The 53,538-nt window shown below is 46.4% G+C and overlaps 1 protein-coding gene across 2 annotated transcripts; it reads left to right on the plus strand.

The window, feature by feature from the left end:
- Positions 1 to 462: 462 nt before the first annotated feature.
- On the plus strand, positions 463 to 30,585 carry KCNJ1 (potassium inwardly rectifying channel subfamily J member 1). Of its 2 annotated transcripts, XM_046016415.1 has the most exons (3): positions 463 to 668; positions 13,276 to 13,426; positions 28,135 to 30,585. In XM_046016415.1, the coding sequence occupies exon 3, from the start codon at positions 28,156 to 28,158 to the stop codon at positions 29,272 to 29,274; it is 1,119 nt and encodes a 372-aa protein (XP_045872371.1). In that variant the 5' UTR covers positions 463 to 668; positions 13,276 to 13,426; positions 28,135 to 28,155; the 3' UTR covers positions 29,275 to 30,585. The 2 variants fall into 2 exon arrangements, with proteins under 2 accessions (XP_045872371.1, XP_045872370.1); XM_046016414.1 differs by lacking the exons at positions 463 to 668; positions 13,276 to 13,426 and adding an exon at positions 25,881 to 25,955.
- Positions 30,586 to 53,538: the final 22,953 nt, after the last annotated feature.

Raw genomic sequence — 53,538 nt, forward strand, 5'->3', positions numbered from 1 at the left:
CCGACCTCAGAGGGTGAGGATCCAGGAATTTGCCCCCAAGAGACACAGTTGGAAGTGCTGGGGGTTTCTCCCAGTCTGTTCTGTAAAGTCCCTGCTGCAAAGCTCTACTATGTGTTGGGACCAAGGAGACGCATGAATGGTCAAGAGAAGGTCAGGGCAGCCTGAGCTTTTGTGGTCACTGAGTGAGTCACAAGCAGGAAAACTTTGGAGGGGCACCTTGAGGACCCCTGATGCCCACACCCGGGGGGCAGGTATCCTATGTGGACGTGAGTGCAACCTCATGCGTTTGGCTTGGGACACTGTTAGGTTGGGAAAACTGGCTTTCTGGTTCCAAGCTATGGTTCCATAAACAAATCCTTCTTAATTAGCCCCGGCAGCTCAACACCTCTGGTGTATCTAGCTCATTCCACTGCCACGCCTACTCTTGTTGTATCCAGTTCTAAAGTAAACTATGTTCTTTGAGAGCTGTTGCATACCAATGAGTTGGCAGCTGGTCTGAACTGACCCACAGACTCATACAAACCAACAGGACCTCAGCACCCTCACCCGGGCTACCCAAACTCTTAGACCGGAGGGGCAAGGTCTTGCCCACATCAACGGTCCGACTGCTTTCTTGGGGACAAACAAACCGAGTTTCCTTCTCTACACTTACTCTGGCAATCCATGAGGTAAGGGGGAGAAAGGCCACCTGGTCTCTTTGTAGAAAAAATAAGTTAATTTGGGGGGAAATTTAGCCCTCTTTCCCATACCTCAAGTCTAGACAGACTGTCCACCACTCCTGGGGGATTCGAAGTGTGTTTTTAACTTGCTCCTTGATGTTCTCTATAGTATGATTACACGTGGATTACAAATTGTGACCTTCTTCCCACCATCCCTTGGTCATTTCTCAGCCCAGAGCTGGAGCACAGCAGAAGCCTCGGGTCCCACCATGCCTGGTTCCATGGTTTTCTCTTCTTGGTAGCAGAGATATGTGCAGGGATTCTGTCCCTGACAGCATCCTTTCCATGGCTTCAGGGCCTTGCAAAATAGCAGCCCTCCCTCAGAGCTTCTCCATCATGAAGGCAGAGGATAAAATGCTAATAAGGTCTATTATGGAAAAGGCGCAAGGCTTATCTGGGTGAATTGTGTTGGTGAGACATTTTGCTTACCTTCCCCCAGAAGCCTCTTCTTTCTTTGATGAAACATTGCCTGATTATGAGTGAATGCATTTGGATTTCTCAGCGTTTGCTCAGTTCCCTAAATTTCTGCTGCGACAAATGCTCTGTGGCAGTGGGTGGCAACCATTTCCCTGATGCTCTGCATTCTGTGAGCCCGAGAGTGGATAGGCATAGAGCCCCCTTCTCCCAACATCTCTGGCACATAGATTCTAGGCAGAGTTGCTCAGAAAAAGTGTGTCCTTTGCCATAGGCAAGCTTTGGGGAAATAATTTCTTTTTCATTAGTTGGGTGTGCAAAATAGAGCAAAACATGGTGATTGTGGTAATGGGGCCATTTTAGACAAGACCTTATCCAGGTCTCCCAGCAGGATCCCTTCAATCACGGGCGTGGCTTCCCTTGTCTTGCTTTGCGCTGTCTTGGGACAGTGTTAACTCAGTCAGCTTCAGTTTTTCAAAGCAGAGTGAGGTAGGGGTATCTGAGAAGGTGTGAGCCAACTGAAAAAAACCTTTAAAAAGAATACTTCAAGACATGAAGAAGGATTTTCTTCTGTGTAAGGAAGCATTCCAAGTCAGTTTAGGGGCAGGGCTGAACCTGCAGGAGGCACAGTGAGTGGACTCCTTGTGAACGGTTCTTGGAGGTTTGGTGGCATTTGGTTTTCTCTGATTTTTAAAAAAGTTTAATATATAAGATACTGTAATTGCCAAGAATGCTTTGCTCTGCAGAGCCCAAACTTGGAATTTCTCATGCATGTCACTTTCCTGTTCTCAGCAATTCATTTTTTCTATGCTAGGTTACAAATCTACCCTGGACCTTTTCACAGCTCAGTGATTTTCCAAAGATTCAGCTATGACTCCTGTGCTTCGCCTTATACCTGCCCCGTGACTTCTGTGGATTCAGTGCTTCCTAATTCCTCCTTGTCAAAGTTTTCATTGGGTTGCTTATCTGTCTCAGCAGTTTGACCCCGAGTTTAATCCAAACCTCTCTTGCTTTTACCGTTTGAGATGCTAATGAAGACTATTGCCTTTCTTCTTTTCAATATGGTCCTCATTAATATTATTACTATTATATATATAGGTTTTTGTCCTCATTTGCCTTCCAACAAGCTTATAATGAGTACCTGTGATGTTGCAGGAACTGTGCTAGGTCCTGGGAAAGCACTGTATAGCTCCAGTTCTCATGGCACTTATATTAAGAGGATACACACATGGGAACAGGTGATCACACTCTAGCAGGACACATAGGATGATGAATGGGGACTGCAACACAGCAATGTAGTCATGACATGATCACTGTATTCATGGGAAGGACATCTACTTTGCCTGAAGAAGTCCTCATGGAGACATGATCCTCAACTCCCTTGGTAGGCAGGAAGGAACCTGCTGGCCCAGCGAGTGGTGCGGAAAGATGACCCAGGAGAAGCTGCAGAAAGAATGCATGTGAGAAGGGACCTTGTGTTGGGTGCTAAGGAGCTCTGGCAGTATTTCCAAGGTAGTGGGAGACCACATAAGATGATATTTATATTTCAGAAAGGTCATTTTGTTTGCCAAGTGCAAGGTGGATTAGAGTGGGTAAGACCAGTGCCAGGGAAACCATTAAGAGATTCCTACAAGGCAGAACCCTCAAGCTCTAGTGGCAGATTGGCTGCTAGGACCAAATGTAGCTCTGAAATAGGAACCTGAGAGTCACCTGGTCTCATTTGCGAACTTTCCCCAAAGTCCAGTTGACCAAACTTAGGATGGAAAAGAGCATTTTTTTTGGACATTTGCCTTCACACATCCACTATGGTCTCCTGGGTGCAAAGACATGAACTAATGGTCCCCCGATGTTATGGGGAGTCAGTGACTGTGTAGGGCAGGTGCCAGCGGTCATTTGCTTTTCTGCTCCACTGAAATGCATGGCTCTCTGGGGAGAAGGAGAGTTTTCAATAGACTGAGCCTGCATCTCTTTTTCTCTCTGGGTACCCATGCCTTCAGTTCCCTGGATCCCTGCTGAACCCTAGTGTTGCCCTTTAGGAGGTCATGCAGGAAATGTGTCACTCCTTATTGTGGAAACTTGAAGTTGGGACAGTATCAGAAATAACGACAGAACTGCTGAAAGTTGGAAGCCCTTGTACCTACCATTAATTGTCCAAATGTATTCTCACTTTAAAGGAATCAGATCCTAAATTGTCTTTCCTAAGGATTATGCCTGAGAGCAAGTGCTATTTTCAGTCCCATTTTGCAAGGAGGTAAAGAAGACAGAGAAGAGGGGAAAGGAACTGAATGTCTCCTGAGTGTTTCCAAACATGGTCATATGGAACACGATGTTTGTAAGACATGTAAGACATGTTAGGTTTAGTGGAGAGGCTGCTGCTTCAGGCTGCTACCTCAGGCCCAGACTCTCATCTCAGGCCCAATATGGCCTCAAGGGCCAGGCGTCAACGTCTTGGTGCTCATGACACCCTACAGGTACACTGAAAAGTTCATGGCTGAGTAACCAGAGCCAAGTCACAGAGGCAGTAAACGGCAGAGCTGTGACTCAGTGTCAACCATATATCCCTTCTTCTTTCACTTGGCAGGTGGGTGATAGGCCTTGACATATTAAGTGAGGTCTCATGGTTTGTAGCATCTGGAAAAATCAGCACTGTGTGGTTTAAGTCCTGATCTACTTTAGGCTCGCCACTTTAACTCTAGAACTTTCTCCCTAGAGCTGAAATAAGTCCTTGGGTCCTGAAAGGGACTCAAAGAGATTCCAGCTTAGTTTTCATTAGACCCAAGGAGAAGACTATGTCAGAATATACGTGTATTGCTGGTTTAAGTCACTATGGAATAAATTTATTGGCTCAGAAACCTAAGTTTGCCTAATAATTAATTGAGGATAGTTGAATGTAGTAATTGGTTTTAAAGACTTCTGTTCAATACCTTCTCTTCTCCCCACACCACTTGGACATTTTCAGAGGGGGAAGAGATGGTCAGCTTGATAAGGGGATTAAGGGAAAGCCCAAAGGGGCTGTTTACCTTCATCTCCTGGCTAGTAAAGTTATTCCAATTTTACAGGTTGAGAAAAGAAAGTACTAGACTATGATAAGTTAGCCTAAGCCAAAACGTAAGAGGAAAGGACATAGACCTCCCCAGTCTGCTTTGTCTTTTGGGATCTATAAGATTCATGAGTAATATTAGCTCTGCTCTAGATAGCAAAAAAGTGGTTGACTTGACTACGTAGTTCATAATCTTCATGAACAATCAGGAAGTGTGTGGAAACTGGAGAAACCAAATGGGATAGAACCAAACCAACAAACACCTTTGAAAGAAAGAAAGAAAGAAAGGAAGAAAGGAAGAAAGGAGAGGGAAGGAAGGAAGGAAAGAAGGAAGGATGGAAGGAAGGGAGGGAGGAAGGGGAAGGAAGGAAGGAAAGAAAAGAAAAGTATGAAGGAAAAATTAGTATGGAGACGTATAGGAGGTAGACTCCTAGAAAAGTCAAGAACAATCAGAAAATAACCTTAAGGTCAAGGGGTTTGTAGGAGTCCATTCTTGACTCCAGATGGAATGATCTTCAGCCATGCTTGCCGAGCTTATTATGAAGAATGTGCAGAGAAAGTGTCACTGTCCTTGCTGTTTCTTTGTCAGAATCTGTGAGCAAATAGAGAGCACGGTCCTTATCCATGAAACTCTCTGGTTCTGTTTGAGGAATAATAGAAAAAAGCAAAACTAATAGAGACTGGACAACTTCAAGACTATTGAGAGTCCACAGGTGTTTGACCCCAAGTCGTTGCTCCAGGAAACGCTTATTAAGGACTTGAGCTGTTAATGTAAGATTCAACCCAGCAGCATCACATTAAAAAAAACAGAACATTGGAATTAACTTTAAATAATCCTTCTAAAGGTTCATCAAGCCCAGCTCACCCATTGTGCAAAAGAAGAAACTAAGGTCTAGAGAAGCAAATGGACTTGCTCAAAGTCCCCAGGAAAAACACCAGCCTGAATCCCCTCAATGTCGTTTTGGGTCAGTAACTTTCTCACTCAAAGAAGCCTGTTGTTATTTTCCTAAAACGGTTCCCAGGATGCAACAGTCTGCCTCAGTGGGCATGCGCACGTATTTACATCCTGTAGTTATCAAGCCTTGTAAATTTTGCAGTCTAGTTAGACGCATGTCACCCCCTTATGCTTCTAAAGGAAGTTTCTTCTTGAATATGCTATGAAATACAAGCCAGAAATTTCCATTTATTTAGAATTTCCCCAGGTCCACCACCCTCCCTCACTTGGGATTGCACAAACACCAGTGTTTCTTGGCTTGCATTCAGGAACTGTATTTACCAGGGTGTATCAATGTGGCGCCATATCCCCAGGGAGCAGATTTAAATATGCAACACAATGCAGGCGAAAGCAACAGGTTAATACTGTCTTTGCACTTATAACAACCAAAGCTCTCTCAGGTGACCACCCCTAGGGGAAGACTCATGGTTCACTGCCTTCGATTAAATTCTTGGGAGCTTTCTGGCTCTATCCAGATCTGCCATTTGTCCTTGAGGAGCTCGACAGAATCTGGAAACCATGTATAACTGTTGCTAACTTCTCCCAGGAAAAGACTCCCCAAAATTTGGTCCCTTGGAGTTCAAGTCCAGTGATGTTATGTTCAGAGAGATAAGAGTAATCCCAGCTTTGTGCTGGACGGCGCATTCGACCATTTCAAGGATCAAGGTATTCTGATGTTGTTAGGGATCTGGACGGCTGATGAATTATGCATACAGGAGAGAGAGCTCAAATTGGATTCAGAGATAAGTCACAGGAATGATCCGAAGGTCACCTCAGAAGGCCTCTGGGGAAGTCCAAGCTGTGTTGGGCTTTTCTAAAGGGTGAAGACACAATCCCTACCCCGCCGAAATTTCGGTCTCACTGGAAGGATGGGTGTGAGTGACGGGCATGAGTGTGACACGTTCTCACTAATGGGGCTCTCTTCCTGAGTCTGTTTCTAGGGTGGCCTGAGTGAGATGGAGTGCTTGGTTTCCTCTCACAGCCCTCCATCCCCTCAGATGGGGAGAAGAGAAGCCCTGAGAGGTCCTACCTAAGAATGCTCACCTGGACCAGGCCTGAGAATCCTCTCAGGGGCTGGGGCTCTCTGTGCTCCTTGGCCTTGCCCAGATCCCTTGTGTGGGAGAGTCAAGGTTTCCTTCCCGAACCAATGCTAACCCTCACTGCTGTTAAGACTCTGATAAGATGAAGTCCACTGAGGAAAGAGGCTAGCTGAGAAGTGGAGAAAAATGTGCACAGGATTTGGATTTTATTCAGCTTTTTATACACCTGTTCTTTTGGCTGGGTGTTTCCAGGCTGGTGGATTTCTACAGACTAAGATGCTTCTTAAAATGCCTAGTGGCAGTGAAAGGAGGGGAGGCGAGGGAAGCATGCTGGGTCCAGGCTGGCGCCTGGAGAAATATGAGTGGGAGATCCAGCACTCAGGGCACAAAGTGGCCCCATTCCTCCCAGGGACTCTGCTTAGAGTGTCAGTGAAGTAGAAGATGGGAAATGGGTCCTCATTTGAGAAGGTTGGCCGAGGGTGGTGGCTAAAATTGCTTTCCAATAGAAGCAGGGGCTGGTTTTCTCCTACCTACTGAAGACAAGATGACCTTGGGTTCAAATCTCAGCCTCAGGGTTTGGGTAGATACCAAGGAGAAGCTTGGGCTGTAGAGGTGTTGAGAGTCAGGAAGAGATCTCAGAGGGACCTGGAGTCCTTATGCAATCATGGAACCCATGTCCATCTGTCTAGGAGGTGGTTCAAGGGCTGCTGGCCTACAAGTGGGGCCTGTCTTGTTGCTCTTGGAAGTCTCTTCCCTTCCTGTGTCCTGGAAGGGGACTTAGCATGAGCTCTTGACTCTTGTCTTATGTTCCTGCACCACAGACACGAATCCCCAGTGACATTGTGTCTAGTGGCTTCAAGGAACAGATATGTTTTTCTAATGACGCACAGTGTAATTGTGTCTTAGGGACAGCTGCTTCTGGCTACCTCCCCATGTTCCAGCCTTTCTTCTGGCTGCCAGGGTCCACAGGATGAATGAGCCTTATAGCTTTCTTCCTGCCTGAGGCTCCAAACACCCCAGAGGTGCCATAAACCCCCGTCAGCCAAGAGGTCAAGGCTTCCCCCCATCTCCCCTGCCCTGCCCCTCTTGGCCCTGCTGCTTGAAGCTTTGGTCTCCTCATTCCTGAATATTGGGGGTTCTGTTCTGAGGGCTCCAGCCCCTCCGGTGGTGCCATCCCAACCCCCCACCCCAGCTCACCGCTTCATCATCACGGAGTCTGGCCTGCAATGGTTCTGTCTGCGTGCATAGCCATGTGAGCAGGGGGGCCCCGGGGACTCCAACAGCCAGACCACGGAAAGGCCCATTTCCAAATGCAGATACGGGGAAAAAGCCAGGCATGTGTCATCATTGACTACAGACCAGATGCCCGGCCACAAGGGGCTCTGCCTGTGACCGTGACGGAGGACAGAGAGGAGGGGCAGCTCCCAACAGAGAGAGGCTGTTTCTACCTCTGCTCTGCTGACTCTCCCGACCCCGGGATCTGGAGAAGTAATCCCACTGTGCACGGCATGTTTCTACTTTTCAGAAAATTCTGGGCACGGCCAGCAATGTGGCCCCCATGGTTCAGGAGGGAAATGACTGCCTTGGGGCTTGGTCACCTGAGTTGGTCAGGGCAGAGCTGGGTCCCCCCACTCCGGTCTCTGTAGATCTTCCTCAGCATCATTCCTGGATTTCAGAGCCTCTCACTTTCTGGAGCAGCTCCAGACTGTCTCCTCCCTTCTGCCCTCCTTGCATCCTGCCAGCTCTTGGTCCTGCTGTGAGAACCTCCAGTCCTGCAGCGTCCCTAGGCCTCCCAGTCAGGATGATGCGGGCCCTATGTTCCAACTGGTGATACCGCCACTTTTCTTAAGAGAGAATCTTCTGGAATCTCTGACAAATGGAGAGCAGAGAGGCTTCCCTTTCTGCAGGTGACATCCACATTTAAAAGGCACCCATTTCCCCACGTACTCACCCCACCCTGCTGCACCTGTGAAGTATCCGGCTTTTATCTGAGGCAGACAGTTACTGCTTCTATTTTAAATTGTCAACATAGGCAAGACTCTTCATTGGAAAACAGCTACAACATCATGTCATCCTTTCAGTCAAACATTCTTCCTTATGTCTAACTGAGCTCCCGCTGGCTAAGTTCAAACTCACTTTTATATAGTCTGTCACTCATCCATCTGAATTTTCCCAAACACGGCATCATTTTATCTGTATGGTGACCCCGGGAGATAGCTATTCCTGTTACTATTATTTGACAGATGGAAGAACTGAAGCTTGATTTGTGTCTATTGTAGGTTGGAGGCAGATCCTTTCAGAGCTCTCCAGATTTTCTAAGTCTGCCTGAAATTCCAGAACTCACTGAGCAGTGCCCTGGGCAGGTGCTGGTTGGGAGCGAGGGAGCCTGGCTGGCCCGGATGGGTTTGTGAGGAGGCTGATTTTGAGCTTGCCCTTGGCCCCGTGAGACCTTTCCTCTCTCATCTTGGCATTGTTAACCCCCAGTTTTGGTGTCCCATGTCCCCCTGATTACTGATACTCGTCAATGTCACCCCCAATTACTGTGGCTTTCTTAACCCTTAGCATGTTCTATAATTACCATGATTATTTGGTTCCTTTTTATTATCTGTCCATCTCTCTCTACCTCTCTGAATATCAGTCTTGTTCATATTACATCCCAGGTGCCTCACACAGAGCCCGGCATGTGGTAGACTCTGAATAAGTATTTATTAACAGAGGGACAAGGAACAACAAGAAAAGGAAGAGCAAACAAGAAGGATAGAAAGAAAGGAAACAATTGGAGGGGCCTTTCCTTCCCTTTGGTTTTCCTTTCCTACCATGGACATCAGAATTCATGCATCATATGGGCCAAATCTTATGGGACTTATGGTAGAAGGATCTAGAAGGCTGGGGTCCTCATTCCAGCTCTGCCTCCTATGAGCAATCTAACCTTCTATGCCTCCCCTCCTCCCTTGTAAAATAGAGATAATGATATCTACTTCATGGGGTCACTTTGAGGATTAAATGAAATAATTTCTGCAAAACCAGTTTCTGGCTCATGGTAGATATTCGGCAAGTGCCATTCCCTTTTCCCTGCAGTAATTTCAACCTTCTAACCTCAGTCCTGCACAGTAAAATCAAACTCTGCAGTGTGCCTCCAACCATATATGAAAGGCTATCTGCCCAGCTGGTATGAAGATACATAGAGAATACACAGCCAGCCTTCCGTCTGTGCCAAAGAAAGTCACATTGAAGAGATGCATTTTAATAAGTTTCTTCCAGTAATTAAACCCAAGGGACACATAGAGCAGCTGAAACCATGGTAGGCTGAATTCTAACTTTCTAGCTCTGTGAACTTGGATTAATAACTTGGCTTCTCTGATCTTTGGTTTTCCCCTCCACACACTTGGAATAGCAATGATGCTGTGTATGTCATCGAGGAGTTGGAACTGTTGAGTTTACGCATGGAGAGCGCCTGGATGGTAGTAAGGTCCCTAAGTGTTAGCTATTGTTGATCCATGGGTTAGAGGAAAAACTACCCCGTACTAAACTAGATTCAAGAAAACGTCACGGAGCCTTCATTAATTGCCAGTTACTTTTATTCATCCTTTTGTTTTGTTTTATAAGGAAGTTCCAGACCCAGCATGGAGCCCATCACAGGGCTTGAACTCATGACCCTGAAATCAAGAGCTGAGCTGAGATTGAGTTGGCCACTTAACCAATGGAGCCCAGGCACCCCTCCTTTCATCTTTACATAATATTGAAAGATACAACCCCTTCCTGTTTTCATTCATTCATCACTCCATCCATTCAACAAACACTAGCTATAGCCACAGAAACGTGTGCCATTCTAACAGTGGCTAATTGTCAGTAAAGTATGGTGGTGTGTGGTTGACTTATGTAATGGCTCTTCTCTGTATCTTTCCTTTCAAGGCTCAGCCTTGGATTGCACACCCCGTGGAGGCCTGGGGCTTTTCTCTGGACGCTTGTGCTTGGCCAGTAATGCACACAGTCTCCTCACTTCCAGCTACCTTTGTGCACCCAGTGGGGGCCAGCCCAGCACCTCACTGCTCCCCTGCACTGTGCTCCTGCTCTCTCCATTTCAGCTACATCTTCAGCTTCTCCAAGCTTTTGCTTCAGCTGCTTTTGCACTCATAAAAACGTTAACCCAAGACCAAGTTTTAATCTATGTTAAAAACGGGTGGTTTTCTGAGCATGTAAATGAGTTCTCAAAAACACGTGCATTTCTTCTCCACATTTCCAAGGACCACACTGGGTTTGAAACACATGAGCTATATGTGCCACTATGCACTGTAGAAAATCTAAGCTTAACTGTGAAATGAGGAAAATAATGCCCCCAAATGCACACGTTGCTTCTGAATATACACGATCATCCTTGCCACTGATTGACATTGGCATTTCTGAAGTCACCACATGTCATTTTCATATCCTCACTGGATGTTTCTTTGGTCAGTAGTTAGGTGTGTAAATAAAAAATGTGTTCAGTTGTAATTTGGAGAAAAATCTCTCCTTTCTCTTTCTCTCTCTCATGTGCACAGCCCCATGGGTCCACCCACATTGTCCTTTCAGCCAGGGGAGGACATGGACTTTCATTCATTCAAGAAATATTTGTCGAGTCCCCACTATGGATGCAGAGGACAGTGAGGTGGGCCACTCTGTGGGAGAGCGTGTTCTAGCAAAGGCGAGACAGACAGGAGGTCAACACATAATAAAGAAGCCAGCAAAGAAGATGACACCTGTAGTGATAAGAGGTGGGAAGAAGCTAAAACAGAATGGAGTGGCAGGTTGGTGAGGCAGGGGGCGCCCTCTTAGATTAGATGCTGAGGGGCCTTGTTGCTGGAGGGTGGTGTAGCTGAGTGTCAAGGGATGGGAAGGAGCTGGACATGGGAAGACCCAGAACAAGACATTCCCCAAGGAGGGAACAGCAGGCTGAAAGAGGAAGGCAGGAGGTAGCATTGCAAGTTGGAACAGCAGACTTGGTGGAAAGACTGTGATACTAGGTGGGGCTGGGAAGGAGGGCAGAGCTCAGGTCATGTGGGGCCTTGAGGAAGCCAACAGAGGCTTCAGCAGGACAGCAACATAATCTGATTTGGGCAGTGCACCATGGGCAGGAGGGAGAACGAGCAGAGGGAACCTATAGCCCACTCATGAACTTACATGTCATTTGGACAAAGGTGGCAGCAAAGGGGATGGAGTGAAGAGGACAGATAGGTTCTGGATACGGTCTGTCGAAAGAGCAGACGAGACCTGAGGATGAATCTTGCTGAGGTGGGGATGAGAGAAAGAAAGAGTCAAGACTGAATCAGGGTTTTGGTTGAAGTAGTGGATGGGGGTACCATTGATGGAGCCGAGGAAGGCCCCAGTTAAACAAAATCAGTTAGAACACAGGTGTATTAGGGGCTAAGAAGAAAAGGAGGAGGGTGATAAAAACATTTTTTTGGAGCATTTTCAACCCAAGATGATCATACCCAGACGGGTCACCTGGGTCTTCCACAGAGGAAGTGCACCTCCCTTCCCCCCCAAGTCCAATGGTGACAGGTCCTCAACCCCTGCTAAGAGCTTTTAGAGAAAGGTGCCATCACCAAGGCCTGGGCTCCAGCTGCCTCTGGATCTGGAAGTCTGGTCCGGCTAACCTCTGAGGAAATTCAATTGGTTTGGCACAATTGCATCTTCACGGGCTAATCGAATTTCATCCATGTATGGGCAATCTTTTTTTTTTTTTTTTTTTTCCTTCTTGTCCTCACGCTTTTCTTCCCTTTGTTAACTTTCCTCTAGCAGCCAAATAGACAAAATCTTCTCCCTCTGGGCCTCAGTTCTGCAAAGATAGGCCTCAGCGGTCCCCTTTAAAGCAGTCTAAAGCTATTTCCCCTTCCTAGAGGTTCTGGTGGGAGAGTCTTCTTGGTGAGCCAGAGGGGACAGAGGTAAGGGAGGCTGAAGGATCCTACCCAGGCCTGGTATCTCCTCCAGGCAAGACTACATGACCTCCCCAGCATTTCCTGTGCAGTTCACGGAGGCCCTGCTGGTCCTTGAGCTAGCCTGCTCTGATATAGACATGGGGATTCAAATTATTCCCCCCAAACCGACTCAACCTTTGGCTGCCTCTTCATCAGGCCTCCTCCTCCAACCTCTAACCTGACATTATTGAGTTTTTAATGTGAGGGACTCTCTGCTGGGTGTTCTTACACGGATTCCTACCTCAGCATTGTGAAACAAGTGTTCCTAGTTCCATTTTTTAGGGCGAACACTCGGGTTCAGAGAACCGGATTAACATACTCTGTTGACTAGTAGAAAAAGTAGAGTCCAGGGGCACCTGGGTGGCTCAGTGCGTTAAGCCTCTGCCTTCGACTCAGGTCATGATCTCAGGGTCCTGGGATGGAGCCCCGCATCGGACTCTCTGCTCAGCAGGGAGCCTGTTTCCTCCTCTCTCTCTCTCTGCCTGCCTCTCTGCCTACTTCTGATCTCTGTCTGTCAAATAAATAAATAAAATCTTAAAAAAAAAACCTAGGCTAGAGTCCAAGCCTAGGTTTCCTCACCTTCTGGCCCACCTCCTCGATACCTTCAGGACATCTGTCGAACCCCATCCTTGCTCTGCCAACCCTACCGACCGGCCTTTTGCAATGATGTTCTCGGTCTCCATGTTGCCCCAAGCTTGGACCTCACACCCCTCCTGGGTGCCAGGGGCCCAGCATTTCAGTCAGTGCCAAGCCCTGAGGTCAATTCCTTGCCATTGCTCCTGGTTTTCCCTCCATCCCGTCTTCTCCATCTTGACCAGCACAGCTCAGGCCAGCCTTAGCAAGATGGATCATGGCAGGACTAAAATGATGTTGGGAAAACCCATCACCGAAAAAGGAGACAGTTACTGGCAGTATGGCAGGTATGTGGATGGACAAGAACCAGAAAACGGCGGCGTTGGCAGGAGGGCACACCAGTCAGGTCTGGCTGAGCAGCAAAACAGGCACATCAAGAAGAGAAACAGAGAGATAAGGAAAGGAAAATAAAAAGGCAAACATAACTCATGATGAGCTCTGGGATCTTTATTGTGACTTTTCTTTCTTTTTTGTTTTCCAGGCTTAATCGATTACATTGGGAAACCAGCTGCGTAAAAGCGCAGGCAGGTGCTCCATCCCGGACCAGTCCTCCACGGAGCTGGAATTCGGGCTGACCCAGGACCACGTGTGGCCAGGACGGAGACTCCAGGGCGCCTGCTCTCACTCTCCAGGTAGACGGAACTCCTTTCCTTTCCTAGGAATGAGTGCTCCTAACAGGGCAGGGGCTATGCTTCAGTTTCTTCCACCCAAATCATCATTTATTTATGATACTTGATAAGATCAGCTTTGGTCCTGAGTCTGTATAATCACGCAGGTCCCTATGATCTATATTAATCCAGGTGAGGATTTTTTTTTTTTTTTTAAGGCAGACAGCTGAACGTAGGGACAGGGTAGCCTGATACATTCTTTCTTGATCTTGATAGGAGAAAGGAAGCATGCAAGGAAATCTCTAAAAAAAAAAGGGGGGGTGGGGAGGGACCAGCCTCCAGGAATGCACAGTAGGTGGTTTTCTGTGGTTTCCTGTTAAGATCCTAAATGTGGGCTCCCCACAGCTGTCCCCTCAGCAGACAACCACAGAAGCACCAAAGACCACCTCCCCCCACAAACCAATAATCCAATCATGCTCCACATGATTTAGTCTCTCTCTTTGGTGTGTGTGGGGCAGAGGGAAGGAATGATATGGGAGTGATGTGGGAGCAAGGAGGGGCTTTAACGGGTCCCATGGGATTCCGGCTTGTCTGTGAGGTAGTGAGAGCTGAGTCTCCACAGAGGTCGGTGTAAGTAAAACTCGGGTTATTACCCTTACTGGCTCTAGGAATAAAACAAGGTCCGTGGGTAAGGAACAAGATGCTAGGAAAAATGAAAATAAGACACATACTGAGAGGAGGAGAGAGAGGGAGAGAATGAAATTGAGCTCCCAGGGGAGCATGAGAGGATAAACAAGCGATGAGGAACATGTGAGCGTGGGGGAGGGGTGCTACATGGGGGCGGGGCCCTACATGGGGGCTGGGCCGTGGTGTCACAGAGTGAGGTCAAGATCACTTTTGGACGGGGCGCCTGGGTGGCTCAGTGGGTTAAAGACTCTGCCTTCGGCTCAGGTCAGGTCATGATCCCAAGGTCCTGGGATCAAGCCCGGCATCGGGTTTTCTGCTCCACAGGGAGCCTGCTTCCTCCTCTCTCTCTGCCTGCCTCTCTGCCTACTTGTGATTTCTGTCTGTCAAATAAATAAAATATTAAAAAAAAAAAAAAGATCGCTTCCGGGCATCCCATAAGAGAGCCTGCAAGTCATGGACCTGCCTGCTTTGGAGAACTGCAGACCTGGGTCCCAAGCACATGACTTTGGCCTGACCTCCAGGCCTAGGAGGTGTGAGGGGGCGAGTGGGCAGGGCCGAAATGGCCCTTCACCCTGGAACTGCCAGGCCAGGGTCATACCAAGGGCAGTTCTCAGTTCTGTGGAGCCCAGGGGAAGGTGTAGGGATGGGAGGCACCCACATTCTGCCTCAGCCTCTCCACCGATCACCACCTGGGCAGGATGGGAAAGAAGAATTTCACCCACAGGTGTGGGGAGAAGAGACATCTCTCCAAATTCTGGTAGACTTTCTATTTGGGAGTGAGGACAAGCAGAAGAATCTCTCTGTACCTCCGGGCTCTTGAGACCAAGACGGTGGTGCTCCAGAGTCTCAGCGGCCACTGGCTGAAGGAAGGAGGTGCCCCATGCAGCCCAGGGCCGAAGAAACGCCTAGCGCAGTGCTTTGTTGAGTCCCTACTGGGCGATAGGCCCCTTACACGTGTATTTCTTCTGTATACTATAGTATAATTACCAACCATACAGTACCCCACTTAAAGTTTACAACTGTGGTTGCTTCACACTTTCACAAAGTTGTGTGACCATCACCGCACAATGTCAGAACCAGGTCATCATTGCACAAAGAACCACCATAGCTACTGGCGGGCATTGCCCCTTTTCCTCTCCCCTCCCTCCAGAAGCTACCGGTCTAACTTGCTCTCTCTGCAGACTTGCCTAGTGTAGACGTTTGTAGAGGTGGAATAATGCTGTGTCTGGCTCCTTCTACACTGCAGAACACTTCCAAGACTCTTCCGTGTTGTAGTACCTCATACCTTTTTTAGGGCTGAGCAATATTTCATTATACCACCGTGCCCTGTCTTGCTTGCTGACTCATGAGCTGATGGGCCTTTGGGTCGTCTCCACTTTCTGGCGCCTGTGAATAATGCTGGTATCAACATTTGTGTGCCAGTCTTTGTGGACACTGTGTATTTTCCACGTAATCCCCACAATGATAAAATGGGCATTATCGTCAACGATTTTAGGAAAAACTGCAGCTCAGAGAGATTAAATGACCGTTTTTGAGACAGGGAAGCTTCTTTTGATTCAGGTCGATGAGGCTAGAAGGGCCGAGAAGGGGAAGTGCGGTGGAGTTCCACTGCACCTTACCAGGTCGTGACACACACCATTGAGTAAAAAGAAATGGCAGGAATGAGAGAAAGTGCGTCAGCAGGGCTGCTGTGTGCTCCACGGGCCTCCTCTCAGAAAGCAGGTCCTGCTGGCAGGGCCCTTGGGTCTGGGAAATGTCCCCCCTTTCCTGTCCCTTCCTCATTTCAGCGGCAGGTGTGAGGATTGGTCAAGAGCGGTTTGAGACTACGGCTGGAGCAGCTCGTCAGGCTTGTGAGGAGTCGGGTGGGAAGTATCTGCAGCGGTGCCCATCCCGAGAGGGTGCGTGGGGTGGGCTCGGCCTGGCAACAAGGGCCGTGAGGAGGGGAATTCAGCATGGGCCAAGGGCGGCTCTATGGCATGGCATGACGGGTCACTGAGGCTGCTGGCTCTGCTTCTCTCTGCCTCCAGGGCTTTCCCAGAAAGTACTTGGACATGGGAGTGTGGGTGACGTGACGCCCCATTAATGCAGCTCTGATGGCTAAGCAGAATCAAGCCAAAGCTGGTAATCATTGACCCTCGGAAGCTCCCTGGGGCAGAGCCGTAGATTCAACAGGAACACGGGCTCTCCAGCAAATCCCCTGGTCTGTGGTTTATCTGAGAACCTTGCCCTTCCTGTCACCTTTCTGGGAAGCGTGATGCTCTGCAGCTGGGCATAGAGCATCCCAGAATGAAAAGCATGGCAGATAATAATGTCATGGGGTCTGTCAGTGGGTGGCAGACTGTCACTGGAAAGGAAATTAGAGTTGGACTCAAACTGAGGATGCTAAGGGCTCGATCATGTTCCATGTCCAAGTTGTCATCGAAGCTCTTTCCAGCCATTTGCAAGATCAAAGTGGATGTCCCCATTTCTCAGATGAACACACTGAGAGGTTAGGTGGCACCCAGTGACTGACGTAAGTGACGTAAGTGATGTGAGTGACTGACTCCAGATCCAAACAGCACGTACCCACTTCTTCAGTCCTGCCTGGGAGCCACTTGAGGCAACCCTCATAGAGGATTAAATATAAGCAAGAATGTGAAATGAGAAGGCATCCAGAGCTCCCCTCCAAACTCAAGAACCCGAAGCTGGGCTATCCCACCAACACGAGACCCTTCACGTCGGGCATGGCATCATGAATTCTAGTCTCCAGGTGCCATCACTCAGGCATTAGCTGAATTGGGCCCCTATTTTAGAAATTTTCAAGGGCTGGAATTCTGTATGTTCTCTTGAAAACAAAGTGGACTCTCCTGTTGGGGACACTCAGGGAAGTATGTTCAGAATGTCCAGTCCATGGGGAATTTATTCGTTTCTGGGCTGGAAAGACTGAGTCGATGTAACACCAACCCAAACCACGGAGAACTATAAGGGTCACACTAATGACAGGATTCCTGCACTAATAACAAATACAACTTTTTGTAAACATTTAAATTCTTTTACTCAATCCTGGTGCCATTTGAGATGGGTGGCTCAAAAGATGAAATTTAAGAATTATTTCATTGTACATGTGCACAGTTTTCAGACAAACAAACTCCCCCAACACATACTTTTACAAGATAAACAAGGGAGAGGATGATTACTTTATTTGCAAAAATCATTCTTCACTTTCTAAATAATCCAATAAAAGATTTTTTTAAGATACTTAATATCTTAACCTAAGCAATATGACTTACTATATGCAAGTGATTTCTGTTCACATACCATCTTTTGAGAATACCATATGTTGGTTCCAGATTATACATCTAGACCTGAACAAAGATGTCTGCACTGTCATGAGTTCTTTTGAGTAGACATGAGAATAAAAAGGCCATGAGACTAGAAACATCTTTGAGTCATTGTGTTAGTTCCATTTTTTGTCACAGGTTCATTAGAAACTAGAATTCAGGGGCACCTGGGTGGCTCAGTCGGTTAAGCATCTGCCTTTGGCTCAGATCATGATCCCGGGGTCCTGGGATGGAGCCCCCCCATTGGGTTCCGTGCTCCACAAGGAATCTGCTTCTCCCTCTCCCTCTGGCCCTCCCCTCTGCTCATGCTTGAGCTCTCTCTCTCTCTCAAATAAGTAAATAAAATCTTAAAAAAAAAAAAGAAACTAGAATTCAACAGGTAGGATAGTGACCCTCAAGAGGTCTGACCAAAGTGCACATGAGGAATCTTAGAACCCATCCTTCCACCCTTTCCTTTGTGGAGGGAATCCCATCTGCTCCTCGGACAGATGGACTGAAATTTCCCCCAGGATCCTCTAGGGATCTGTCCTCTCTCTTCAGTCAACAACCACGTTTGCTGTATTTTACCAGGTGTCTTTCCTACTGGACTTCCACCCTGATCCTGTGTGTAGCCTGACAAAGGCAAGTTGGTAAATTCCAAACCCAAACCTAGGAGCTCTCTTGGCCACTGCAAGTTTTGGTAGTACGTGGAGCTTTGAAAGTCATCTCCTGACCCTCTTAAGAAGAAGCAAGGGGCTTGATGCTCACATTGTCTTCTCAGTAAACAAGGCAGCAGACCACCCAGGCTAGAAGAAAGCCAGATAAGGGTTTGGTTATGAGGAGCCGGAGGCCACAAGACCCAATCATCTGCCTGGTCCTAGTGCTGCAGAGACTGAGTCCCACCAACAGAGAGCAGTGTTAGGTTCTGTTTCCCTCGCCATATCCCCTTCTGTGAACCAAGCGCTTTGAGTCTTTCATACCTTGCTGGAGCTATTTATTTCTTGACGAATGTTTCTTGAGGTTCTACTCTAGGCTGGCATTGGGGATAAAGCAATGGAAGGCATGGATGGGGTCACTGCCCCCAAACCTCCACAGAAGAAAATGTGTAGGTTGAAATGACTGTAGAAACTATCCCCCGCCCCCAAAGAAAATAATACAATAAACTATTATAAGGGGAAGGAATCCGATGTGAATGGGGAAGGCGTGATCAGGGACTTTTGTCCCTTTGCAAACCTGCCATTTAAGTTTCTTTCTGAGAAATGGCCTTCAGGTTGAACCTAAGTAGCCAGGCTGGGGTTGGGAGGAGGGAGAGCCAGTGTCCCCTGTGCGTCTTCCTTTGTCTGTATCCTCGCTGTTGCCCAGGAATGACCTTGGCCACTCAGTTAGTGTCGCTGAACTGACCAACTCCCACGTCTGGGTGCTTTGCCCTCCTGCTCGAGCAGTGAGGACCCCGGGCTCAGCTCACTATCGCTGGCAAGATTTCCTCTTCCACTGGGGAGGAAGCTCCCTGTGCCCCCCTCACTAGCCTCACTGTCAATGAACTTCTGACTGTGGACGGTGACGTAACTGTACTCTATAGATATCTAGAAATGACTCCAAATAGATGTCATTGCCATAACTTCAGGTCACTGACAACAGTTGGCTCGAGCCAAGACAGTCTATAGAAGTTTCCAGAGAAAGCACCATGTTTAACAGGACATCTTCAGCTGTTTCCACAATCATGTCCTAATTACTTTGACATCGTGACCCTTCCTGAACTCTGCCCAGCATTATGAGACCCTTCTTGTAATTTGGGGGCCCGTGGCCTTATCCACCACCACGTACCTATGAATCCAGTCCAGTTGGCCCTGGGCCCTTTCCATGGGGGCCAAAGGGCCTCGCACACACTCTTCCTCTCTCCCCTTTTCCGGTGCTTTTGCCACTGCTTCTTGTCCCTGGAAACCTCTCCCCTGCCCACCAATCCAAATCCTCCTTTTCCTTTCAGGTTTTGTGTCTTCATAAAATGTTTTGTCTCATGCTAGCTTCTTGCCTGCTATGGGATCTCTGCCTTATCACCATTGTTGGTGCATAGTAAGTCGGTGCCAAAAAAATGTTTGCCTTCCCTCTGCATTGTTCAGTAACTGTTTTGAGTATGCTATAGGGCTTAAAAGCAAGGACTTCTCAGTTAGGCAGAGCTAGATTCCTCTGATCTCTGCTCTTTGGGCTTTTTGCTTTGTGACCTTGAGGAAAATCGCTTAACTTTGCTGAATCTCTGATCCCCAGCTGCTAGGTTTATCATGAGAATTCAACAGTAAAAATATATGTGAAGAATACTCTTGTGCCTGGCCCAACATCCAAGGCTATCCAGACCCCAGAATTTCAGGGCTCAGATGGGGCACCGTTTGCATTGTGCTCTAGAGGGCGCTGTTCACACAGAATGCAGGAGAGTGCAACTGGTCTTCTAAAGCTGTCAGCAGGGTACAGGGTAGGGAAGCCCTCCATGGCGTCTTAATAGCCATTTCCCACTCTCAGGAGACTTTGCTCTGCTCTGGTCTTTCTCTTCATTCAGTTTGAGCTGTGCATCTTCACTTCTACCTTGACTTCCTCTGTTATCTGTGGCTTAGTCCACTCAGACCCAATAAAGCAATGCCTTCCTGGTAAAGAGCTGAACTCCCTGCAGTTTAGAGGAGAAGAATTCTTGGAAAACCTTTGGAATAGAAACCACCTGTGTGGCTGTGAGTTTCTCTTGTCTTCTGGTGCTCTCTCATTCTGCTGTCACCGCTCCTCACCACACCCAGGGGTGTGTTGATTTCTCTTCAAAACTGTGAGCCAGGCATAGAGGAAGTGCCTCCTTTTGGTCCTTCTCCATGTAGCTGAGACATGCTAGCAGTTCCTAACTACCCTAAGGAACAGTTATGAAGAACAATAAGGAATCAATCCTGAAAATACACACAGAATAAACACCCAGTTTCCAAAGCATAGGTTTCCAATTCCACAACCAATGCACGCTGTCAGCAAAGGCTGGGAAGACCCTGTAGACATCTTGTTTGGGTCCAGCTTCACTAGCTCCCAGGCTGGATGAATTCGTGGGAACATCACACCTCTTGACATTTCCTGCTAGGACCCAATCCACCTGCCATGTGGAAATAGAGGTCTTTGCAGGGAGAGTGTAATTATCTCACGGCGGCCAATGGTTGTGGTAAGCAAGACAGCTAGAGAGACTTGAAAACCTGTGTCTGAAAATTTTAACTCCTCTTTGTGACTTTTTGTATTTAAATTTGGTTATTTCCTTGATTCTTCACATCCGGATACAAAAGCAAACAAATGTGTAAAGTGAACATATGGCCTGTAAAATGGCTTTATGACCTTCTTAGTTACACCTTTTGTTCTGTGTGCTCTTCTGTCCTTTAGTGGTACCAATTGTCCCAGCCCAAGAGCCCCCGGAAGACCCCGGTAATGTAACAAATCGGCTTTTTGCAGCTAGTGAGAACACACACCGTGAAGAACTGTGGGGAGGCTCCCTGGGGACTAGGACACAGTTAAAGAGGATTTGGGCTTGTTATGTGATTTGGGGAAGATTTAAAGAAGCTACTTTCCTCTGGGTTAGATTTCAGTAATTCAGAGTAATTCTATGAGTCATTATGTCAATAAATCTTATCATCTAGAACGGGTGAAGACTGGTGCGTAGCTAATGTCATTATTTGTAAAGAAGCAGCAGATCACTTCTAATAGCCCACATAGGGGGATTTGGGTCATTTTTGTGGTTTGAACAATGTTCAGGTTTTCGTCTGTGTTCAGGCATGATTACAGAATGGCCTTATCTAACATCGATGTTCTGTGACACTGTTCGTGTTCAACAGAAGAACAGAGAGCCCTAGTGGAGACAGCCAGGACAGCCCATAGCAGTGCCAAGACCCTTTGCAGAGGGCATATGTGTATATATTCAGTAAAACGATCAAGGCTTAGTCAATGTCTATGGTTGGAGAAGGACAGCATCACTCCAGGTGCCATACCTCTGGGCAGGCTTGTGAAGAATCATTCTCATACCCTCTATCCTCTTTCCACCTCTGCAAGATAAGGCTTCTGCTGCAGTCACAAAGCCTTTGTTCTAGGCAAAGCCTTTATAAAAACACATTCCCTTTTCCTGAGTCTTCGGCTCCATGTATGGTTCATAGGCAGAGATGTTCTGGGGAAGCTTTGTCACTTTCCTACAAGCCTTTGCCTTCACCTGGATGTTGTCTCCAGTATAGCCCATTTGACTCCACACAGCAGAGACTTCAAATGGCCTGGGTCAGTGACACCTGGTAAACTATTACCCACATTTAAATTTGTACCCTAATAATAACAGTTCTGACTATTGTTCGATCTCTATGTCTAGGAACTTCACATAAGTGATTGCACTGAGAACACACTCTAGTCTTGGAAAGTATATTTTAACAGCCATTTCACAGGTGAGGACACATGTCAGAAGGATTATGTGGCTTTCTCGGGTCACCTGGTCATTAAGTGACAGCTAGAGTTCAAATCCATGTCTCTGCGTACCCAAGATAATGTTCCTTCCACCTGTCACGCTGCCTTTAGTTATTACCTGTGCCATGAACATCCTGGCCTAGGTCCTCCCATCCTCTCTTAACCTCCATGCCTGGCACACCTCTGAAGTTATTCTGGTAATACTGGTGGCCCAGCTGGCTCCAGAGAAGTCTACAGAACACGGTGTCCTTTATGAGAGCACCAACACCCTATAGCCTTGTGATTCCCTGGCTCTCGTTCCCACACTCTTTTCATGGGAAGGAGCCAGGCACCCAGGAAAGCCTGTGTTGTGTGCCCACCCTGGACACAAGTGGATTTGTGGCTTCACAGTGGACGGGATCTGGGACAGCCCTTATCCCAGAGGAAAGGTGACATGTTTCTGAAATGCTTTCCTACATCTAGCCTGGAAGAGTCCTGAGGTTCAGATGGCCTTTAAGAGCTACAGGATCAGGGGGCGCCTGGGTGGCTCAGTGGGTTAAGCCACTGCCTTCGGCTCAGGTCATGATCTCAGGGTCCTGGAATCGAGTCCCGCATCAGGCTCTCTGCTCAGCAGGGAGTCTGCTTCCCTCTCTCTCTCTCTCTCTCTGCCTGCCTCTCTATCTACTTGTGATCTCTCTCTGTCAAATAAATAAATAAAATCTTTAAAAAAAAAAAAGCTACAGGACCAGGAAAATTGGTTCCTACCGGCCCTGCCAGGGTCTATTTGAGAAGTGAGCTGTCTGATGGTGCTAAAGACGTCAGTGGTGACTTCTCCCGGAATTACTGAAGGAAAGGGAAACAGCCCTCTGTCTCCTGTAGGTTCTGGGGGTAGCCTGGGAGCTAGATGACTCAGGGCTTGCCAGGGTCCTGAGCGTTTGCAAACCCAGTTGGGTGGATAGCCTACGATAGCTTGAGATCATTTCCATAGGAAACAGGAAGTGCTCTGCCTCGCAGCTAGGTGCAGCGCACCTTAGCGGAGTTGTGTGCAGAAGAGCGTAAACTTGACACCCAGCCTGCTGGGTCTCCTCTTTTGATGGTTGCTTTAAACCCCATGCTTAAGCCTTTTGGGGCAGCAAACTTGCCCCACTGCGATAACCCAATCGCTTCCTATCTGTGAGGGACTGGGGAGCAGGGGCTGTGGTGCCTAATTCTTTTTAAAGCTTTCCTAGCCTAGCACCTGATACATAGTAAATGTTCAATAAGTCAAGTGTTGGCTTGATCATGTTAACGGAGAAGGCCGAGACCGTGCCCCAGAATCCCGTTCGGTGCGTGGCTGTGCTTAGTTGGCCATGTTTATTGACTCAGTTGATTGTTGGCTTAAACAAAGCAGCAAAATTTGAAGGAAACTTGAACTCCTCCATCGCGGTTGCAAAGGAACCACAGAAAATCATTTGATTTCTGCACTCGGGACCCAGAACTTGTGGGTCCTATGTTTAACATAAAAGTCTCAACTCTTGAGAAATGTCCCCAGTGGAAGTAAGGCGGTGAGAGACCTGACAACAAGGCAGACTCACATTGTATGCAAACCAAGGGTGCATTTTTACAGACAGAAGGAGATCCAGGAGGACAATAAGCTTATTTTCAGGAATTTGAAGGACCCCTAAGCGAAAGAGACCTCAGACTTCATTAGAATTACCACGAGTCATCCCTGAAGCAGAACTGGACCACTGTTCTTCGTACTGGTTTGTTATTTAAGTCAACAATGAAAATATCCCACAAGGTGTTCCATCACCGAGAGTGTGGCCCTTGCTTGCCTTTCCAGCCTTGTGTCTCTCACTGACAGTCACCTGGCTTCTCTCTCAGCCCCTCACACTCTCTTTCTTCTGCTGCCCCAGAGTCTGGGTCATACACAGTTACAGCGCATTTGGTTAATTACTACACACTCAGGTGTGTCTCTTCTGAAATATCGCCATTCGAGGAAGACCCATAGAAGTGACAGCAAACTCATTGCTTTGATGCATGGGTTGATGGATTTCTTTGTCATCGGTCAACGAATAGTTATAGTGCCTATGACAGGTGAGTCTAACACCATCCTCACGTCTTGCCCTTGATAACATGTCTTTGCCTGTCAGATAAGATGCTCCCCAGGGGTGCCTGGGTGGCTCAGTGCGTTAAGGCCTCTGCCTTCGGCTTAGGTAATGATTCCAGGATCCTGGGATTGAGCCCCACATCGGGCTGTCTGCTCAGTGGGGAACCTGCTTCCCTCCCTCTCTCTCTCTCTGCCTGACTCTCTGCCTACTTGTGATCTCTCTCTGTCAAATAAATAAATAAAATCTTAGAAAAAAAAAAGATGCTCCCCAGATCATTCCCACTGTTTCTCATCTTGACATCGCCTACCACCCACACTTGACTGGAATCTTCTTCTCAGTGACAAGGAAGGTGCCATTTGGCAAAGGATCACATCTCTAAAGTCTAACACAGAGCCTGACACACATACTAGCAGCAACATTATTGAAACATGATAGAAAAATAAATTAATGAATGCAAAAATACAGTGACTTTTCTGTCCCCTGAAGTATTGGGCAGAGCATGGATACCCATCTGATGGAGACATTTTATTTTATTTTATTTTCTTAAAGATTTTATTTATTTATTTACAGACAGAGATCACAAGCAGGCAGAAAGGCAGGCAGGGTGAGAGGGGGGAAGCAGGCTCCCTGCTCAGCAGAGACCCCGATGTGGGGCTCGATCCCAGGACCCTGGGATCATGACCTGAGCCAAAGGCAGAGGCTTTAATCCACTGAGCCACCAATGGAGATATTTTAGAAAAGGTGTTCCTTTGGGCAGATGCACACCATACCACATTGTAATTGCTGGTTTCTTGAGCTCACTTCCTCATTTGACTGTAAGCCCCTTGAGAATGGGAGCAGCTTTGATTTGTTTTTGAAATCCTACACAATAAACATACACTCAGTGTTTGGGAAGTGTACAAAAAGTCTCTTTTCTGAGAACAGACTCTTTACAGAACAAGAATACTGGAGCACTGAAGGGAAAAAATGGCAATAATAGAATTCACCTGCTTTGCCAGGCCGCTAAGAGTACCTTGGTAAATATTAGCTAATGTGCAGCCCTTTGCTTGCTATTAAGATTTACTGATTTCAGTAGAAAATAACCTAAAATCCGTACATGCTACACAACCAGGGTCAATCTCTGACCACCCTGTAGTACAAAAAATACATATTTGCTCTGTCTGTGGCTAGATGAGATGTCAGTGTCTAAGCAAAGTAGGCTATGTGCTGATTACAATGGGTCTGCCATGTGAATTGTGGGTTTGGTCAAGGGATGGATTTACCCCATATTCTTACATTCTTTAGGTATCATTCTTCTCACTCTTTGAGTAAATAAATCAACAGCATTGGCCAACACAGTACATGTGAAAAGTACCTTCAGTAAATGCCAGATTTTATAAAATAATTCCAACAATAAAGGCTGTTTTTTAAATCTGTTTCTTACATAACAGATACTATTGTATAGAGAGATTGACCGGTATCTTGTTTCTTCCTGGTGTTACCTTACTTTCATCTTACAAATATTTACTGATCTAAGTCTATATATTCACCTGTATCTTTGTGAACACTTGGAAATCTCAGGATCTCAGTGTGTTTCAGAGAACAGGCTCAGAGATCGATGATAACTAATTCTTTCTTGTGAAAAGCTAACAGGCATGACCTATGAGAAACAACAAGAGAGCTATATAGAGCGTGGCAAAAGAGAGGAGGAAAATGCTGGAACTCACGCCATGCCTGCTGCCCAGGGACCTTAGCTGGGGGGCTGTCATGTCTTAGCATGACGGTATTCAAGCCATGTGAGGTCTGGGGAAAAAAAAAAAAACACTACATACCCAGCTTGGGGCTTGGGCTGAGAACAACCAATTGCTTTGGTTTAAGCCACCCAAGTCCACTATCAAATTAAGTGTTTTCAAGCTAGTACAAATTAGCATCAGTCCACTGACCAAACCCTGAAATAAATTAGGCCGAGTCTAAAAGAACTCAGCCTGCAGACAGAGACCAACTCCCAAGGCCACTTCCTTGCTTTCCCCAGGCATGGATACATCGAGTCGGAATATGCTTAGGATGTTGGTAAGTGCAGACGGTCTGGGGAAGTCATTATAAGCTGCTTGTTTTTGTTTTAGCTCTTTGCAAGGCCAGGCAGATATTTTATTAGTAATGCAGGCAAGGAAACCCAGACTTATTAAAGAGATATATCAGAGGCTACTTATTCATTCTACAGAAATATTCATTTTCAAAAATGAAATGAACTTAAGAGAGACTGGAAGAGAAAAGTTGTGAGGAAGAAAACTCAGAAGGCATGTTTCAGAAGTCATCTCTGGAAATATAACGCGTGACAAAGAGAATGTGGATTTGCCTGATAAATGTTGGCTTGAGAATTATTATTTTATTTCTATGAAGAGCATGTAAAACAGTGTGTGAGCTTCCATGACCCGGGGGGAGAGACGAGTGTAAGCCAGTTTAAACTATGTGTGTGTGGAGAAAGGAGAGAGCCTGGGGAGGGGTAGACTCTTCTTCAGTGTGGCTCACTTGGAACCAACCCTTAGGACTCTTTGGGGACTTGAGATCCATGAGGGTTGGGTGGGATGTGGGCAGGGCTCTCTGAGTTTGTGCCTGCTGTTTGCTCTCCTGGTAGCCTTTTCTTTCTCTGTAGCTTTAGAACTTGTCCTCAAATTTTCAAATCACCACAGCTGTGGTTTTCTCTTCACCACTTCTACCTGGTGTTGGCTTCTTATGTTTTCACCTAGTTTAAGGCTATGAACAAAACACTGTGGGATAGTACTTTTGTTTAACATGTATCACTAAGTTGGTTTCGCTTCCTGGTTTGTATGAATAAACACATTTTTGAAGGGGGATTTTGAAGTCTATTTTAGAAACATATTTACATTTAATTAAAAATACCACAAAGACCTTGCTAACCATGGTGGGCGCACCTTGGAGTGGGGGAGGGCACAGCTAGGGGAGGAGGTAGTCTAGTGTTGATAACCGTGGCTTTCATCATTGTTGGCTGTTTAGGGGAAAATCCCTTCACCTTTCTTGCTGTAAACTGGAAGTCACAAAAATGTCATCAACAAGAAACCATTGAGTAGATGGTATTTTGAAGAGCTTACTTCATTCACTGAGTTATTCCATTCATGCTCATTGAATAACTTGTGAGTGCCTATAGACTGTGTTAGCAGCTGGGGCAGAGGAGTGAATAAAGCATGGTTCTACGTTTATGGAGAATTATTTGGAATATTATTTAATTCAGAGCTTCCCAGCCCTTCAGCTAAGAAGCAGGGAAGAAAGCGTGAGATATTGATGGTGACCATCATAATATTCCTCTTAGGAATCTTGGCATATCATAGAGAGAAAAAGGAAAGAGGGTTGTACCTCCATTGAGCAAACTCCTGAGATCATATGGTAGGACTTGACCAAACTGTATTAAGGAGCTCTGTTCTAAATAGTCTGAAGCATTAAAAAAAAAAAAAAAAGTTAGGTGACCAATATTTGTCTTAAAATGTTTCAGGCAAATCTGACTTTAGAATGTAAAATTTAATAGCTGAGATGCAGCCTATTAGAGGTTCCTCCGGATTGGAAGCAGGGAACCTTATGGTTTATGTTTTTAGTTGTCATCCTGCCACTGGTGAGTACATGGCTTTGGCTATACTGTTAAAATTTTCTGAATCTCAGTGCCTTCACTGGATAAGTGGGACAATAATTGGGACAAGATTTCTTTTACTATTGAGTGAGAATGGCAGTAAAGAAGATGGTTTAAGTACTATATTGATGAACCCTTTTAATGGTTATTTATTTTTATATATTACAAAAATACAAACGGTCCTTTCAGCTTCTGCTTTCACAGCTATTTTTGCTAAGCAGAAGGCAAAACTTTATTAAAGTAAAAGGAGAATCAATTTAAAGAATAATACCAGATAAATCATAATACAGGTCATAGATTGGTCATCACATACATTTTTAAGTTTGTGTGCCACTGACTAAGGTCAGGAAACACTTGAATACATGCCCTCTTAAGTTCCTTCCATTTCTATCTCTCTGCAATTATTTTTCCCCTTTATATTTAAGCAATATGATCTTCTGGTGGAAAGTTTCAATTGAAAATAGTATTGTTGTATCCAGAATAAACTGTCAGCTTTCCTGAATGATCAGTAAATCAGATTGTTTTGAATAATCTTTCATACATGTGAGTCACCTAGTCCACTGCTGCTGTAAACATCATTTTGTTTTGTTTGTTTTTGATGTATTTCAGATCAGAGTGTTGACAGAAAGAATGTTCAAACATCTTCGGAAATGGTTTGTCGCTCACTTTTTTGGGCATTCTCGGCAAAGAGCTAGGCTGGTCTCCAAAGATGGAAGATGCAACATAGAGTTTGGCAATGTGGAGGCCCAGTCAAGGTTTATATTCTTTGTGGACATCTGGACAACTGTGCTTGACCTCAAATGGAGATACAAAATGACCATCTTCATTTCGGCCTTCTTGGGGAGTTGGTTCTTCTTTGGTCTTCTGTGGTATGCGGTAGCCTACATCCACAAAGATCTCCCTGAGTTCCATCCTTCTGTCAACCACACCCCTTGTGTGGAGAACATTAATGGCTTGACCTCAGCTTTTCTGTTTTCTCTGGAAACACAAGTGACCATTGGATATGGATTCAGGTGTGTGACAGAACAATGTGGCACTGCCATTTTTCTCCTTATCTTCCAGTCTATACTTGGAGTCATCATCAATTCTTTCATGTGTGGTGCCATTTTAGCCAAGATCTCCAGACCCAAGAAACGTGCCAAGACCATTACCTTCAGCAAGAATGCAGTGATCAGTAAACGGGGCGGGAAGCTTTGTCTCCTAATCCGTGTGGCTAATCTTAGGAAGAGCCTCCTTATTGGGAGCCACATATATGGAAAGCTCCTGAGGACCACAGTCACTCCTGAAGGAGAGACCATTATTTTGGACCAGATCAATATCAACTTTGTAGTTGATGCAGGGAATGAAAATTTATTCTTCATCTCCCCATTGACAATTTACCATGTCATTGATCAAAACAGCCCATTCTTCAACATGGCAGCAGAAACCCTTCCCCAACAAGACTTTGAATTAGTGGTGTTTTTAGATGGCACAGTGGAATCAACCAGTGCTACCTGCCAAGTCCGGACATCCTATGTCCCAGAAGAGGTGCTCTGGGGTTACCGTTTTGCTCCCATAGTATCCAAGACTAAGGAAGGGAAATACCGAGTGGATTTCCATAACTTTAGCAAAACTGTGGAAGTTGAGACCCCTCATTGTGCCTTGTGCCTTTATAATGAGAGAGATGCTAGGGCCAGGATAAAGAGAGGCTATGACAATCCCAACTTCAGTTTGTCAGAAGTCAGTGAAACAGATGACACCAAGATGTGACAGTGGTTTTTCAACAGGAGTAAATTGAAGTCTTGAAGATATCTAGTGACTAGAAGTATTTGGAAGCAATCAACAATTTGAGGATATGAAATTAGAACAAGAGCCTTCAATGTCTATCAGCACCATGCCTCTGAACCCCACAGCCACAATCTTATAAGATACATAGCTCTACAAGGCAACTACATTAGAACATGCAATATTCTTACAGGAAATGGCAGTATGGAAGCCATAGGAGTTCACTTGGAATCTTGAATACAATTATTTGAAATCATGCAGTATTGATAGAAACAGAATCCTCAAAAGTTTCATGGACAGGCCAAATGAGATCTTAAAAGTCTTCTTAAAGAAGTTATGAGCTTTAGAAAGGATCAAGGGAAAACCATATTCTCATTTTGATTCTACTGATAAGAAACAAGCCACTTTTATTTTAACATTGGTGGCTTTTATCAAGGGAAAAATGGTCTCCCTTGGGAGAGCCATTTTTGGTTGGTTGGAGGAGATGAACTAATCAAAGATGGTAAGAAAAGACTGGTACTCCAAGAACATTGTGAGGCTCTGAGCTTCTCCAGCCCTGGTTTTTGGAACTTCCATCTTAGTCTGGGTCATGTTGTGTTTCCTGAAGAGCAAGGGAAGGCTCAGGCCATGGACTTTGCATCTCTACGTATCCAACGTGGGGAGGAACACTGAGCTTAACCTGCTTTATAGCACATCCAGACACTGGGTTTTGGGTTTTGGTTTTTGGTCCAAATGATATCACATGGTACATTTAGACAGAGGATAAATCATCACCCTAGAATCTCAAAACACTTTCCTAAAGAAAGAATGCTTGATTTGAAAATGGTGATGATATTTCTTCCAGTTTGTGCTAAGTGGGATAAGGGGCTACAAATCCATTACAAGAATATTTCCTGGTCTTCCAAGAAGGCAGTGAAGAGTTTGAAGGCAAATGTCACCTTAGGAGGGACAGCACTTCCAGTGCTTCTGAGAGAAAAATTATCTTGTGTTTTTGTGCCTTGAGTTTGTACTGAAATGCTGTTGCTAAAGAAGACTTGTGGAGAGGAAAGGGTCTGTGACCCACAGGGAGGCAAACATGAGGTGTGTTTTCCTCTGAGGGCCAACAAGACATCTTCCTCAAAGGGACCAACTTAATATAAGGATTGATCTTTAGGAAAGGGTTTTACTATGAATGTCTCATTCGGTCCTCCACCTCCATGATTTTGAATCTTTTCTGGAAGGAATGGGACTCAAAGCACCTTAGGAATCAAAATGTTTTCAGTGTGTTGATTCATAAATTAAATTTCTGAAACTGTGCATGTGGTTCCAAAAGGGTCAGTTATTGTGCATTAATTGTAATAGACCAATAGGGGACATCCCTTTTGCTGAGGGTGGACTTTCTCCTGGGCAACGTGGGTGGGATGGGAAGATGGCAAATAGGACCAAATGTTGTCTGGATGCCAGCTCACCCTGGAGGAAATGACCCTGTGGTTACAGACATGCCTCTCTTTCTGTGCCAGTCCTGATGATCATTCCAGTGTGTCGTGGGCACACAAAATGGTGGTGGTGGCAGTTTTCACTGATGATGGTTCTGTCTTCCCAGACCTGGTGCGAGTTTGTTCAGATTCATACACATGCTCTGGTCATTCTGAGCAAGACCAGTACAAAGTCTGATGGGCTAAGAGTTGTGCACTTTGTCAGTGGCCTTAACGCTGGATGCAACTGGCCTACAAGGGAGATTAGTCCGTGCCTGTAAGTGTACCGACCCCACAATTTGGTCTATTGACAAAGCTAAAGGAAATGAGGTATGGCAAGCCCAAGGAAGCCAGAATTCTCTGCTGGCCCACTGTCATGAGGTTTTATGGCTCTGTAGTCCCTTCACAAACTGGCAGGTCAGAACACATTCCTTCTGGTCTGTTCTGCTCATTAACAGCATGCTCAGGAATTGGTGGAAGTGAAATGATCTTGTAAATCTAGTCCTTTTGATGGTTAAGAGAGCTGACCAACTGGAATCTTTGTGACTGGCATCTCCTTCTAGGTTCTTCAGTGGAAATCTGTGTTTTCAAATATTCCTTTATAAGGATTAAGGCATTCTGCTACCTGTTCTCTTTCTTCATGAAAATTCCCATCCAAACTCTAGCAACCATTAATATACTTATATCCAATAAAACCCTGAGGAAATGGGGGTCCACAGGACCTTTTAATAATCCTAAGGGGTGGCTGGAACCCAAAGGCAGCATAAAAAACCTGAACGTTTAAAAACAGGGGGTGACTGGGGCACCTGGGTGGCTCAGTGGGTTAAGCCGCTGCCTTCGGCTCAGGTCATGATCTCAGGGTCCTGGGATCGAGTCCCGCATTGGGCTCTCTGCTCAGCAGGGAGCCTGCTTCCTCCTCTCTCTCTGCCTGCCTCTCTGCCTGATTGTGATTTCTCTCTGTCAAATACATAAATAAAATCTTTTAAAAAAAAAAACAAAAAACAAAAAAACAGGGGGTGACTGAAGGCATAGGATCTCAGTGAGTAAAGAAAATAAATGGGAAATAGAAGGTTCCAGAAGGCTAACTTGCCTAAAGGTTAATGCCAATGCTGAAGGCAGGATTTTTATTCCAATGAAGCACCATTGTTCCCAGGAGGAGCAGACCATATTAGTACTGTAATTGCTACAGGTATGCAATATTGTTAGATTTACTGAATTATCTATCCCAGTATTTCTTATTCTTTCCAAGAAAAATTGCATCCCATCACACTGTACCACATTCAGAGTTTTCCTTGGTACTGACTCCCTTTGAAGTGCCTAATTTAGTTTTCTTGCTATGGGGGTTTTGATTTGGAGAGTCCCAACCTGGTTTAATGTCCCAGGACTTGGGTCCACGCTGGTGTCAATATTTAGATTTAGGATTTGAGAGATGATCTACAAATTTATTTTCCAAGAGAGAAAGGGTAGACGGAAAAAATCCTCTCAAAAAAAAAAAAAAAAATCCTCTTAAGCTGCCAAATCTAAGAAGTGAGAGGATTCGAGTGTCTCTTTCCATGGCTAATGGGCGAGTCACAGGACAGCAACGAACTTTGCTGGTGGACTGTGTGGACCGTGGAGGTGCCTTCCTTGGAGATTTTTCCACAAAATGGGACATGGCTTCTCCAGGGGAAGGTTCGGTACATAGCACCGGGGATCTTTCCCTATCTAGAACAAACTTGAAAACCTCTGATGCGAAGAATGCAAATGAGCCCCTGCGCCCGCCCCTGGGCCGTTGTTGTCTGCCATTACAGGAAGTGCGTGTCAATCAAAGCTTGACAGGGGAGATAGAGCATTTTATTTTGGAAGCCAGAAGTTTGAGAACAATGACTGGAATTTCCTCTTTCTGTCCAGCAAGGGCTGTTTGTCACTGGGGAGATAAAAGTCCAGGGGTAGGGAATAAAGGTTATCGGGAACAGCGCAACACAGAGCCGTGTGGGGGGGGCACCGCGGGAGGAGGGGTTATGGAGGAAATCTATTTCAATGCCTGTCATTGAGTTTCCATTAAAAGAACATTCAGTTAGGAATTCAAAAATAATTTAATCTCCCCAGCCAGATGCACCCAGCTGGACTCCTTGGAGCCAAGCCCTGCAGACAGGGAGATCTGCACTTGGGGCTGCGGGGGCTAGGGACTGGGGAAGGGCACTCCTGCATCTCCAGATCAAGCATCCTTGACTGCCCTGGGTGTTGTGGAAGACGTGGGCATCTTTTAGGCTCGTGAGACACCCCAAGACCTAGGCTATCACAAAAGAAACTTAATGCCAGGGGCTACTTACTGAATTCTATGTTTTAGCTTCTGTTTTAAGCATTTCCTATACATTACCTTATTTAATTTCCCCAATGGTTCCAGAAGGTACTATTTTTACATTTATTTTTCACTTGAGGCAGCTCAGGTAAGGAACTTGTCCAGAGTTACTAGCTAGTAAATGGCAGGGCTGGGATTCAAGTTCCGATCTGTCTTTTAAGCCCACATGTTTAAAAGAGTTCAAGTCTGCATCCTACCATGGGCCCTCCCTCTGAGAGGACCCACCAGGGCCATCAGACGTTTACCTTGAACCCAAGGAGAGCTGGCACATATTCCTGGTCCCGTCTCACACTTTGGGAGGAACCCCTCATTTCCGCACAGGCTAGAGCCCCTGCTTGGTGCTTAATGAACCTCTGTGGACTTCCACGTTCTAGAAGAGGTTGTGTTTCACCGGGGCCTCTGGGTCATTGGCTAGATCAGCGTCTGGAAATTTCGTGGCTATCCTGAAGATTTTCCTAGGCTGTTGGTGCAAACTATCTTTGTACATCTACATATATGCTAACTATACACGTAGTTACGCGTCCTTTTATTTTGATCTCTGAGTAGTCCTTGCATTGGAGGTAGAGGCAGATCTTATTTCCATTTTGACAGATGGACAATGGAGCCTCCGTTATTCCTGGAGGATGGCGTCTACATTCTTCATTCACCTCTGTGTTTCTGGCACCAACACCATGCCTTCCATGGCCAGTAAGTGGATTTTGAATCAGTAAATGGATGAATGAAGGATTTGCTTGAGTCAATATGGTTAGGAGTGGATTTGAAGCAATATCCATCCAAATGACTTTTGACAAGCTACCTCATTCACCAGCAGAAGGGCCTTGATAGATGACTTCATTTCATCTCTGATGACATTTTTATGATGTGTAAAACTGAGCTTTGAAAAAGAGGTAAGGGGAGAATTAAATAAAATGAGGGACCTAAGAATCCCTTTATGAACAGTAAATGATTATTGACGTGGTGAAACAAGGTGGGAGCGTGGGTTTGGAGCAGAGGGGCTGAAAGGCGTGAAGAGCCCAGAAAGCACAGGCCTGGGCGGGGCTGGGACAGAGATCAGAGGAAGCCTCCAGAAGTAAGTGACAGGACCGAGGCCTCCTGGATATTGGATAGACTGTGAGTTGGGGGAACCTGAGTAGAATCCTGGGGACTGGGACTTCATTTCAAACCAACAGACGCTCACTAGAGGCCTGCTGTGAGCCAGGCACTGGGGATGCTAGAATGAGGAAGGAAGGATGATTTCTAGCAGCGTCAGAAAGGATCCTGCGGTGCTCACACCAGCCTTGTGGCTCAGAGCTAAGCTGGAAGACAGCTGATTGTGGAGAAAGTGATTTTCTCACCTGATGCCCATGTGCTTAGTGTAGTTTCCGTAGGTGATATTGACATGATTGTTAACAGTAGGACTATTGACTTTAGTTTTAAAATTGGTTGGGATTAAAAGAAGTCTTTATAATATGTCCTACTAGGGATATGTTGTCAACGAATGGTTTTAAAATTACGGGAAGTGGGGTGCCTGGGTGGCTCAGTGGGTTAAAGCCTCTGCCTTCAGCTCAGGTCATGATCCCAGGGTCCTGGGATCGAGCCCCACATCAGGCTCTCCGCTTCGCGGGAAGCCTGCTTTCTCCTCTCTCTCTGCCTGCTTGTGATCTCTGTCTGTCAAATAAATAAAAAATCTTAAAAAAATTACGGGAAGTAGTGCTTCCCTTTGTGATTGCATACCTGCTTCACAGTTAGGTTCATATGTCTCAGGTTTTTGTTTTTGTTTTGTGTTTTAACCAATTATTAGAACTTGTTGATTGTTCCCCTTTTGATATAACTGTTCCAGCAATTATGCAAAGAATTTATGTGGTTTCAAAAATCATAGACTAGAGTACAGAAAATTCATTGCTGTGTCTGTGCCCTCCCTCTTCCCTTCTTCTTCTGGAAAGGTAACCATTCTTATTAGTTTATCATGCTACTGTTTCACTTGGAAAAGTATAAGCAAAACATATATATTTATATCTTCCCATTCTTACACAAAAGGTAGCATTCTAGAAACATTGTCCCACAATGTTTTGTTCACTTAACAATATATCCTGCAGATCGCCACGTTAGGATAATTGCTGATGATAACAACATTGCTGGGATCCTCCTTTCTACTGTTCTTCTCTGGCTTTTGCCAAAGTTGCTGGAATCTTGCTCCGGAGGCTCCTGTCCTGCTGTCCTAGGCCTGAGAGATTGTGGATGTGCCTGGTTCACATTCCTCAAAGTCTGCCTCCCTTTGCAGAGGGCCTGCAGGACTTACTCTGAGGGGATGAGCTCGCCCTTCCAGAACAAGGGTTCTCAGCAGGAGACAATGTGCTGGGGAGCAGCAGCTCTTTAGGGATCAAAACTCCCTGGAATTTTGGCCAGTTAGAAAGTCAGAACAGGGGGCAACTGGGTGGCTCATTTGGTTAAGCATCTGCCTCGCTCAGGTCATGATTCCAGGGTCCTGGGATCGGGCTTTCTGCTCAACAGAGAGCCTGCATCTCCCTCTCCCACTGTCTGCCGCTCCTCCTCTCCCTCTGCTTGTGTAATCTCTCCCTCTGTTAAATAAATAAATGAAATCTTAAAAAGAAAGAAAGTCAGAACAGGTGCTCTCAAGGAAAACATCCTCATTTCTGTACATGGTCTGGGGTCTCTGCTAAGGAGGGGGGCGATTCATTTCCTGGGACATTCTGGGTCATCTCTTCTGATTGGGTTCCATGGACTCTTTGGAGGTTGGGGGATCAGGGAACCCACCAATTTTATGCAAAATTCCATGCGCAGATATTAAGATTAAAACAACTAAATGAATTAAATAAATAAAACACTCAGTAGAAGTATGAAAAAAAATCCTGAGGGAGGTAGAGGTGGGGAAGTCTTCTTCAGGATGGCACCTGACTGGGCTTAATGCTCAGAGGAGGTCTGACATAGGGAGGGGGGAGGGGGGCCAGGTGGGCAGGTAAGTCCCAGGCTAACAGAAGGACAGGATGTACATTTGCATGGGGCTTCTGGGAGGCGATAGGCTGGTTTACATGGCCGCCCCACTGGCACAGAGTGTGGAGGGAAGTAGCCATTTATGGTCACGAGTCACAGGTTTGGGGTGGTGTAGCATGGATTGGAGAAAAAATTGGAGGTGGAAATTAGCTTTCAAGGGAGGGAGGGAAGGGGCCACCATCCTCATTTTTCAGTGGGGGGTGGGGAGTAAAATATGCTCAGAGACCCTAGGATTTGGGTCTCTTAGGATTTTGTCACTTAGCCACAGATGGGAAAGCAAGGGCCAGAGCCCAGGGCTTCTGTTTTCTGGTTTGTTTAGTGTTCTTCCCTGGACCACCCACAGCCCTCATACCCGGGGCTCACTGTTCCTAAAAGAAAGCTTCCCAGGAGGATGGTAGCCAAGGTCAGGGGATTGTTTGTCGGGACCAGAGGGCTGGTGAGTCCAAGTCGGGGAATGGAGAAGGCACCACGTACTTGACTTGTGTCGTGGGGTGAGGCTGGCTGCATCTGCCCTTGCACTTGGAATGCAAGCAGCCAAGAAGAAGGTGAAAGGCTCGTCCCCACAGTCAAGGAAGGGACTTCATCTATCCCAAGGAAATAAGAAGGAGGCGATTCACTAGTTAGTGGACTGTTTGGGCCACCAGCAAAGCTGGTTTCAGCTGAATCAGAGTTGCAGTTAGAGACCGTAATGATCTTGATGGCTCTGTCCATTCCCCATATCACAGCCTGAATCCGTGACCACCTCTTAAGGCTCTACCTTGATGCAAGCATGCAAGGAAAAAAATGTAGATAATAAAGAAAGTTTGAAGGCAGGAAATATAGTGTGATGTTCAGTGGCTTTGAAGACAGGCTCAGCCCTCCCATTCATTGGCCATCTCGTCTACAACCAGTTCTTAACCTTTCTGAACCTTTTTTTCCAGTTGTAAATAAAGGTAATTAATATCTATGTGAGTTTCTGGAAGGACAGTAGTGTGAAATAATATGGAATGTAGTATTAGGTGAAGTGCTGAGCACTCCCTGGATGGTAAGTGATGGTAAAGTGATGGTTTTGCTGATGACGGGCAAGGAGAAGGCTATGGTTCGGGCCACCCTGTGCCTCTGACCCGGTGCCTGAGCCTCATCATGGCTTACTCCCTAGATTCCACGCTTCTCTGCTCCCAGCCTTGAACGGAACCTGAGAAGAGGTAGCTCACCTTCCTCCCATCCCTCCCATACGATTTCCCTGCACATGCGCAGAATCCTAGAAGCTTAACAGTAAACAGGACTTGTGATCCCGTTCCTGATCCTACCTTGTTATTTACAGGTGGAGAAACCAAGAGCTCCGGAAGGAAATGACTTGTCCAATGGGTCTTAATGGCCCTTGGAAAGCATCACTTGCTTCAGACCTTCCACCACGTGACTAGGAGAGCAGAACCAGGTGATACCACTGAGCTGATTAGAGAGGAGGTCTCAAGTGAGGGGACCCTCCAGCAGTGGTCTGTCTTAAGCTGCCGACACTTTCTGGGAATGCAGTGTGCCTATGGCCAGTAGGTGGCGCCATACACCTCTAGATCGCAGAGAGAAAGCCGCGGGATGGAAAAGTTGGCTTCCAGCAGCCCTTAAGTGGTGGAGAGCCAGTTCTGGCACGCAAGGGGAGGTCTTTAATAGCCAACATGCTTAGAATAGTTAACAGAAATGCATAAAAATATCTGGATCATCTAAATATTGCTGGGCCGACAAAATGTCTCTGAAGACTTTTTCATTTGCAAAATGAAATTGTGATGTCAAAGTTCACAACTCTAGAGAGATAAGGGCGGCAATAGAAAAAATTATCATGTATTAAGAGTCCAGTAGAGCTGAGAAGCTTTACATCTTCTCCACAATGAAGCTGAATTAATAGTATTAGTCCCCATCTGATAGATGAGAAGCCTGGGGCTTGCCCAAGATCTGTATGTGGCTATGGAGGGCAGAGCTGGTATATATCTGTGTCTTACACATGTATATTTATGTGCTCATTATTTTTTTAAGATTTTATTTATTTACTTGAGAGAGAGAGCGGGGTGGGGGGAGCAGAGCGAGAGGACAAGCAGACTCCTAGCTGAGTGTGGAGACCAACGCAGGACTCGATCTCATCACTCTGAGATCATGACCCGAGCAGAAACCAACCGCTGGCCACTTAACCCAGGTGTCTGGTGTTTGCTCACTTAATCCCGGGAGATAAGAACAGCCCAGCACCCAAGCACGGTTCACAGTCTTTCCCCAATAACAGGCCAACTCCGGTCACCTGGAGGCCTGGGTTAAAATCCTGGGGTCTTCATAAGAAAAAGTGGCCTTTTTATGACTTTGGCAAGTGACTTAACCTCTCAGTCTTAGCTTTCTCATCCTAAGGTGAGGTTAATAAGAACACGAAGTTGTGCAGTGGATCGGTGGGGAAAACCTATGACAAAACACAGTGTTCATGATAAAGTAAGATTCTCTTCTAGGGGATTATTTTTACTGCAGGCACAGGGTAGCTTAAGTCATAGAAAGACGTACACAAGGCTCTGTGTCACCGGATTATTGGTAGTGACAAAACGCCTGAGTGTGCCCCAACTGGGAAATGGGTGAAAAGTGGCGTAGACCCTAACATGCTATTTTCCACACAGACATGGGCGCTCGGCAAGGTCCTGGACACGCACTGGGAGAGAGAATGTGCTAGAAGGACAGTGAAGCTCATACCTTAGAGGCAGGAGACAGGAAACGCAGTTGTCAAAGGGGAGACAGGGCATTAGGGGTTCTAAACCAGTCTGGGGCACCAAGGAGAGGCTGTGAGGAAGAGATATCAAAGTGGAACCTGAGGCCTCAGAGAAGAATTAGCCAGAAGATGGATGCTGAGGGTAAAGATCAGCTCGGGGCAGTGCTCCTGGGATACATCCATAGTCCAGGGTGTGAGAGCCCAGGGCACTGTAAATCACACTTAAAAGACGGTGTAATGATTTTACAGGGTGTTCCCCAAGTGCCCACTGAAAGAAGCGTGAACCAAAAATTATACTTCAATTAAAAAATTCACTCATTCATTCATTCACCAAATGCTTTCTGAGGGCAGACGGTCCCAGGACTGCTAAGGGCAGAAGGGATAAAACTATGAAGAAGACAGTCAAGGGCTCACCTTCATGGTTTTACTTTCTAATGGAGGGAGATGGGAAATAAACACGTGGGTCCTTGAGACAGGTTACAGAGAACGTTATGAAGAGTCAGGAGGGAGATGACTAGATGGGGGACCTGCTTTAGTGGTGGAGAGGGGAGGCCTCTCTGAGGAGCTAACCCTGAGAACCGATCCATGGGAAGGAGCCAGTTATGCAAAGATATGGGAGGAGAATATTCTAGACCAGTGGCCCTCAACCCTAGGCACATACCGGCATCCGGGTATCATCTGGGGAGCTTCAAAAAATACTGATGCTCCCCCCCAACCCCAGATTCTGATTTAATTCTGTAGGGAGACAACCTGGGCATTAGGATTTTTCCAGCTTCACGGGGAATTTTACCAGCTTTCCTGGAGCTGCTAATAAACAGTGAGACTGAGAACCACAGGTCGTAGGTGGAAGCAAGTGGAAGGGATTCGCAGTCAGTATCTGATCATCTTTGGGTGGTAGCACAAGGCTTGTTTAATGTCATTTTTTAGTAGTCTGTATTTTGCAGAGTTTTATAGCCATGCTTTTTTTTTTTATGTAGTAATTTGAAGCAGGAGATAACTCAGAGAGAGTACCTCATAGTATCCAGGGTCTAGATAACGGTCTGGGTCTCACTGAGACCTAGAACATTTGAATTCCAACTGCCGGTGAACAAATAGCAGGGTGATCTAGGACAAATTACGTTACCTCTCCGGGCCTCAAGTTTTCCTTATCTCTAGAATGAACTCTACAATCCTGTGACTCTGTGAATTGGAGCTCTGAGTAAGCAAGAGCCAGCAGATGCCTGAATCATTAGGAACCTAACTCTGTGTGTGTGTGGGGGGGGGGGGGGGATGTCTCTAAATAAAGACCATCTCAAAACTCCCAGAGTTCTGGAGGATCTTATCAGATGCTTCTTTTGTTTTTTAATGTAGTTTTTGTGTGAACCCAGTTGCTGGGGATTTTCTGATGCCAGATCTGCGTGAAACACGGAAAGACGAACCATGCCCTTCCCTTTGTGCCCTTCCGTCCCAACCCGACCACCCGCTCTCCTGCCCCTCTCCATACCGTCACAGTGTCTCTGAGCCCCTACACAGAATCATCCCGGGCCAACTGGTGAAAATGCCTTCTATTTGGCCTCTGAAATTTGCCAAGACTCTGCCCACATTTCCCAGAATCATTCCCTTGCCTCTTTCACTTTCCCCTCAAAAGACACAAACCCCAGGAGCTGGGCACTCAGGTTTTTCCTGCAGCCATACCACATTCTTAAGGACTTTGATCGCAAAGGGAAGGGGAAGGAAAGACAGACTGGGAGACTTTGTTTCTTTTCTGCTTCCTGACTGCGTCTGGCTGTGGTCAAAGCCATCAGTGTGAGGGGCTCGCAGGTGGATTTCTGCTAAGTAAGAGGACAGTGAGGTGTGGGGCGGTGCAGTGGGCAGAGAGCCCTGAATCTAGGTTCCTTTCCTGGCTCCGCTCCCAAGGGACCGGTCACTTCACTATTGTTCAGCTCTCAGGAGGGTCCAGGTTACAGGAGTCAGTTCTGAAGGTCTCTTTCCTCTGAGTTCAGAGTCTTCATACAGTAGCTCGAAATTTACACCCTGGAAATCAACAATGGCTACAAATCAGGACCCTGCTTCCAACCCCCGTAAGGGCCCATTGTTAAGCACTTACCAGCACACTGCTGAGGGTATGTGCCTGGTCATGCCGGGTCCACAATCCCCTGAGAGCATTTGTTACAAGTGCAGGATCCCCGGGGCCCATTGCACACTCTGGAATTGGAATCTTTCGTTGCTTGAGGGAATTCCAAAGACCTGTATACTGGAACTGGCTTTCTGATGAGCGGTGGAATCAATGAATGACATAACCTTAAAGATCATTTTTGGCTCTAAAAATAAATCTGCTTCATTGCCACCTGCCTATGTGTCTGTGGCTACAAGCAATAATCAAACCATCCACTGCTAGGCCATCTCTTGCCAGTCTGGGGACAGTGTGGCTCCTGATGGAGACTACTGACATGCTTCTACCCTGACAAGGTAATTCTTGCTCCCAAGTTTTACGTCAACCTGATGTACGGACAGAAGTTCCCGGTAACCAGCTGTCCCGCACTCGTGGTGCTGGGGCTTCGAGCAGGCAGTTTCCTTCCAGAAGTGACTTCTCAGGGCAGAAGAGCACAAGGCATAATGACGTGCCCTTGTTCCCTTCTGGATTAGAAAGTCACCCTAGCCCTGCAGGCTGGCCTGTGGCTTACTGCTCATGCCACACTGGACTTCCCGGCAGCTGTTGCTATGACCTGGGGAGGAGAGGAAATTGTTGCCGAAGAGAGACCGAGGCAGGGATGTTTCTAAATGTCTTGAAATTCTACTTTATAGCACTTGGGCCACTGGTCCCGAACAGACCCCTGGCTCTTTAGCAGCCAGCAGGAATGTCTTCTCGAAGGAAGAGGACGCTGGACTAGGGAGGAGTTTGGAACAGGAGCACTTGAGAGCTGTGGGATTCTTTTCTGACCCTCTCCTGCCTCATCAGCACTGCCCTAGGTGATCCGACCAGTGGATCTCCAGTGATCTGACCTTGACAGGATTGCGTTACTGCATCTTTCTCTCTCCCATTTCTTTCTTGTCTCTCTTTTTTCTGGCCCCAGCTTTTCTATCTGCCTTCCGGAATCGCTCTGAGGTAGGCCCTTCCTGCTTCCTATGCCCGTTATCTTTTTCAGCCTCCAGGCCTCCACCCTTGGGACCGGATAACCCCCTCCGGCTGCCTCCCTTCTCTCCTGGACATACACAGACACCACTCGCTCCTGAGAAGCCAAGTTTGGGATCTGGGGAGGCAGAAGACTGCTCAGAGCGTGGGGCAGGGAGTGGGAGCCCCGGGAGCGCCCCCTCCCCAGAAGCTGTCTGTGGGTACCCAGGCAGGAGGGCCGGAACAGAGTTTGCATATAGAGTGGGAGACAGGGGAGCTTAGGAAGGGGTCCAAGTTTCAGGTTTCTACCGAAAGGACCCCAAATCTCACCCCAAATTACTGTCTTCTCGAGAAAGAGACTTGCCTCCAGCCAGGTCCTGTGCACCCCCCTGCCTGAGCAGGGGAGCCTAGCCCATGCCCACCCCCAGCCCCTCCTGCGCAGCGCTTCCCCCACCCCGACCCCCACCCCTGGCTGCGCCCTCCCCGGGTGCCGGCGGCTGGCGGGCCGCGGGGCTGAGCCCTAGCCGGCTCCGGCTGTCTGCGCGCAGCGCTCCAAGGCAGCGGGGTGAATGGACGGCATCCAGCCCGGCCGGCAACTTGAAAATAAAAATAAAACAGAGAGAAAAGAAATAAATAATAAGGAGCGCGCCAGAAAGCCAAAGAAAATACAATCGCCAGACCGGAGCGGGCTGCGAGCCTGCAGCCGGCCCTCGGCCGCGGGCCCCTGGCACGGGAGGCGGCGGGGCCTTTGTGCTCCCCAGGCCACCCCCGGCGCGTTTCTGCCCTAATTGAAGAAACACAATCCCGGGGCTGCGCAGCGACGGGCCCCGCGGCCGCCCAAGGCCAGAAGGGCCGCTGGCTGCCGGCGCGGACCGAGAGCACGCCCCCCGCCCCGCAACAGGGCCCGGCTTGTTCTTTGTGCCCGCAAATATTTATTTTGGTTCAAGTGGACGCCTTTCCACAAAGACCACCTGGTTGTAATCAATAACACCTATTTTCAGATAATCTGCCGCTCTCTAGGCAGAGCCGACGGCACTCACCCAAACAGAGACCTTTTCAAAGGGCATTTTAAATGGGCTGGATTCAGAGGGCTGCAGGAGGGACCCAGGCTGGGGGTGGAGGGAAGGAGGGGGCACAGACCAGGCGCTGCCAGGTGGCCCTCTCCCCTGGGACCTCGAGGTGGGGGGCGGGGTGCGGGGGGCGGGGAGAGCTTCCAGGAATGTTTCTCAAAACAAATGAAAACGTTTCTTTGGTGGACCAAACGTTGCTGGAGAGGTAGGCTTCTAGAAACTTCGAAGGCAGCTTCCTCTTCCATCCAAAAGAGCATCTATTTGTCAAATCAGGGTTTGGGCAGGAGGAAGAGTCAAGGGCACCTCACACTGGCCCTCCTCAGGCTGCTGCCGGGCCTCCCATCCCTTCCTCTTAACAGGTGCACCAAGCCAAGGACATCTGACAGGACAGCCATCCATGCAAGAATGGGTGCTCACTGCCTACCTGGGGCTGGCACGTTCAAGGCCCTGGATGCAGCCTGGACCGAAATGGATAAAACCATGCCCTCATGGGCCTTACACTCCAGCGGGGAGAGACAGATGATAAACATGGAAATAGGTAAAATATGCAGAGTGAGGGTATTCCAGAAAAAAAAAAACACCAAAAACCAAAAAACAAATGTGAAGACGCTTTGAAAACTGTGAAGTGCATTGTGTTTCAGCTCTGAGGTGAAACAGCTCTCTGGGCTGCTTTGTCTCCTCTGGCAGGTGTTGAGGAGATGAGTTCCCACGGGTGGAAAACCCTAGAAGAGTCAGAAGGTGCCGTGGGCTCCCTCGCGTTTCAAGTGGACACAGCAGGCCTGCGTTCAAGTCCACCTACTAAAGTGATTTCAGAGCCTTGGAATCTCGACCACAATTGGGCTCAGAAGTCCCCACCCCCCTGGGTTGCTGTAAGGATTAGATGAAAATTGATAACCTACTTAACTCACTGTTACTACCTTCTTCCCCAAAAGGCCACGTTTTAGTCTAAGTCCAGTGGCCATGTGGCATCCTGGAATAAAATAATGACATTTTTAGGCTTCTCATAACAGAATTTAAGATTTCCAGGTGAAGCGTGGAAACCAAATGTGTCCTGGCAGCTGACGCTGGGGGCTGCTCTCAGAGGAGGCGCTGGACTGCGTCGTTCTGCGCTGTGACTGTGACAGTAGGGGGTGGCCTCGGCCAGCCAGTCTGGGTGCCTGCCATGCCCACAGCTGCACTCAGGGAAGAGCCAGGGCTGCCCTGTAACGTGGGACTCTCCTGACCACCACCGTTGGGCCGTGACCCAAGGACAGCCAAGCCGAGAGCTTCAAGTTAGCCTTGAGGGGCTCAGAGTGAGGTGACAGTAATTGGCTTAGCAAGTAAAGAACTTAGCAGTGCTTCTCTCGGACATTTTTTAAAAAGATTATTTATTTTAGGGAGTTGGTAGGGGCAGAGGGAGAGGGAGAAAGAAACTTTAGCAGACTCAGCGCTGAGCACAGAGCCCGGCAAGGGACTCGATCCCATAACCCCAAGATCACCACCCAAGCTGAAACCAAGAGCTGGTCGCTGGAGCAGCAACTTCTCACATCCTAACGCTGTTTTCTCCATCCTTGGAGATGGCTGGAAAGAGGGGACAGGACTGATTTACTTAGTCCTTTGTGCTGGTTGAGCCTGGCTGGGGCTGAATTTATGTCACTGTTCTTCATCAAGAATGTAGCTTTGTCCCTCCGAAGAGATGTCCCCAGCATCGATTGTTAGCTCTGAGCTTTGCTGAGAGATTAAACTTGGGTTCAGACAACCCAGTGGGGGTTGATGGCCCAGGAAAGATTATGATAAGGAAGGGGTGAGGGACAGGAAGAAGGGCGGTGTCCTGGAATTTAGGATAATTGAATTTGCTGTGTAGCCAGCAGTTATGACCGGGGTCATCCGCTGGATCTTTGGTCGTAAATCCACTAAGACCAGGAAATTCCAGGGTTAGGCCAATCTTTCCATTTTTTTCTCTGAGATGAAGATGGTTGAGGATTTAGAGAGGGATGGTTTTCACCTTCTAAAGACGCTGTGACTCGGAGTAAACTGATTTTTCGCATTTAGATAGTTAAACTTGTGCTTAGAAACCAAGTTATCAGTCCTTCTGGCTTTTTGTTATAGTTTCTCCCCGGAAAACCAGGAGGACCTCCGACATAAAGGACGTTTGTCTGTCTGCTCTGATCACCCAAAGTGCTGGAGATGGAATAGTCTTCCTCCAGGGACCTGCTGCTTGTGAATTCCGAGACCTTGTTTTGACTCCAGTTTTTTCTCTGTTGCCTTTTGGGCATTTGCTAAGGCAAAGCTGTGGGGCCATTTGTAATTAACTCTCAACAAACTGAGTAACTGATCTCCTGATTTCTAGATATTTCTGGCAACGTAAAACTTAACCTAAGTGCACATTGTAGGAAAGTGATTCATATGGCATCTCCAGAGTTTTCTGGAAACCCTACAAATACTCGGGATATTCTTCTTAGAATAAACCAAAGCTCCTACAGGTAAGGGGCTTGTTTCTTCTAGCAGAATGCAAGTGTCCTAAGCATGAAGGGCAGCTTGGGGAAGATTATGTCTTTGGCCACACAGCTTAGCGTGGGGATGAAAATCCCTGCTCTCCGCTGCTGTCTTCGAGGGTTGGCTTTGAGCACAAGTGGCAAGTCTAGGATTTGGTTGCTGGATTAAAGCCACTTAAAGAATTGGACCCCTTAGAGTATTGTTTCTTGGATTCTGATCAGGTAATCACTGAAGTTTATTAATCATTCAGTGTAAAAAGAAGACTTGAGAATCATCAGCAATTCTATTTTGAAGGCAGATTTAAGCTCCAATCCAGTTAAATTTGCTTTTCAGGATTGGTGGCAAGTCTGTGTTTCTTCCCTATAGACCGCGTTCCTTTAGATAGAGAGTTGGAATTCTCCATATTTTAAAGGTCTCAAGGTGGATGTCTTATACCGACTGGTTTCTGAGGAGGCATACATTGTCTTCTGTGTGTGTGTGTGTGTGTTTTATTTTTTTTTTTAACGACAAAACTTTGAGTTACTCAGAAAACCACCAGATAAGTAGAAGTTTCTCAAAAAGACAAAAGCAGAGCAATGGAAGGGAGAGTTGTCAGGAAAAGCTGAGGTATCTGGAAAGTATCACTAGAATATATGTGATGCTTGATTAAACATTTCTGAAAGTCAGAGCCTCGAGACAATGTAAGAATCAGTGGGGAAGGAAATGCTACATCTTCTGGGGAAAGACAGTTAATAACAGACATCGACTTGGTAAACATTGCCAGCAAATTATAATAGTGCTCTGGTCTTATACTTTAACTGTATTTCTCGTGTTTTTATTTTCTCTCTGTGTGTCTGGAGTTAACCAGAAAGGCTCAGGGCAGACACCTCGCCCTGCATCTCAGACCTGCTGGGCACCCGTGCTCGGATATTTTCTGCCCACAGGTGCAATTTGACAAACAACAGACACATGCATCAGACCCTTCTAAAAAGCCAGGCACTCACTAGGTGCCAGGAATTAAAAAGAAAACATTAGACACAGCAGTTCCTACCCTTCATGTCCTTCTAGTCTAATGGAGGAGAGGGCACAGACCTTCAAATACAAATAGATCTTGGGACTTAGCACCACTGAGTTACCAAGAGTAATTAAAAAGTTGATTCCATTCTTCACCCTCACCTCTACCAGAAAACATTTATGGCATATCCCAGAGCATTGTTTCTCCACACTGGCTGTCCATATCTCCAAACGGTCTTACCAATTCCAGTCTCTCTCCTGGATACCTAGTACAAGATCATTCGTTTTGTTTTATGCCCATCCCAACTAACTCCTTGTTCCTTAGTCTCTCTGGCTGTGTGTGTGAGAATGCAGAGACAGGTGGAGACCACACATTAGAGCAATTTGAAATCCCTTGTCCTCACCCACGGCCAAAACATACACATGTTCAGTGAGATATGTGCCATTTGAAATGTCTATTTATGGATCATCCCTTTATCGGCTTCTCTTCCTTTCCCTCTTGCCTTTCCCTTCATTTCCTTTCTCTCCTGAAGTATTTATTCTTGAAGCCATATGGGGAACAGAGCAAGGTCAGTATCAGAGCACAGTGGTAACAGGGTGTACACCAGGTTAGAAGGGTGCAGAGTTGGCACCCAAGTGGAGGAAAGACAGTGCCCGTGGGGGACTGGGGTGCGACCTGTCATGAGAGTCAGGGCTTGAGCAGATGGAGGAGGGTGTCACTGTAGAAGGGTGGCCTGGCTTGGAATGTGAGAGCTTGGACAGGGTGAGGAGGACATCGATATGGAAGCATGGGCTGTGAGGGTGAGGCTGGAGCCCACGTAGTGGGGTGGCTGGGATGGCAATTGAGAGCCAGAGCAGGGAAAGGAATAGGTCCCATGGGGGTAGGAGTGTGGCAGGGAGAGGAGACGGGTCACATGCAGGACAACTGAAAAACAAGTGCATATATTCTGCTTAAAGGGAATCATGTTTGTCATTGTCAAATCGGAGAATCACAATATGGAAGGGGAAAAACTAGGTGAACCCTGTGGTGTTAGTTAGATTGGAAAAGGATGCATTGGCATGAACTTCACTTTTTCAATATATATAGGTAGAAAAGAAAGAAATACGAATACCAATGTCTAATCATACGCGATGGCTAATTTATTTGTCAGCTTGAGTGGGCTCAGCGTCGCCCAGAGAGCTGGTCAGACATTATTTCTGGCTGTGTCTGTGAGGGTGTTTGCAGGATAGATTGACATTTGAAACAGTAGACTGGGTCAAGGTCTTCCTCACCAATTGGTAGGCATCATCCGGTCTGTTGAGGGCCAATCTGTTGGATAGAACAAAAGGGGGGAGGAAGGGCAAATTCTCTTTCTCTGTTTGATCTGAGACCGCTACCTTCTTCTGCTGCCCTCAGACACTGGCACTCCTGCTTCTCAGGTTTTCGAGATCAGACTGGGACTTACACCATTGCCTGCACTCTCACGCCATTCTCTGGCCTCTGGACTCCCTTGGATTGAATGACATGGCTGGCTTTCCAATTTCTTCAGCTTGTTTCTCTGGAGAACCATGACTAACACAGCGTATGTATTTATATGGGTGTGTGTGTGTGTCTGTGTGTGTGTGTGTGTGTACATGATGTATGTGTATGTAGACATGTATGTTGCCTTGCTCTGTCCCCTGAAAAGTCATGGGAACAGTAACAGTGCAATAGCAATGAGCACACCTAGCACCCAGATACTGGGTTCTAAATATCATTTTCCATGGAAAAGAACCAGTCACCCTTGGAGAAACAACAGATTTCATGGTTGGGACAGGGAGCAGGAAAAATAAGAAAGTGCTCAAAGGTTGGTGGGAACATATCAAAGGACACAGAAGCCAACTTAAATGGCCTCCTCCTGGGGCAAGGTATCATCACATTAAACAATGACAAGAACATATATCCAGGGGATAAGAAAACTAAGAGTCTCTAGAGACATAAATAAGTGAACATATTGAAATCTAAAGATGAATGAGGTATTTATATAATTTCAAAATACCTACCCACAAAATACTTGATTTTTTAAAAAGATTTTATCTATTTATTTGAAGGAGAGAGAATAAGAGATAAAAAGAGAGAGGGAGATTGAGAAGGGAGGGTCAGAGGGAGAAGCAGACTCCCTGCTTCAGTTCTAGGTCTCCAGGATCATGACCAGAGCCAAAGGCAGTCGCTTAACCAACAGAAGCACCCAGGCGCCCCACAAGATAATTGTTAATTACAAAGGGAAAAGAGTACCTGTACAGTGGAGAAGACTGGAAGACACCACAATATGAACTTGATCAATAATGGATAAATTGAAAATGTGTACGGAGAAGGCAGCATCACTCTGTAATACTGCCATCACAGACGCCTAGCCTAGATCTGATCATGAGAAAATACCAGACAGCTCCAAATGGAAGGCCATTACAAAATAACTGGCTTATACCATTCAATGTCGTTAAAGTCTTGAAAGTCAAGGAAAGACGTGGGAGTGTTGCAGACTAAAGAAATGGGACAATTAAATATAATCGAGATTATGAACAGAATCCTTTTGCTACAAAAGGCAATAGTAGGACAATTAGCTAAGGGTGAATGGTGCCTGAGGGTTCCGTGCTAGTAGTCTGTCTCTCTTAGTTTTCTGATTTTTCACGATCCTACTGGATTATGTCAGAGAACGTCGGTGTTTGTAGGAAATTCACACCGAAGCATTTGGGTGTGATGGGGTCTCAGGTTAGCAACTTGCTCTCCAGTGGCTCAATAAAACGTGTTCTCTGTAAACTCAACTTTTCTGTAAATGTGTGACCGTTTCGAGCCTTGACAATTTTTTAAATTAAAATAGTACATTCATAATAGACACAGAAATTAAGGAGTATGATTTAACTCCATTTTATGATATCAGAGAAGAACAAAGAGCTACTTACCAAGACGATATCTTGTATTTCCATAGTTCTTTCCAACATGCAGCTCATTTTCACTTGTAGTGTCTTACTTAACCCCTTTGATAACCTTGTACAGTTAGGACTATAATCTTCATTTTACAGATGGGAAAAATCAAGCTCAGATACGGTTATGCTATCATGAGGAGAGTGGCAATGCCGGGCTTCACACCCAGGTCTCTCTGACTCTGTCCCTGTTCTTTATTCTCTCAGCGTCTAAGGGTGGCCCACTCCTGTGTGCCCACTGTCACCACAACAAAAACCCTAGTCTCTCCTCTCATGGAACGTACAGGCTGCTTTGGGTCTGACAACAATCTGGAGCCAAGCTTACTAAGCATAAAATCCCAGCTCCCAGCCTCTATTTCTTAGCTGACTTAAAAACCCAACCCAGCATTTCTGACAAAGGGCATTTTTAGCATTCTTTCATAACAATCTCATTTTATTTGTAACATCCTGCAGCTTGGCAGTCTGCTCTGAGGTCTTTAGGTGTACAGAGAGAGCCAGCAAAGGGCAGAAACCCAAGTGGGGCACGAGGGCCCCCCAGGGATGGGGAAGGCACAGTGGGTCTCTGGATAATCCAATGTACTCCACTTTTAACTCATTTGGAAAAATGCCTTATTGACCACAAAACAAAGTCTACCCTCTACGCCACTCGCCTAACAAAGTGTTCACCAGTTACTGAGGATTTAATAGAAGTTCTTGGAAAAACCTAGCAAATACTAGTGATAACAGTGATTACATATATCTATATATACTTTCTGTACAGTATTTAATAAAGGGTTTTCCTCATGGGTCATCGAGGACCTTGCAGGAGACATTACTCAGCTCTTCAGTTTGGAGGTGACGATGAGTCGCCCAGTAGGTGGAAGGGTCAGAATTTGAACCCAGGACCCCTGGCTTTCTATCCTTGTTCATTTATCTACCTCAATTGCCTCCCTCCTCCCGCTAAGAAAACGCAGGAGGTAACGAACTCGGTTAAAATCCAGAAGGTTAGTTTAGCAATTGTAGGTAAGTGAGTGGTCTCACTGGAAACTTTTTCTGTTTCCCCTTAGAGCTTTTAAGCGAAGTGTAAATTGACTATGTGCTTAGGAATTTACCAGCTCAGACAGACTGAAACAATTAGACAGGAGGCCAAGTCAGAGTGAGAGAGGGAGACAGACCCCAGGCACGTGAGCCGACATTCCTTTCAGAAAGCTTCCCTCCATATCCTTTTTCAATTGGCTGAAGCCCTAGAGGTTTGACTGGCTAAACCACTTCCTCTCAGAAGCGTCCGTCCCCCCTCCCAAGGGAGACTGGGATTTGTAGTCCAGAATCAGCTGACCTTTCATAATCCTTTAGCTGGACTCCCTGGCTGAAGGAGTACGTAGTCAATTTCAGTAGCTTTCCATATGATGAAGTGTCCAGTGTGCTTTTTGTGAAACACAAAGCTCGTCCTGAGTAAGAGCTGAAGTCTCTTTTATTCACCAGAATCCAGTCCCCTGGTGCCCCCCCCCCCATCCTAGTTCTTTATTACCGCCCCTCTCTCCCCCATTGATACTGAGCACCATTTCACTGCCTCCTCCTCAGGACGTGCTGGACACGAGCCCAGTCATGCAGCTGATGGTGGGGGACCCTCCAGGAGGCAGATCCCCAGCTAAGTGTGGGACTGGGGCTGGACAGCAAAAGAGCCATGCCCAAGCGTTGCTCCTCAGAGTAGCACCTTTTCAATGCTTTTTCTTTAAAAAAAAAAAAAATTAGAGAGAATCTGAGAGAGAGAAAGAGATCATGAGAAGGGGGGAAGGGTACAGGGAGAAGAAGGCTTTCCATCCAGCAGGGAGCCCGATGCAGGGCTCCATCCCAGGACTCTGGGATCATGACCTGAGCTGAAAGCTGATGCTTAATGACTGAGTCACCCAGGCGCCCCTTCAATAGGTTTCCAGGTAACATATTTACATGATGGTTGTTGATTCAATAGGTATTTGAGGAAGTGGAATGTGAAACTAGGTCCACAGACCACCTACAGAAAACACTGCGTTTTGTTTTTCTTTGCTTTCTAAGCCCTCGCTAACCACTGCCTTGGCCCTGCAGAACCTAGGCTTAGGATAGACAGATCTTTCTTTTTTTAAAAGATCTTATTTTTCAGAGAGAGAGAGAGAGAGCACAAGCAGGGGGAACAGCAGGCAGAAACAGGCAGAGGGTTAGGGACTCAATTCCAGGACCCTGGGGTCATGACCTGACCTGAAGGCAGCCACTTAACAGACTGAGCTTCCCAGGTGTCCCAGGATAGACAGATCTTCCTTTCTGCCCTGGCGTTCTGGAACTTCCTGATCTCTGCTTTAAACTAGTCATATCCCATCTGAGGACCCACACTTTAGCATTACGCGTAGACTAACTAAACACATTTAATTGCATGCAGATATTACTGGTTAAATTTTAAATACAATCATTTTTAAATTAAATTTCTAGTGGTCGTTGACCTCTAGAAATGTTGTAAAACAGTAGATATTGAATATATAATTTCCTTTGTGTGGGAGGCAACGATACTTTTTGATGCTAAAAACAAAAATAAAAACAAAAACAAAACAGAAACAACCAAAAGAATGACCTCCTCTTTGAAAGAACTGTTGACCAGTGAGCTAAAGCTTGGGAAAGAATAATTTCCACGAGAACCGCTCCCGGGTTTTACCATGCTTCTTTCTGCTTGCCTTGCACTGTGTGTTAGACACAGTGAACTTCATGGCACAGGTTCAGATGGTTGATCGGGGAAAATACTGAACGAGGAGCCAGGACGGGGAAGAGCCTGTTTGTCCTCTGCCACGATTCAGCTGGATGCCCTTTAGTAAGCTAGTAAATCCTAAATCTGGGCATTCCAGGGGACTGAGTGCTGGCCTTCATTCCGCACAGATGCTTAGAGGGAAGAAACGCTGTCCTGGTCTCGTCAGTGAGGCACCGATGTCCCAAATGTGAAAGCATTGTTGGGAGCAAATTCAAGGGGCAAGGTTAGACCAGAGTTCTAAGACTTCCATTGAGGAGATGGACCCAGGCCAGTGTTTGACTAGGGCATATAAAGAAAACTTCTTAAAAAGATGAACTCCCATTCTTCCCAGAGCAGCAAGAAATATGCACCTCTATCTTCCCTAATGATAACTTTGCAAATTTCTAAACTTGGAAATTCTGAAATGGAAAATTGTTTGACTGGTGTGGAGATTTGCAGAAGAATCCAGCTAGACTAGTCTTGAACATACCGGGCCTTTATCATTTCTGTCTCCATGCTTGGGCCATGAATACCAAGATTTTATTTTCTCCTTTCTTAGAAGGAAAACCCATACAGATGTACACATACATACTCATTCCTCTAACGACTACCTTTCTTGTTGAGTGTTGACAGCGAGAGATATGCAAGACAAAGAACATAGGTGGGAAACATTAGAATTTCAGTTTCAATTTATTTTTGTATTACTCTTGAGAATTATCTGTTTTGCGTGTTTCATAATATAAATAGTGATAATAGTTGCTGTATATGATTTATAAATCAGTGTTTATATATTGAGAATATTTAACACTTTTTTTTTAATGGTAGGGTAAATTAAAAAAAAAAAAAAAGAGGAGACTGGTGTTCTGGAGCACACCTCCTTTCATTTAGGTAGGCGTGTTGTCCAGAAGGTACTCAGGGCTACCCGGGAAGATGTCGTCTCATTTCTCATACCATCATAGACTTTCCAGGCCTCACTCGTTTTCATTGTAAAATGGAGGAAATGAAAACCAGCTACCTAACAGTGAAGCAATTTGAAGCAAGTTTCTTCCTTGGAAAGAAAAAAGAACCTAACAATCTCCGTGGGCCATAACATCCTGACATGGGGTCAGAGGAACCCAGAACTTCTTATTCTCCGGTGGAAAGTCAGGAGGATGGTCACTTGGGTTTGAGGTGCACAGTGGAAATACAGAGTGAAGTCTAATGGACAAAGGGCCCATCCTGGATGGAACTGTTTGCTCTGTTCTGGTTCTTAGACACAGATTGTCCACGGCCCTGGTATAGTCCTAAAAACCCTTTTAGGCTGGAGGAAGATTGAAACAACATTTTTTTTTAAACTCTCTGCAAAGGTCATCAATAATGTGAAAGTTAATTTAAGTATCAATTTGCCGGGACCACTGGGTGCCCAGGTTACACATTATTTGTGAGTTTGTAAGTGCAAGTGTTTCCAGATGAG

The sequence above is a fragment of the Meles meles genome, chromosome 8, assembly GCF_922984935.1.
Source record: "Meles meles chromosome 8, mMelMel3.1 paternal haplotype, whole genome shotgun sequence".
In the NCBI taxonomy this organism is placed as follows: Eukaryota; Metazoa; Chordata; class Mammalia; order Carnivora; family Mustelidae; genus Meles; species Meles meles.

Excerpts from the sequence above, each read along its gene's own strand:
- KCNJ1 (XM_046016414.1), top strand. The coding sequence starts at position 25,920 with ATGGATACATCGAGTCGGAATATGCTTAGGATGTTG. Across the intron at positions 25,956-28,134 it reads GGAATATGCTTAGGATGTTG|ATCAGAGTGTTGACAGAAAG; the intron begins GTAAGTGCAGAC and ends GATGTATTTCAG.